Raw genomic sequence first — 70,772 nt, 5'->3', positions numbered from 1 at the left:
GCTGGAGGGATGCCGGGGTCAGTGGAGGTCCCGCTGCCCGGGGCCGGAGGGATACGGGGTCAGAGGGGGTCCCGCTGCCCGGGGCCGGAGGGATGCGGGGTCAGAGGGGGTCCCGCTGCCCGAGGCCGGAGCGGCTGGAGCTGCTGTTTCCCGCGACTGCCCTCTCCTGGAAAACGCCTCCTCTCCACGCGTGTCCCCTCCGCGCCTCTCTCCGGACGAGGTAATTAAGCACCTGGTTTTAATAGCAGCGATGTTTCACGTATCATTCCCCTCTCTGCTTCCTCTGGCCCGTGAGCACGCAGCTCGCTGCCAAAAATCCTCCCGGTGGTACTTATCTCCAGCCGTACCCTTACATTTATTTTGGGGCATAATTAATCCTTTTGGCATGCCGGCTTTCTCCCGCCAAGGGAGCCCAAGCACTATTTCGGCAGAGTTGTCCTTGCCCGTGCGCTGTCAGCTAGGTGATGGTCGACAAACTTTGTCCTTGATGTCACACACCCAGCATGCCCTATGCATCCTAAAGGAAAAGGGACGCTTATCTTCAGCATTCCCAGGTATTTTGTTTGGGGTAGATCCACGCATTTTCCAAAGACTGGATTTAAAGGCTCAAAGCTGCTGCAGCAAAGCTGGCCCGCAGCCCTGCTGGGGGGTTTCTCACCCCCCCAAGGAAGTTTCTCATCCTCATCGAAAAATGCAGCTCTGACACCGAGCGTTGCTCCTGGAGTTGGTTTCATAGGGACGGGGATTGCTTTAACTGCAGATTTATAGGGGCAGATCAGGATACGCCTCTGCACCTCTCCCTGCAGAAACCTCCCCTTCCCACCTGTGCCACCAGCCAGAGAACTCCAGGACAATGAACACTTCAAAAAAACCACTTTTCTTTGAAACTAGGGAGTAAGCAGCTTTACAGTCGTTCTAGCAATAGTTATTCTTACAAGCAATTAAAACACCCAGCGAACCGATGGCTGGTCGGAAGGCAAAGGTCCCTCGCACCACGAGATCCCGGCAGATGAACCAGTTAAGAGCAACTCAGGCCAATTTATTTCATGATAGATAATGATGGGAGTTCTCACCAGGGATCTGTAATTTTCTGTTGATGAAAACCTGCCTTTTCTGATTTGCAGGGTTATCTGTCTTTCTCAACTTCAGGGCTCTTGCCAAATTCGCAGGCAGCCCTGTGAAAGTGCCGTGTCCCACAAGAGCCATGTATTTTAATATGAAGTAGTTTTCTTTGCCCTGCAACCAGGAGTGGTGCTCCATGCTGACAATCCATAAAAGACCTAATGACCCATCTGAGGAACGTTAACCACCACGGTGGCCATTCAAGGCAGAGTATTTGTTTGTTTGTTTGCCCCCTCCTGCTTGGGAGTCTAACTTCTGGAGAGGATCTTTGGGGGCGAGTTAGATCTTCAGAGATCTTTTAGCATCAAGTAATTAAAAATCAGGCTGAAGGGTGGCTTACCCTTTAAATTTACAAGCCTGATTTGTCAAGCCAAGCTTAGTTAAAGAGCTGTGACATGCTCCCACACAGCCAACAGCCTGTGACTGCCACCCCATACCCAAAAACTGGATTTTTCAAACAAAACCCCATTATTGCTTTCACCAAGATCTTGCGAAAGTGACTGCTGATTTGAAAGAATTTTTGCCTTCTAACTTAATTAGCTCTGCTTATAATTTAGTGCCATATAAAAGAAAACTATTTACGCCCTGCTGTATTTTCATGATCTATAGTTAACATTTGTGTTTAGCTGGAAATTATGATCCAGCTTCGTTCAGTCTCTGAGAAATGGTTGGAAATATTTAAACACAAAAATAATCTTTCGAAATCAGAGCCTTTCTGTGCTGCTGGGGATGCAAATGGCACAGGGAGGATCTTCACCACCAACACTGCCATTGCAGTGGGAGGATTGGCTTCATACGTGGAGGTCTGACCCTGGCCACCCCACGCACAGCTGAAGTGGCTTCTGGGCACATGTTTCCCCCCAGATCATCTCTTACGGCTGCCAAGGGGGTTTGCCATCAAAATGGTTTCCCACCAGCAGCCGAAAGCAAACAGGTTGGTGGCAGTCAGTGTGTCGAAGCGCCGGCTGTCCCAGCTGAGAACCGAGGAGGTTGTCTCACATGTGATCAGCATCCCTCAGCGCTCGGCATTTTGCAGCCAGCACCACGATAAAAGGCTTTTGCATCTATCCCCCAAGATCTTTCCTCCCTGCCTCCGAAATGGGCTTAAAATCTGTTTGTTCAGGGGCTTGTGAGTCCTCCAGCCTTCTAGAGTCCTGTTATGCATTGAAGAGTTTCTCTTTTTTTTTTTCTTTTTTCTTTTTTTTCCCCCTTTTTTTTTTTTTACCCTTGGAGTGCCCTAATTATACAGAGCATTGATTTTACAATGCATTCATGGATTGATTGTACCTCCACGCTCCTCCCACAGGAAACAGCTTGCACACGAGCACTTTTTGATCTCTCCAAAGTATTCCCTAAGGTGAATCAATGGCTCTTGCATCTTGTCTCTTGCTTTAGTTTAGGGGAAGTTGAAGATGTCTTGCTACAGAAATGAGCTTCAAGAAAAATATCAGAAGGGAGAACAAGAGAAGGAGAATGATTCACTTCGTCCTCCCTCCAAAAAAGATTGTCTCGTGTACAGCAAAATATGCTCTTGTTAACATAATGTTCTCATCCAGCTCAGCCAATTGCAATCTTGGAGAAAGCACGGGAACTTCCATATAATTATCTTTAATAAACTGGCCAAGATAAAAGTAATGATATCTTAAGAAACAGAGTGCATAATAAAATATATATCTATATAAAAGCATGAAATGACATGCTAAAATGAGGAGAAAGAGGCAATTTGCGTATTTTATAGCTTTGGCACCTCTGTAAGAGAAATCTTGAGTATGGCACTGTTAACCAGACCAAACTTTTTAAAACAGACCACCTCGTTTAGTCGAAATGGAGGGTATTAGCTCCCGTTCCGAGCGGTACCCTGTGAGGCGGGTAATGGATTAGACTCAGATTCAGGCTGAAGGCTCTAATCCCCGTGTCTTAATGACTGTACACGCCACCAGCCCCAGCCGCAGCCCTGCTCCGCAAGGGTCTGACCCAAGCCTCCAGTGCCACAGAGACCCCCCAATAACATCCAGCCATTTTTGCATCCAGTGCCACCAGATTTAGCAAAAAAAAGCCTTGACCTTCAGGATTTTATCCCAAATTATGGATTAATTCAGAGTTAGCACCGAGACCCTCACTGGATATTAAGGGGGCGATTCCTGCTGCCAAAAGCTTGATGTAAAGAGTTTGATTTCCATGCAGGTTAATGCTGGCGAGGGCACTTCTGCCCATTAGGTTGCTCAGTATTAATTTTGTTCTGTACAGGGTTCATTTCAGCATGCTCTGCTGAGAGCTCTGCTGATTGCAGTGGTTAATTACCAGCCGAGAATCGCCTCTTTAGCATGTGGTAGCAACGTGCCAGCCTCCAAGGGGTCCTGAGCCCTGAGTAGGACCCCGAAGCCCTCGGGGCTCCTCACTCTGCCCGCTGACCCCAGTGCTACAGCCGCTGCCAAAACTGAGCAGGAGTTTTGTGCTTCCCTTTACTCAGCAGTTTCCAGAGGAGAATCACAGAATCACAGAACCACAGAATGGTCGGGGTTGGCAGGGCCCTCTGTGGGTCATTCAGCCCAACCCCCTGCTGAAGCAGGGTCACCCAGAGCAGGCTGCACAGGACCTTGTCCAGGTGAGTCTGGAATATCTCCAGAGAAGGAGACTCCACAGCCTCCCTGGGCAGCCTGGGCCAGGGCTCCGTCACCCTCAGAGGGAAGAAGTTCTTCCTCGGGTTCAGCTGGAACTTCCTCTGCTTCACTTTGTGCCCGTTGCCCCTTGTCCTGTCGCTGGGCACCACTGAAAAGAGTTTGGCCCCATCCTCCTGACACCCACCCTTGAGATATTTATAAGCATATATTATTTATATATATAAATAACAAAAATGAACTATATATTTATAAGCATATATTAGGTCCCCTTGCAGCCTTCTCTTCTTCAGGCTGAACAAGCCCAGCTCCCTCAGCCTGTCCTTGTAGGAGAGATGCTCCAGTCCCCTCACCATCCTCGTAGCCCTAAGAAGCTGATAGGATGGAGGGGGGGAAGGCAGATCCCTCTTGTTCGGCAGCTCACCGGGACCAGCCCGGAGTCAGGGGATGCCAAATAGCAATTTCCAGTCTGGGTCTGCTCAAGGGTACGATGCTCTGCCTTCTCCTCCCCGCCATGCTGCCTCTCAGCTCTGCATTGCAGCATGATGTTGGGCTTCTGTATCAATTTTCAGGCGTACGAACACCCACCCTTGGAGTTATGCAGGTGTGTAGGTGCATGCAGAATGTGCTGTTATTTGTAATATATAGATAAGCATACAAAATATAAAACCAGGTTATTTCTTACCTGGTGAGCTGAAGTCTCTGATTGCTGGTTTATATGAAATATTTAGATCATGCACAAGTGATAACTCATAAGATATAATGTCGATGTACGATGGGAAGCTAGTCTTTATTATCACAGGTGTAAATTTTCACACCTCTGTTATCAATTTTGCAATTATAACTGGGTTTCCCGGTAAAGTAATTTACTACTCACTACCATATAGGATGAAGAAAATGATCATTTATCCACCTTCGACTCAATTAAATATTCATCGTTCCCCAAAAAAAGAGGGAAAGAGGATTTAAATCACTTCCAAACTGTTCGCCAGCATCTTTTTTAAGGAGGAAGAAGTCTGCCTTGTAAAAAGCATAGATTTGATGCAAAAAAAAAGACAATAGGAGGGAAATATATTCAGGGATGAGGCACAGATTTGGCTCATCAGTCATTTGTGTTGTGGGAGTCCAGAACAGGAATAAAATCAACACAAATGCAGCTTTAACACCAGAAGAGAGGGTCGATTCTCAAGTCAGGTGAAAGCAGCTTCATTCCAGCTCTGATTAAAGCAAGCAGGTTCTTCTCAGAGAGAGGGGAACATAACAAAGTTCCTCCTGGTTCGTGGTTTTCAGCGCGGATGCAGCTATTTCACTGAGCAAACACTGACCTTTCCTCACCTATGCCTCCTTTGGGAACTTAATATTTAGTGCAAGAAATTTGGGATTTCTTTGTTTGCAAGTAGGGAATTCTGGTGTTTGGTTGGGTTTGGGGGTGTTTCACATATTTTTCTTAATATGAGCCCATACTGCACACGGGGGGAGATGCTTCCTCCTTCCCATGGGAGCTGGGTCTGTCCATCGGACCTCAGAGCCGAGCCGTGAGCATGGTGGCATCTCATCTCCACTCCAGCACTGGCAGATAACTCATTTTTAAGGCTAAAGATAAATATCAGATACTTTTCCAGCGCTGTTCCCAGGGCTGAAACTGCACGCTATGGAAGAAGCCAAATTCACAACTGCAAAAGAAAATCTGGTCATCCCAATCGGAGTTAATTACTCTGGAGGTTAACTCTCAGCACCTTTCTCCTCCTCTCCTGCTTTCCTCTTGTCCTGCCTCTGATCTGTCAAACCTTCCATCATTCAATCTGTGCTGTCTCGTGGCTCCAAACAACACTCCAGTTGTTGGCTAATTCTCAGCGAGACTTTTATTCCAAAGGCTTCTCCAACAGCCTGATTATATAATAACAGCTTGCTCATTACCCTGAATATAAATAGTTGAAGTATCCCTCGAGAATGGACACAGCTGGTGGAACTTCCCATATTAGCACCGCATTAATATTTATGGCAGCACGGCGTAAGTATGCAAAATATTGGCATCCCTCCACGCAAAAGTTTACACATCTGTCATTACTGACTCTGCCCCAACACCACAGGCAGGTTAGGGAGTGAGAGAGGAGAGCCCGCATGCCCGCTGAAATCGCCGTGAGACAGCTCCAGAGCTCATCCAGCACCATTTTCGCAGTAGCCGAGTCACCCATTCATATTCGGGAGGGCTGGCAGACCCCGCCAGTGCCCCCGTGCTCTGCGTGGCCACCGGCATGCGGCTGATTTATGGGGGTTTGTTTTGGCTTATGAAGTGAAATATTAAAGGACGTGATGAGAACCAGCTAATTGTACATATAACCTTAAAGATGTCTCGGACAGGATTCCAGCCTTCACCTCAGGTTATAAAGAGAAAGTAATGGGGCCATAAAAACACATTTAAGTATGCCTTTAAAGTTTAAGGAGAGTTTAATTGCGGGCGCTGGGGTGCCTGGGAGGAGAGCCGCTCGCAGGTAGTGTTTCCCCGGGAGAGGCTCAGCAAGGGCCAGGCTCAGCATCGAGCTCCCAGGCTTTGCCTGCCCCGAGGGGAATTGGTTTGTGCTCATAAATGTCCCAGCTGCAGGTCAGATTGTAAATGAAAGTGATATGTAATGGCTCAGATCCTCCGCTGGTGTAAACCAGCCCCCTCCACTGCTCTGGCTTGGTTTAAATCCAGGTGTTACTGACCTGTATACATGACTTTGGGAAGGCCTAGCGAGCCTGAGACCGGTTTGTAATGCTCCCAAGGATGGAGCAGCTGGAAGGAGACAGCCCCTGGCAGCTTTGCAGCAGCCTGAGCAGATGCAGCAGCACGCTCCCACCAAGGCAGGACCTGCTGCCCTGCAGCACCCAGCACCCTGCACCCTGCACAGCCAGGAGAAGGAAAATGGAAGAGGGGGAAGGGGAGGGGTTTTTTTTTTACCCACAGTGTGACTTTCAGTCCTGCAGGTCAAGATGCAGATTAACCTGTGGCTACACCGCGGGGATGCCGTGGGCGGCAGCATGGCCAGGGCAGGCAGGAGCTGGCCCCAGCCTGGCCAAAGGCAGGGCAAGATTCAGCGAAGCATCAGGAGGCAGGAGCTGAGCAGGCTCAGTGATAGCTGCACACGTGTGAAGGTGCAGAGCAGAGATCAGACAAGCTGCTGGTTTATTACCTTTTTTTTCAATCTAGAAAAAGCTTTTATTGAGGGAAAGTAGCGGAAGAGAAAGGAAAATAAAATCCAAAGTATTTCTAACAACTGTACATCCATGAACATCTTCGGGCTCCTGTATAACTTTCGCAGCAAGGCTTGTGCACAAGAAACACCTGACCACTGTCCGATGGACCTAGACGGACTGACAGCCCTTAATGACACCTAAATGGGGACACGCAGACCTGAACGACAGGCCGAACGGAGCTGCAGGAGGGACACTGCTGGCTGCATTGCCCTCTCCGAGGCGGCGGTGTGGTCGCAGCAGGGCAACGCTCTGGCTGTGCTCCCAAGCCGGTGTCCTGCCGGGCTGCCGCCACACCAGGGACGCAGCTTCGAGCTCAGCGTTGCTGTTCTGCTGTTGCATGGGTGCTGCTGGGCGTTTGCTCTGCGGTCCTCGCTATTTGCACTTCTCACAAGTATCGGTATCAACTCTAGAGCAAGTGGAGGCCAGCCCGCAGTCCGCTCCGCTCAGGTCTCTCTGCTGGCTTGGGTCTGCGAAGCGTCGAGGGAAGAGAAGTGCAATAGCTGCTTTGCTTCTCCACCAACCAGTCCGTCCTGCAGTCTGTCCTGCATTCCCCTGGGAGCCAGCATCGACGATCAACACACAGTCTGCTGGCAACGGCATGGATAGCGCAGGGGTTCTCCACCTCGGAAACAGCGCCAGTGAGAAGCCTGTCAAACAACAAATATTTGGGGAGAAATACTCGCAGGTAGGAGCAGGTTTAGTCTGTGGATGCACAAACTTGTCCGAGATCTCTCCTAAGCGGAGAGTGATGCAGGAGTGCGGGCAAAGGAGCAGATATGCGACCTGCTGCCCGCTCCCGGGCAGCCCCTGCCCGCGCCGGGGAGGGGAAGGTCAGCAGGCACCCAGCTCCAGGAACTTCTGTCTGCTCTGGGTAAAATTAATTGACAAAACATAATTGCTGTATCAATGCCTTTTTAGAAAAGATAAAGTACATTTCAAAGCTAATTTAGGCCTGCAGACAAATGGCTTAAAGAAGAGCTACTGTACTGAAAAATGTCCATGTCATTTTTTCCCCAAATCATAGTTTCAATGCACACAGCCTCAGCCTGACATTCTGAATTATGACTTTTATTAAACATTAGTAATAGAGTGCACTTAAATCATGGTTTCCCTGTAAAAGAGAGATGTGTTCAACTCAGATCTGCACATTTTAATGCCATATTTCTTCCTTTTACTCTCCCCACAAGATAAATTTACTTACTCCACAAAAATGTTTTGCTGAAAAGAATAATTCATCCTTCAGTGTCCATCTAATGTACCTTGTGAGTAATGTGAAACGATGCAAAAATTACAATGCACCGGCCATGTCTGGAATGCTTAGATGCCTCCGAGTTAGAGGTTATGCACACACAGTATTGAAATTAGATTTAACAACTATCATCTTTTACAATGTTGCCTTGATGATTTTTTTCCCCCCCTTTTATAGCTTTGATCAGATGCCTCCTGAATACATTGCTGGTTACAAACCTCGGCATCTGCTGCTCTGTAAGCCCTGCTTAGCTATGAGCCAGGTTGCCAATAGCTGCATTTTTTTTTAAGTGAGAATATTTGTAGCCACAATTTGCGCTAGCAGGCAAAAATCAGATTTTTTTCTTCTCCGTGAGTAGAGCAAAAAATAGGTTGTGGGGTAACCAGACAGCTACAGAAATAGCATCCTCTAGGTACAGGTTTTTGCTCTGCTGAGCCCCCAGGTTGCTGCAGAGCGAGGGCATACCTGTGCCCTGCGGCTGGTTACCCCGGGAGAGCTCTGCAGTCTCAGCACGGGGTGAAGGGACCCAGGGCTCCGTCCCAGCCCCTGTCCCCACCCCTGGCACCAACGCAGGGCACCGCACCTCGCTCCTACCCAAACTCCCGGGCCAACCTTCCCCTCCAGGTACACACACGCAAGAGCAGAGCCAGCCCCTGCAACGTGACCTTTATTTAAAGGACGGCGACCGTGCCGTTGAATCAATGTGCCTCTGCCGGGAGTTCTGCATCGGAGCTGCATTGCAGTGTCAGCACCGGGGCCGATCCAGCTACCGCTCTCACCTGCATCCCCCACGACCTGCTGACCCGCAGGTGAGCCCGCTGCCCCCAGAACCACGCTGCTGCTGGAGAGGGGTGATGGCTTTTGAGGTTGTAAAGCACCTATAAATATTGGAGTCCATGGATTTGCTGAAAATCCTGACGCTGTTAACTCAGCACGGAGTTTGATTAACAGGGAAAAGAACAGTGTTTAGTAAGCACTGCAGATCTTTTGCTTTATTTACTGGTAGCATGGTACGGACATTAATTAATTGGTCCCCCAAGACTCCTCCAATGGTCATAAAAGCGGAAGCATCCCTCTCTTTTGCCAGCCCCAGGTCCCTGGGGGGAAGGAGCAAGCACCATCCCCAGCTGCGCTCCCCTGGGACTCCCCCAGCCCTGGAACTCACACTAAGACACCGCAGGAATATTTATGATTTATAAGGGTTTTTTTGCACTGGAGTCCCAGCAGGGTTATGATCCCATTATACAAGGCCTATAGGAAAACCAGTCTTGTAGATTGTTTGCAAGAGAGCTATAAAAATGTGACTAAGAGAAGCAACTTCAGCTACACCACGCAGCAGTTTAGGGATGTGGAATTTCTAACGGCATCTCTATCAGCTCTGGTAACAATTCAGAGTCTCACAGAACAGGGTTGCCTGAGTTAGCTGCTCTACAAAGAGTCCCCAAAGAGCATGCAAAAGGCTCCTCGATTTGACCTGCTGAACTGAAGTCTGGTGGGTTGTTGTTAAGACCTAGAATTATTGCTGTGCTCTTGCTGGTTGGTGGCTGACAACAGGAAAATCACTGGACGATGGACGTTGGCAGTGACTTTATCAATTGCTTGGTGGCTTTGGCTGTCTTTGCTATGGTCCCTTCCAGTGAACTTCAGTTCCATTCAAACGTCCTCTCGAAGAGCAGAAATGCTTCCAAAATGAGGTGGAAAAACCTTCAGCACATTAGCTAATAGCACATCAGAGGAAGTGCCTGGCTGCAGCTGTAACCTCAGTAGGCATCTTTACACGGGAGGATGTAAACTGTCTCTGAATTATTTATTGAACCCAAGACATCAAACTGGACAATTAACCTTGAAAACTTAATTTAGCGCCATAAAAGAAACATCTCCTGAAAAAAGTGTCCTTAATAAAAGTCAGAAGACCAAACGGTAGCAGGTTCTGCCATGGTCCGTTGCAGGAACTGGGAACTTCTGCGGGTTTGTCCCTGCGGAGAGATCAGCACTGCAGGCGATTTGGCAGCAATGCAGCAATTTGGAGAGCAGGGCAGAAGCATCCTCGGAGCCTTCCATGTGCTCCTGCAAAGGATGGTCCTCCTTCGCCCCAGCTGCAGAGGGAGGCTGGGCAGCCTCTGGCTCTGTCTGCCCTGCACAGCCCCAAACCCCGCTGTGGCTTCCGAGTGCCTCAGTTTCCCCATAGGGATGGAAGGAGATAACACAGGCGCTCTGGAAAGGTAACAGAGCTGGAGGCTGTGAGGTGTCTTCATGCCCTTCTCTAAAACCAGCTGGTCAATGGAGTTGTCTAGAGGGATTTTACCAGAGACAGGATTTTACTCAGCCTGGAAACTCCTCGTGTTTCCGTTTGGCAGAAAAAGTGGGTTTCCCTCGCTTCACTCCACCGTGGATGAGCTCCTGCTCCCCTTTGGTGTCTGCCACTCTGTGCTCTTCCGACGCCGCTAAATGGTGGAAGCTGCAGAAGGTTTCAGCAATTTATTCTGTTTAATTTCCTTCACAAAGGTATTTTATCCTCACTAATAAAAAGAGTGGAACTTGATCATTTCTAAAATATTGTCCCTTCTAAATCTTTATGGCCCAAAGTGGACTGAGATCATTAGAAGTTACTTTATGTGCAGCTCAATCAGCTCCAAACGGCTATCTCAGTCACTCCGTGCTTGCTGAGAGCAGATTCCATTTCCCAGAGGCAAAAGGACAATACTTAATCACTTCCTCGCTTGTTAGGTGTTTTAACAAGTTGTATTAAGCTTCATCAGTTGGAGCTTTCCTGCCAGATTAAAAATGATACTTCACTTCTCCGTTATTATAGGACATCATTTGTTTTCTTTTATTTTGCTGGGCACTTGCATGCCACTGTAATTTCACATGAAAATATATGACTGATGTCACCCAGAAGTAATTAGGTTTTAAAAGCCTTGATTGCAATAGACATGAATGTTACGGCTTTATGGTGCCAGTGCATTGCCATCCATTTTATAGCTGTTGATTCTGCAAGTATTTCATAGGTCTGTCAATAGGAATAAGTTAGCCGATGTTGACTGGAACTATTAATCAGAAGGAAGGAGAATATACATTCTTATTTCTGTGCTCAGACTTGATAGCTCAATAAAAGCCTCCCTACCCAACTTCGCAGCACTCCAGGGTTGCTTCTTCACTGAAACCAAAGAGCTACAGGGAAATCCTGGGCTCCTTCAGGGTTATAAACAAATTGCCTTAACACACTGTGTTAAACAGGTCTGTTCTTTGCCACTCCTTTCAATACTTGCCGTTGGATATGGGTGTTGTACTTCAATACATGGGGAAGAAGCCATTTGATAGTTTCAGCCTTCAAATAATATTTTTATAGGGATTCATCAGATTCCAATAAGGGAGGGACGTAGCTGTTGCCTTCCCCTGTGGTCTTTAGGCAGAAAGCAGGTCGGAGTGAAGAGCTCACGGGTTTGCAGCCATTCATTTTAACTGGGCTGTATTTACATCTCAAACCTCAACTCTGGTTCTGTGGAATTGAAAGAGTTTGTCCAGAGAGGTAGTGGAGGCCCCATCCCTGGAAACATCTGAGACCAGGTTGGACAGGACTCCGAGCAACCTGGTCTAGTTTGAGATATCCCTGCTTACTGCAGGGAGGTTGGGCTAGATGGCCTCTAAAGGTCCCTTCCAACCCAAAGCGTTCTGTCATTCTATGATTCTATGATTGTATGAATCAGACCGCTCATGTCAAGAGGCATTTCTGCAGTCGTGAGAACTATAGAAATCTTCTGGTGTGGCGACCAGCAAGGCAACAGAGAGAAATACAGAGAGGTGAGATCTGTGTCCCACTGGAGGTGAGTGCTAAGCTTCCGTTGATCTCAGTAGGACCGGGAATTTGCCCAGCCAGCTAAATGCTGACTGAAGTCTCAGAAACACTGCAGAGCTTGGGGAACAAGGTAGGATTATTTAGGCGAGTTTGTGTGCAGCCCAGCAGTCCAAACCATTTCACAGAGCGATCAAAACGCCGCATGAAACTCCAATAAAGAGGTCGTCTGCTTGTTTCACTTGTGACTTCAAAATCCTCATTTTAAAAAACTTGATATCTTTCCACAAAAGCAGATATGTTACACATTTTCTTTTAAAGAGCATTTCTGCTATCTTTCCCTTCCTTCTGATATCACCTCACGTTTAAGGCGCTCCCCTAAACCCAGCGAAAGTGCCCTTGGGTAAGGCAAACCCAGACCGTTGCCATTGCTCGCTCTGCAAACCATCCCAGGGAAATGGATGTGCTGGGACCCATCCCAGTACATAAGAACCTCGTTTCTCCCTGGTTACAACAACCTTTTAATCAAGTCTTGGGCGAATGTCCCAGGTAGTGAGAGTGGACTTTGCTGTGCCAAGAACATCGAGTCCGTTCCAGAGCTGGGGACCTTCTCCCACCCAGTTCACTCCAAAACACATCAGCTACAGCTACAAAAAACTTTGAGTCCAGCGAAGTGTGGAAAAGTGAGCTCTCCCCCGCAGCGCTGCGCTGTCATTGCTTTCCCAGGGCAGAGCTTGTACCCAGAGGGCTCTCGCCATGCTGTCGTCGGAAGGTCCAGCTGTCCAGGAGGCACCAGGAAAAAGGCTGCGGGTTCAGGTGCCAACTTCTGTGCATTAAACGAAGCAGTGAGGAGACTTCTGTCTGCTTGTTGGTTAGCGGAAAAAGGACTTTTCCTGCATGATTGCTTTCATGAAGGCAGCTCTGACTTCCCTGTGATTTGTGATAATTTGGTGGTCCCAAGAGTTTCATCATTTTCCACGCCAAGTGCTCTGTCTGTCTTTCATCTGCCAATAGCCCCTGGAGAATCTTTCGCTTGACTCCTGATTAAAATAAAGGCTGGTTTACACTTTCCTTTTTCTTCTTTTTTTTTTTTTCTGTTCTACCCAGAAGAAAATTCTAGACAGCAAACACAGGAAGAAAAAAGGTTGAATTGCCAGCAGATAAGCACAATTTCACTTGACCCCTGAGCTCTATCGGTCATTCCTAACAATGGGATGTACTCTTATCTCAGCACACCACTTAACACCCATTAATGCTTTGGGGAGTTAGTCCTGCTCTTTAAGATACCCATGTAAGGATTTATTTCAAACTGAGATGAGGGGGATGACTGGCTCTAGCAGCTGCAGTCTGAAGTGCTGGACTGTCCTGGTCTGTACTCTGTTCACTGTAAAGCTTTAACCCAGTGGATTAAGGACCTGTAAAAAAAAAAAAAAATCACTTAGAGCAAATTTGCTGCTGGTCTGAGTTGGTAAAGCTCCTGCAGTACACAGTGGTGCCCACTGGTACCAGTTCCCTTACTGCAGGGCTTCGGCATTGCTCCACAAAGGTAGAGAGGTGAAGGTTTCAGCTCCTCAGTGAGCAATAATTCATCCAGGTTCATTGGCTGGTGGTTACACTGACTTGTGTGAGAGGAGGGTCTGGCTCCTCACTGAGCCTGGAGACAGATCCTGACTTTGGAAGTTTTTGTTGGAAACTTCGAGTTTTTCTGAATGGTCTCAGCTTGTCTCATTCTGCTGGGATGCCATCAAAATTCAAGCTGTACTAAAAAGGAAAACTTCTAAAATATAGTTGTCCTGGAACATCTTAGAATGGGATAAAATTAAATGTTGCTTGAAAAATCTTGTGTTCAGGAAGGTCCAGGGAAAAACTCTGGGATAGCTGAGACAGATGCACAGATTTTTCAAGGCCTTATGAATTTTTTTGTCACTACCAGGCAGAATTTCAGAACTTCAGTGCAAGTTTGAAATGTCAACTTTATAACAGAAACAGAACTTCAATAAAGAGATAAAATGGACTAGCCTTCTCATATCCCTGGCTGCAGTGATTCCCACCACCGTTTGGACCGATAAAACAGACCCCTCTCAGGGAAGGCGGGCATCAACCGAGAGCTACAGTGCTGTTAGAGAAGTGTTGCCAGGCTGACACCAAAATTTATTGCATTCTTGTGTCCTTAGAGGAATGGCAGAAAAGTTGGCTGGAGAGGAAAAATTAAACAGTGATAATAAAAAGAATAATTTTTCTTATTGATTCTGCTGCAGTAGAAGAGGCTGAAATATGCAGAAATGAGCTCATCTCTGCTCTGTCTGCATCTGTCCCAAATGACTTGGCCCCAGTCACTGGTCCCAGCCAAAATTTGGAATACCCAGCTTTCCAGCACTGTGAACACTACCCCCTTCATATTTCCAACCAGTTTTAAGTTTCTCATGGATTTTGATTGAATGCAACATCCGACTTCAGTAAAGTGTGTTTTCTTTCTAAAACGCTTTTAGCCCTGATTCATAACTGGTAGGAAAAAATAATCTATGGAATGAAATATGCTGAGGGTTTAAGCAAATATTTAGGCAAAAAGCAGCTGGTAAATCTCTAATGAACGGCTGTACGTAGAGCTAACACATAATTCACCACATGCCATCCAGAAGGGTCTAATCCACCTCCTCTGCTCCTAACTCCTCGTGACACCCCAGGAGCTGGGGCTGCATCGTGTGCATGGGAGGCAGGCAGCAGGAGAGGAGATGCATCCACTGGCCTTTCCCTGTCTGCCCTGGGCTCTGGAACAAGAAGTTTGATGCTCATGAGTATTTTATCTGGTCTGGCTTCTCCTGCCCTGGTTTGAAGGACAGGCTGTTTTGTGGGGGAACTTGGGTGACATAGGTTTGAAAGGACAAGCTGATCATGCTTAGCAGATGTCATCACTGCCAGGTACACCCGTGCACTCCCATTCCTCTCCACGCACGAGAGCTTAATAAAATCCCACATATCCTATAAAGAATCCCATTTCCCCCTTTACTTTAGTAACACTTTAAAATAATGAGACATTGATACTGCATTACAAAGCAATTCCCTTGGATGGATCCATGGCATAGCTGTTACTAATATCAAGTGAGTTCACGGTGATTTATGTTATCATGGTGATTTTGCATCTTGTTTATTACCTTCCAGAGATCACTTTGCAGTGATTTTTAAGGTGGCACGGAAATTACCATATGAACTGTCTCTTCTAAATCAATGCAGTCTTTTCCTGCCTGATAATAAAGCTCTCTTATGGTTTTCAATGAGCAGATATTAGCTAATGCTTAATTACTGTGGAGGGGCATGTACTAAGCACAGGAGAGTCAACAGCATTAATAAAACTCTTAGGGTAAAAATAAATCAGGAGGAACAGTAAGGGAGATGTTAAGGAGTAAAACATTCACCTCAGGCATTGCCTCAAGGGGGACCAGGGGCTCACTGCGAGGTTTTAGGTGCTCTGGAGGCATCAATAGCTCCTGGCTCCGCTCTCATGGTGCAAAAGCTCCTGCTGAAGTGGCCGTGTGCTGTGGTACGGCAATGCTTGTGCTGCACGCCTCGGGGTTTCGTGGCCAGCTCTCTCCTGTGCAGCTGCTGTTGACCCAGTGTGTAGATGTCTAAAATCTCTCGCCGCTCAGAGTGCCGCCCCCACCGCAGGGCTGCCGGCTGGGATTCTCCTCATTGATTCCTGACACCATTTCCCATTGATTTGCACAGATTAAGTGGCAACTGGCACTGGGAACTTTGTGTAAATGCATCAGTAGTGACAAGCGGGGCAGGTTTTGCTCTGGTGATGTGGCCGCAGCTGATGCTGACCCCAGTGAGGTTTGTGAGCACCTCCGTTACGGGTCAGGTCTCCACTGTCCTGAGCACACATCTCCCATGGCCAAGCCGGTGGCAGGAGGAGAAGGAGGATGCTACAACAAGCTCAGCCAGGCAAGATCCATGCTGCTCCCTCCATCCCCTGCATGTGCAATGACCGTTCAGCCTCCAAACCCTCTCCCCTTCATGGAGGCAAGGCACCTTCTCCTCTGCTTCACTGCAGACTAGCAAATTATAGCTGCAATGCTCGATATTAGACAAATCAAAGTGGGGCCTTTCAGGAGACTCCCACCTCCTTCGAAAGCAAGACTGGCTGCTCTCTTCTTTCTCCCTGCTTTCTCATGAGGAGGCTTTAAAAAAAACATTTTCCAGATCTCACCTGTTAATGTGGTGGCTAAAAAATGCACTTTAATCTGAGAATGGGGACTTGGCTTCTTCTCCCATCATGAGACTCTTGGAAATGGTGTTCAGCGGTGGTTTGGGCACAATAAATGGCAGTGGTGGCTGCGTGATGGCAAAACCTACCTGCAGCTGGGTGCATCCCAGGGTCTGCGCGCAGGAGAAGTACAGGCTGGTCGTTGCAGACTCCACATCTACTTGCAGTCAGCAGAGCCAAGCCCCTGTGCCGCCGCCAGCCTGAGCATCCTTTTGCATTTCATGCTTTGCAGTGATGTTTAACTAAAGCTGAATTACAACAGAAGCTTTGAGGATGATTTACCATAACATGCTGAACTCACAAAAATCCAGCACTAGCGATAAATAGTCAGTGTAATCTTAAAAAAAGGAATGTTTAAACGTGACCAATACTCAACAAAGAGCATGCTCTAACTCTTGTCTGACACCCACGTTACTTCCACTTCTGAGCAGGTTTATTTTCGTTCCCCAGAGGAGTTGCATATAAAATAGATCATTTCGGTGTTACTTCATAATACATTCTTATAACTGATACATTGTGTAAATAAAATGAAACATTAATAAAAACGGCTGGTGTCTACCTCCCTCTCTAATTTTAATACATACAGGGGGTGAAAAAAAACTTGGAATTGATGCTAACAAATTTCACAAACAAGGCACCAAGAAAATGTGAGCACTCTAGGAGAAGGTAGCCACATGGCCAATAAATCGTCTTCCTTTAGCCAACTAGTTATTGTCTATAACGCTCATAAAACTCTTTGCACAGAAGACCCTTCCCAATGAAATAAACCATCAATCTCCGCTGCATTACTATTCATTTTCCGTGTGCACTGAGAGCAAATGTCATTCAAGGCATTACAGTTCTCTCAAACTATATTAAAATACATAGTTTGATGTTATATCTTTTCGAGCCTCTCTGTTCATAAATTGTGACTGCTGATTGGAACATAAAACATATTTTATAACACCATAAAGCCCCAGAAGATACAAGATCACTCATGTTTGTCTTTATGGCTCAATGTGTAGGACTTCGCGACGTGAAAGCATTGTGTATTTCATAACAGAAATGGCCAGGGCCCCGTGGAGAGGGAGTCTCAGACATTTCCATAAAACATTATTACCATATTCCTTGATGACTGAAACACCACTGTGCACAGAACCCTCAGCCCTTAACTTATCGACAGTAAAAGGATGAGTTTTCCTAATAAATCAGCTTTGTTTAGGAGCAGAGTTATCCTACCCAAAGCTTGGCTTTTAATGTTATCTCCAGGTGTCAGCGTAATGACGACTTCTTTCCCTCCTCCACATTTCTTTTCTTCCTGATATGGTTAAGAAAAGTTCCCTTCTAGGGATAAGCGCCCTGAGAAGTCAATAAGATGTTTCGACATATTAGGAAATTAGATGGGCTTCTCAGTGGTGTTCCGTGGCTCCATCAGACCTACTATTTCTGGATCCTCCTTGGGGACCTGTGGCTATCACCTTCCAGCGCACTGAGAGGCTGCTGTGTGGAGGAAAACTCCTGCCACCAGCACCTGCAATCCCTGATCCCACTCTGTCTTTATCTATCCCCAAAGATTCAATGCATAAGAGCTTTTACACCCTTCTTGCCACACTAGAGCAGCACCAGCATGCTGAGACCTGTGCTGTCAGGGCCACAGATCAGTCTCCAGATTGCACAGGAGCCCCAGGTTGGAGGCAAAGCCTGGGTTTGGAGCCTTCGATGCTATGGCCAGAACAACTAAGACAGCACAGAAGGCTCCCTAAATTACCTCTGACATCAACCAGCAAATGGCTCCATCATTACTGGGAGCAGGAGGGCAGCAAAGCACGGCAGGTTACTTCAAGCTGGAACAGTTCATGCACCATCTCCTCACCCAAGCTGGGTCTTAGCAGAAGCCACAGCAGTAACATCGGGTCTTGCTGTGCTGCAAATTGATGAAACTTCCAAAAAAATGACTGCAAAGGCGCATGGCAGCACCAAACACCAGCAGCTCGCTCAGGAGATCCGGGTGAGACACACAGCCTTACGGCACAGGAGTTACAAGTGCCATCTCCATTGAGGTGCCTGTCCTGCAAGTCTGCAAGAAACCCAGTGTCCTTCTGTACAGGCACTGGTTAGTGCTGTGTGAAGCAACGGACAAACTGACATAATCTAACACAGAATTGGGCTAAAACATATGTTTTTCCTGGAGACCCTTAATATTTCAAATAGTTAAATGTCACCTGCATTTTCCTGCGCCCTCCCAGTTTGCAGCACAGGCTGCCTGTGGTGGCTCACGGTCACCAGCACCCACGCCATGCTGCGCTCCTGATGACGGCACTTGGTATCCACGCGGGCAATGCGTGTGCTTTACACAGACTTTGTACTCCCGTTTGGCTTTAATTATTGGACACACAGACTAATACTTTACTGGAAGTAGCTGCTGCTATATTTAGCTCAGCAATTTTGTATTTTGCTGTTCCTCAGCCTCCAGATGAAGGAGGAGGGGGAAACTCAGAGAAAATTGGAGATCTATAAGGTTCCTGGCTTGGTTAACCACCTGAGGAACCCGAGGTTTGTGCCAGCACCCGATGAACCCAGAAAGGACACTGCAGGAAGATGGGTGCTGTGTCTTGAAGGACTGTCCATTCCCAAAGCATCGGAGGGGTAGCATTTTGGGTGAAAAGAAAAGAAAGATCAGCAAAAATAGGGATGGAGGCTGCCCAGGTGGATAAATTTGTTAATCAGGTTGACAAACCCTTTAAGTTTCCAGAGACTCAACCTCTCGACACAAAAGCAGGGACATGACATTGTCCTGCCCACAGCAAAAGGCACAGGAGGTGATACTGGCTCAGACACTCTGAGATACCCGAACCCTGGAGCTTTCACAACCTGCCCTGGCTCCAGCTTCCCAGACAAGGGTCCTGGCAGCCTCGGTGATCCAGCAGCTCGGGCAGGACATGCTCATCCCATGTGCCGTGCAGCTAATACCTTGGTATTCATGTGGTTTCCTCTCTGCAGACAGCCATGCAGTATTTCCACTCATTTAAAGGTCTATAAGAGGTCTCATCAAAGCCAGGTATAGTTTATATTGCAGATGGCTGCTGACATGATATAATCCACACTAACAGGCAGGCTGTTAAAGGTCAGAGTCTCACTTCACTTCTGTTATTAGCTTTGATGTTGGGAAGATGCTGAATTCCCTTCGTGTCTTTTTCTTTTAGAGGGAGAAAAGACACTGTTTACTGTCAGGCTCTTCATCAACATAATTGGTGGCTTCTCTGGAATCGCCCCTTGGCTTTAAAAAGCGCTGTAAATCAGCTGCAGGAAGCCTGGTCTTTGAAAAATCCTCCAGCGGAAGAGGAACATGGGAAAGATTTTGCAGGATCGGCTCCATGTCTGTGCCAGATGTGTGCAGGAGGCAGGCGAGGCTGGAGCCTTTGTCACCCTGCGTCCCTGTGCTGGGGAAGCTGGAGGTCACAGCTTTGAGACACGAGCTTCTCAGAGCCTCGGCAACTTTGGGGATCCCCCAGGAGCTGCTGGGGCCTCCGGGTCCAGCTGGGATCTTCAGCTCCGTTTGCTTCTTCCATCCACAGCGGAGGAGCTGCTCCCTGCATGTGCGTGCCAGGCTGTAATGTGGCTGCTTCCAGCCTCCAGTAGGCAGCCACCAAATAACCCCTGTCTGCACTGAAGCCTCAGGGGTCCCCAAGAGAGTCGAAATTACCCCAGCCTGGCCATCTGGGCTCTACAGCCAGACCTGCAGCTCTGATGCACACCAGAAAATATTGCTGGGAGTACTCTGAGCAAAGTGTGGTGCAATAAGTATGTCAGGGCTTGCAGTGAACGCGGGTGCTGTCCCTGGAGCCCATGCAGGTCTGCATCCTGCCCACCTTCCCATCCTTCCCATCTTCCCATTCTGCCCATCTCCCCATCCTGCCCATCTCCCCATCCTACTCACCTTTCCATCCTACTCACCTTCCCATTATGCCCATCTCCCCATCCTGCCCATCTCCCCACCCTGCCCATCTCCCCATCCTGCCCATCTCCCCATCCTGCCCATGTCCCCCTCTTGCCCTCTCGATCTCACCCAGCAAAATGGGGGAGGCAGCACAGTGGGAATCCCCAGCCCTTTCTGCTATCTACTTTCTAAATAGGACCCATAAGGGAGTTTTTGTAGGGGAAAATCTTACTCAGAATACAGACGTTACCCCAACTTCCAGCTCGCTGGAATGGAGATTACCTGGTGGCTGCTTCAGCTCCTGGAAAAACTTCTTGGCACCTCATCTTGAGCAAGAGATGCTGTGCCTATCACCGCAGTCCTTGGAAAATCCCTGCCAACCTTGATCGAGTCATTCACCCGTATGGACCCTAGCAAATGCTGAAGCCATTGCTGGGCCTGGGCATCGCAGGACGAGGAGCTGGCTGCCTGGCTGGTGCCACGCTCGGCTCTTTCATCTCAGCAATATTTAAGCTTTGCCTGAAGATGGCACTAAAGAATGGCTGGGGCGAGCGTGCGGCGTCCCGGCCGCGGCTGCACTTGCAGTGCGATTAATACAGCACCGTCTGGCCCATAATTACAGCTCACATTCCCCATAAAAGATGCGTGTCCATCCGCCTCCGCCCGCCGGGTTGGGGTTTGCTGGGCAGAAGACAGCAGAGGTCACCGGCAGACCGCGCACCCCAAATCCCAGGGCAAGGGCAAGGGCTGGGCTCTCCTTCCGCCCTGCAAAACTCGGGCTTCCCAGGGCAAAACTGGCCTCTTGCTTCTTGTGTTCATGTGTTTCATGCGTCTTGCTCCTGACTTGGTGAAGCTGCAGGAGCAGTTTTAATCTGCCCATGGAAAAGGCACTGCACTGGATTACAGGGCACAGTTAAAGCGCTGAGGGGGTCGTAAACCCCCTTGTACAGGGCAACACAGTGTGGTGGTTATTCCCCTTGCTTCTCAGTCCCCATCCCACTCTTGCAGCTCTGTTAGAAACAACCCACAGCATGAAGAAGTTACCAAACTGTCCAGCCTCTACACAGTGAATTGTGTCTCCCTCCCGCTAGACCGGACCACGAACCGCGGCTCCCGAAGAACTTAAATCCCTGAGCATTAATGCCAAAGACCCCCAAAGCCTTGAGGTTGCCCAGGCAGAGAGATTTCAAAACCACTTTCCTGTGGGTTCCATGGGCAGCCAGGGGAGAATTCCTGGGCCAAGGGCCAGGCTGTGCAGGGAGGGAATGGGGAGAAATCAGTGATCAATTGATTTATGTCCGCGAGTGGCCCAGGGCAGCCAGTGTGCCTAGGACAGGGCAGCCCCTCGGCTGGCAGCGGGCAAGAGCGGCTCCACGTTATCGCTCTCCATCGGACGGGGAATCGGCACTGCTGGTACCGTGTCGCACCCTGCGCCTTTGTTTCCAGCCGAGGGGAGATAAAGGGCTCGACACAGGCAGCGGGTGAGGATTACGGCCAGGGCAAGACAAGCCCTGCTTAAACCAAAACTGGGAAGCAGGTCTGCTGGAGAGGGCCAGGAGAAGGATGCTTGCTCTGACAGTTACCCCCAGTCCTCCTACTTCGGTACCTTGGCTGCAAGCAGGAGGGCAGCCTGCCAGGCTCACCTCACCATCAGTTCACTGGAGAGCATGAAGAATTGGTCTGAACTCTCGGATAAGTCATATGCCTGGCCCTGAATATGAACCTGAGAAGCCATCGTACACAAAACCCATCTCATTTTTGGTTACCAGCATTTTCCTGTCCACTAGGAAGGGCTCAGGAGCATTTGGGTCCCAGCCCAGGACTTGCTCTGGCTGCTGCCGTCAGTGGCTCTCACCTCTGTACTGCAGGATGAGCATGGGCTTGTGTTCGGGGAGAGGGATTCTTTGCCATTCCTTCCCTCTGCAGTGCTTGTAGAAACATCCCTGGAGTTTAACCAGATATTTCTGATGCATTATATGAAAAAAAATGCATTTTTATGATCAGACTAATGGACCATGATAGAGTTTAACATTGTTTCAAGCCTGTACACGTGGTCTTTTCAGTGAAAAGAGAATGTGAGGTATACCAGAGGGCTTCCCAAAGAGGATAAGATATGAAAGGAGAGGATAAACTGCGATGCCAAATATCTGTATGGCAGCACCGTGTTTGTGTTAGAAGCAGAGCCAAGCCACAAAGTTCAAAGCTCCAAGCAGAGCTCCTCCAGAGTTCAAGGTCCCTCCAGCTTGGTGGGATGATTTTGTCCAACACAGCTGCAAACCATGACATGGCACTGGCACATGCTCAGCAGGGCTGGCGATCGCGTTCCAGTTTGACCCACGACCGAGCTATAAAGTTCATATTTGAGCCACTTCAGCATTTTAGCTCATCACCTTTTCCAAGCCATTTCTATGTGAGACACAGCCCAAGTTAAAGGCGTTACAACGTGGACTGGGGCTGCCAGCCCGCGCGGGGCTGAATTCTTGGCTTTCTCTAAATCATGTCATCTGCCTGAGCATCCTTCACCAGCTTCCTAACATTTCCCATCCGTCTTGGCCATTGGAAATCCTTTGGATCTCCCTTTTGTTTACAATGAGTAATGGGCAGGAGTTAACAGAGGTTCCAGAGGAAAAGGTCAGTGTAGTTCAAGCAGCATTAGGAAGACGTTCTCAGACCCGCTTTGATCTGCGGAGGATTTAAGCGGTCAATAAGGCAGCGCGGGGAGCAACAGTGTCGCCCAGATACCCCCTTGGTGGAGCTGCCCCGAGGGCCCCGGTCCCAGTCCCGGCCCCGCCAGGCTGCCATTCCGACCAGTCCCTCGGGGTTTATGGCTGGGGAGGGCATGAGTCACCCGGCCCCGTGTCTGCCGGTGCCATGCACGGCTTCCCGGGCGGCCGGCCGCTGCCGCAGCCTCCCCGTGTGTTTGTAATTGCTGAGGCAGACTGTTTGCTTCTGCCACGTCCATGGCAATCCAGTAAAAGTTTACAAAGGGCTAGAGCTCGATCATGAGCTTGTGAAAACACCAGTCCAGGCTCCCTGGCTCTGCGGTTCAAAGTCTGAAGTGTGCCCCGTCAATTTACACATTTATTTATTTTACAGCTATGCTGTGGATGGGAGCCATTTCACAGAGATCGCTGTTCCAAGAAAACAGGGTGAAAGCCCCTGAGCCAGAGGGAGCGGGTAGGACTTTTGCTTTTTGACCTTCAAACGCATTGGGTTTATGGAAGCTGCTGAAGTATGGCCAATAAATACGACAGAGGCAGGACGATCTGCCCGGGGCAGGGCTGGATATAAGGCAGGTCCATCGCCCGGGACGCACGTCGGGGCTGCGGGGCTCGGTGTCTGCTGGCAGGGGTGACACTTGTTCCCAGCAAGGATCTTTTCTCGGACATTGTTCCAGCATAAACTCTGGTGTGAAATTAAAGATGCATTTGTCAGCTGAAATAACCCCACGTACGGATGCTCTTTTCTTGTTCATGTTGGCCTTTTTTCGGGTTTATGCTTTCAAAATAAAGTCAGCTAAATTGAGAAAAGGTGCTGTAATTGTAGTATAGTCGTATCTGTACAACTTCTTTGCAGAAAAATTGCCAGTTACCCAGCAATAGCAGTCACTTCACTGTGGACAGAAGACCTGACCTCATCTGTTGAAATTCCAGTGCTTGAAGTAACATTTCACCCCACAGTGCGTGCACCAGGATTGCAATGGAATAACCTCAATGATTTCCTCTCCACCCCTCTAACTGCGTGTCCCTGCGCCACACCCACACTTCTTCTGCTCCTTGCCCACCTACAGCCCCTGCCCTCAGCCGCCGGTCCTTTTGCTGTCCAGACTTTCTCCTCTACATCTCACCCTCTTCACAACCCACCATCTCTGATGGGCATTTCTTCCCTGCCCGGTCTCCTTCCCTTCTCTCTGCCTCCCTGCCCTCTAGCAGCAGGATGCATTTGGAAGACGGCTTTTACTGAATAAGCAGCATAAATGAAGTCGCTCAGTATCGTATGTGTCTCCCACTGCTTCCCCAGAAGGTTTCCAGATTGGGGGGTGGGCGGGCGGGTGGGTGCAAAAAAATGAAATCAAAAGGAACCAGATGCTCAGGGGATTTATTATTCCTGCACCATCCTAGGGATAAATAAAGTGTTTGGAAAGTTCTTAGAACATATTGAGATGCTGGGATCTAATTTATAAAAAGCAGAGGGCAGAAACAGATACGGGTTCAGGTTTCCCAGCTGCCGGGAAATGATGTGAGGCTGGGTTTCCTCGGGGCCACAGCAGTGGAGAAGATCCAGTGGATGCCCATCATCCTTGAGCTGTGAGATCTCCATGGGTGCCTCCAGGTGAATCATTTTTGGGGCCGGTCCAGCGCAGGAACAGGAAGCAGCTCTTGCATTTTCTATAGGGTCCTGTACGAAGGACAGCTGCGTTCTCCCCAGAGCCCAACAGGGCTTGGCAGAAGGAGCCTCTGTACATCCTCTCTTAATCGGCTCACACCCTCTCGATCTGGTTTAAATAAGGAGGTGGGTTTCTCCCAAGCCCCAAGCGGGAAAGCACATGCTCCTGGGCATGGGGGAAGCTTTGGAAGTGAGGCCATGAAAGGACATGGCTGGGAGAATCCTCTAGGCTGCCGAAATCCAGCGCTGCAAGGGACGGCTCAGCGGGAGCTGCCGGCATGGCTTCTCCTCCCTCCGGAGCTGGCCCTGGGCTGGAGGGGAGCGAGGGGGTCCTGCGTGGGCTGCAGCCCTGGGGCCGGCGGGCAAGCCCCAGTGTCACCCCACGGGGCGAGCCAGCCTGGGAACGATGCTCTGACCCAGCAGCGGGGACTGGATCGTGCACATCCCCCTGCCCCAGCTGCCCCCCATCACCCCACCGCCAAGGGCTGAGCATCCCCGAGCGGGACCCAGCCCGGGGTGGCCGTGAACGTGAGCCCGGGAGAAGCAGGACAGTCCCCACGCAGACGTGCAGTGACACTGCGCACCCTTCCCCAGCGCGGACGCGTGTGCAGCCGGGGCGAAGGCAGTGGATGTGAAGGCAGGCAGATCAGAGATCCAAGGACTTTGGGCTGCTGGAGGAGATAAGCACTGGAAAAGGTCATTAGCCAGAGAGGTTAGTATTTCTCTGGACATAAGACAAAACTATAGGGAAAATACAGCAAAGCGACAAGGTAAATATTTCAAGTGGTGTTTCCATAAACTGCAAATTCCATTTACAGGTTTTCCTTGGTTTTGCTCTTGGACTCGAAGCCGTTGTTGCCTTTGGTGACTTTTCAGTTCTTATCTCAATTCTAAATGTTAAACTCCTTGAGTCAACTGATTCTAACATTTGAGAGTGTTGTTTCAGTGATTTATCACAGCAATACGAACCAAAATGAGGTGTTATTTGTAAAAGTTTGTTTGAAGCACTTCAAGGAAAAAAACATTTTGGAAAGCACGAATGAGATTATTATTTTTGAAAAAAATACCTGTATGGTAAAGTACCTGAAATGAAAGTGTGTCGTTTTTCTGAAGCAGTTTGACAATCAAAAGCTCTGAAACAAATAAACTTAAGGCTCCAGAACAGTATTCCTGCAATCCTTTCCATACTATTAATAAGTGTTAGCATTTCTATTACATACCCTGTTGTGCAAAATGCATTTCTGCCATCAGCACCTTCATTTATATGAATCTCTTTGTTGTGCTTTCATTGCTGATATCTTTTCAAGTTATTTATTACTTGTTTATTTAAAATCGCTTCGCTGCGTTGCCTTTGTATTTCCTGACTGCATTAAAAATATGTATTTAAATAGTCTGTGTCTCTAAGAGGAACGATCTTCATGATAAAACATTCTGTACTCACTCGTCTCTCTCCTAGTGACTTCTTCTGCAGGTTTTATAACCTCTTTATGCTTCCTCACCCTCTTTTGCAAAGGCTTTTTTTCCCTGTTGTATTTATGCAGGGTATAAATACCACAAAGGAGATATTGATGTTATTTGTTTACAGGGCACCTAACACATTTACAGCTAGGGTCCAGAGGTGCTCCCATAGTACAACTAAGAGAAATGCAGGTTATTTTTAGTGAAAAATTCCCCATATCGCTTTATAACAGAGATATTTCTGGTGTGCAATATTTGCTTTTAATGATAAGGATTCCAGCTCCGATGATAAAACCCTGAATCTTGCAACAAGTGTTATTTCTTTTTTTCTTTTCCACTACTCCTGGAGTTGTGTTACTGTGAAATTATCTCGGGTTTCATTTATCATAAATTTTTATACCTTATGGCTGCCAAGAAGAGCTTGAAATGGCAAACCCTGATGTTTCAGACACTCAAAGGTATCGAGAAGCGGGAGGTTCCGAGGCAGGGCTCGTGTGCACTGGGCCCCTGTCCATAATCCCGGGGAGGCACTGGGGGTCTGCTCCAACACGAGGGGCTCCTGCCTCCAAACCAGGGAGGAACTGGCTGTTGGGGTCCAGCCTGGTGCCCTGCAGCCTGGCTCTCATCCCAGCTGTACCCTCTGAGTGCATGAAGACGCCTGCTCTTACATCCAAAATGAGTGCGTTCTACCAGGATGTTGTGAAAGACAGATTTTATTTTTGCATAAAATACCCCTCAGAGTGGGGGGGCAGCCATGCCTGGGGGTGGTTGCAAGATGCCCATAACACATGCAGGTGGCTGAGGAAGGTGCACGTATCGTGAGCAGGCAGCTACAGCTTCCCAAACCAACCCCGCACGTTGCACAGCAAATCCATTTAAACCCCCCCAAGAGGTGTCCCCAGAGCCTGGGATGGCCCCGACGTGCTCCTGTCCCACCGTCCCCCACAGTCCCATCACGGGGACCCCGTGCCCCGCCGTCTTCGCAGCGTGACCTGTCAAGAGCAGGGTCAGCCACAGGTCAGCCCCAAAGAGAGAAAACAGCGATCGCCTCGCCGCTTATCAGCCCTTTCGGCGGGTGGGGAGACACCCGTGGGGTGGGCGCGGGGAAGGGGGCTGCAGGGGTGGCCCAGGAGGGTCACCCCCGGGTTACCACCTAACAGCTGAGCTGATGGGGGAACAAGATTTCCAGGCAGATTAAGCCCGTTTGGTGCCCACCTCCCACATGCTTACAGCTTAGATATAAAAACAATATACACTATGCAACGGCAAGTACCTGCCCTGCTCAAAAAAGGTGTTTTTCCAGCCAGAATTATGCACGTTTCCATGCCTGGCCCGGGAGAGAGTGAAGATTTGCTGATGCACAGAACAACCCTAAACAGGGCTCTGAATCCTGCTGATATTTATTCTCATGCACCTTGCAGCCTGCATCTATTTATATATTTAAAGCTTAAAAGAACAGAGCGTTTAATCATGCACTCAACATCAAGGCCAGCAGTAGTTCCCCTGACACTGATGAAATTACTCCCATGTAGAGCAGCGAGCACGTCACAGCCTGCTGGGTGGGGACCCAGGCAGAGCCCTTCCCAGGCCCTGCTCAGAGATATTTTGGGGCAAATGGACACAATTTCAGAAGAAGCAATCTCATCACTCGGTGCCCTCTGGGCAGCAAAATCTATCCCAGCCAGGGAATTACAGAAAACTTGGTACCACCCAGAGCTGGGGTGAAGCAGCTGCCTCAAATCTATAGCCAGCGCTCGGAGTTTTGGAGGATTTCTCATTTTTCCTAGTTTCTGGTACAATTTTCAGGTCTCAAACAAGCTTCTGTTAATTCTCCAAGCTGGTCAACAAGCTGTCTCCATGCCACTTGCCTCTGCAAGAGGGTGTGTGTTTCTGGACCTCCCCCGGTACGCGTGCCCCTCGTGCAGCGAGGGCTGTGGTGCTGGCGCTCGGGCTGTCTCTATTTTTCTTTAGCCCGGCTGATCCAATCTGGGAATAAAAACAGAGGGAAACAGATGGTCCATTGTACGCGCTGCTCCTGCCCACACTGGCTCCCGAGAACCCGGCGCTGGGGCCAGCTCCTGCCTCTGATTTTCAAAGTTTCAGGTTAAATGCATGTGCCAAGACGAATTTGGGCAAGACAGCTTGTGTTCCTGAGGTGGGGGGCACCATGATCACCCCCTGCCCTGGGATGGTTCTCCTGCTGGTTCTGAAGGAATCGGGTGGAGAAGAAGATCCCTGAGGCAAGAACGGGTGCCCTCGAGCCCCAGGTGTGCCTGCAGGCATCTTTTTTGTCATCCCTATTAATTGCTGGGTGACATCTCAAGTGCTACATCGGTAGGAAAACTCTTGAGTATGATGTGTTATTTGATATCAGTGGGTTATGTCTGTCACAAAAAAGGAAGAGTTTTTACACTTGCAAAGAAAGGCACTTCATGAAGCTCTTTCCAAACTGTGTATTACCATCTTCCTTTCACAATTTTTATTGTACCATATAATAATTTATTGATATGACAAAAGCTTCAGCATCAAACTCTGTCTCCACTTAAACCAGCTCTGAGGAAGTCTCTGTTTCACTTCTGCATAGGGAGTGGTGGTCATATCCAGCACAGCAAACACAGGTCCTAACCCTGCTCCCATTTTCCAGGCTTTCTGCCTATCTTAGGAGACCAGCAAACGCAGAAAGCTGACCTCAAGTATGATGAATTCCTGCTGAGCTTTTTCCCATTAACTTCAGTAAGGGCTTAATCCAGTGGTTTTCAGAAGCTGGGTGGCTGGTGGGGATTTTTGGTGGAGGCAGGGGAGAGAAGACAGGGTGTTAACATGTATTTCTGATTAATTGTAGTGTTCTCAAGAGTAAGTGAATAATAGTACTGGTCAGAGCCAGGCATCACACGGGTCTCAGCCCTGCAGGGTAAATGGTGTCTGAATTGTGAGTAATGTTGACCTGGCAGAGGCCAGATAAGATACGGATTTTTCACGTCCAGGACTGGACAGAATTCCATATATTGATAACTAAATGCACCAAAATACAGCCAGCTCTGAGCATGCAACTCTTCCTCGCCCTCAGAAATCGTATTCAGCTGGGCTAGATAGCAGAAGGGCCGAGGAGGACGAGATTAAACGGCTTCAGTAACTTCCAGCTTCGCTCTCTATCCAGAACAAAGAACATCTTTTCCTGCCAATCTGCGTGAGAGCCGAAGGCCAAGTCCTGCAGCCTTCAGGAGGGATTTCTGCAGGGACCCTGAGAGCTACCGACCTGAATTATGCTCCAGTGCCACCAGATAAAATAACAACTAAACAAGCGTTGGTGCCAAACTAACCCAATGGCAGAGATCTGGAGAGGATGGTGGTGTCGCTGCACCCCGGGTGCGTTTGGTGACTGAATGCTTACCATGCACGCTGAGCCAGTACCTTTTATAAATGGCTCCTAAATTCACTCATAGCTCTCAAAGCCTTCTCATTGTCCCTCATTAGAGCTGCCCAGAACAACTAGAAGTTCATACAACCATTTTTTTAAAGCATAATAATCTGCCAAAAGTCACCCGTGCTTGTTCCTCAGCATCTTGAAAACACAGAGATATCCCGTGGCTCTGAAAAGCTGCAGGAGGAATGCAACTAAATGAATAGTTTGACTTTCCTGGTTTTATTCTGGTATATATTTGATATATATATATCATATATATGTCTTTAATATATTTTTCTATTGTTGACCTGTTCAGATGTTTCTCAATGAAAAATGTTCAAAATTGCCAGTTTATGAGCTGTTCTTGGAGGGGAGGTGACTTTTTGACACTGATTTGGAATGAAAAATGGTTTGAATACTTCAAGTTTCCTACAGAATATAAACTCCACCTTCCAGCCAGGTCTGGGAATGAGGGAAAATTTTCCTCCTGCTTCAGGTTTTCTCACCTATTCGAAGAAAACTGATATATGTCATGATACACACTTGAGTCTCTTGCATTTTTGCCGGGCTAAGTGATGGAGAAATTGGTTCATCCCTTCCTATGGCACTAGTGGAGATGCTGAGAAATGAGCCACTTTTAACTACATCCTTGTATCAGGAATCAGCTAAAATCGGGGCCGAATGCAAGCAAGCATTTCCTCAGAACAGCTCAGCACCCACAACATGGTGGGAACCAGGTCCTACACTGTCTCCAGCAATTTGCCCTAATGATGTGGTTCCTATTCACAGAAAGATGCACTCAAAGATGGACAAAGTTAAACCAACCTTAAATATTTTATCAAAGCACATTCAACTGCTTCTTACAAGATGCCAGAATGAGATATTACTTGTAAAAAGGTGATAAAATTACAAAACCAAATGAAAACTTGGGACCACCCCTCCTATTCAGCAGTGCCCTGCATGGAGCTGTGCAGATCCCCAGCTCTGCTCCAGCTTTCAAAATATATCAATGTAGTGTTCACGCGTCCAAAACCTGAGTGTTGTAGGAGCTTTCCTGTTACGTTAACAGCTTTTGCTGCTTGGCGCTGGATGAATGGGGCAGGCCACAACTCTCCAGGTTTTTTTGGACTTTGCAAAGTCAGGGAACTTGCATCTCTTTAGTATTAAATATTATCTCTTGCAAATGTGACTTAGAAACCTGTTTAAAAAACACATGGATTTTCCAGCCCAGCACAGCAGCAATACGCAGACCCGCACCAAATGCTTCTTTTATGAATCACGAAATAGATGCCGGCTTGCTTATGAGTATGTGTAAACTGGGAGCTATGACTAAAACCAGCATTTGACCTCCTCGCATTCCCCCGTGGACGCATCCTGACACGCCTCATTGAAGATGCCCGTGTTCTGCGCTTTGCCTTGTCACTGGGAGATATGGCATACAGATGGAATGATCATAGTGGCCTCTAAAGGAAAATATTTAACCCAGAGATGTCAATGGAATATAGAAATGATGGTTAAAATCCCAGAAGCCTGCCTTGTTTTTGTCTTTTTCCTTTCATCTAGCACTTTGGGTCATGCCATCACTTATATGCTTCAGCCCAAACAGGCAATTGCTGAGTTAAGAACCTGGAGTTCAAAGTGAACCATAAACCTTAGTCTATAAGATAAATCATACAAATTACTTTACAGAAATAAATAGAACATTTAGGAGAGAGGTTATCTTCTTGCCTTCAGTTTACATCTCTAATGACTGTAAGTTCACAAATGCATTCTGTCAAGAATATAAACATTGCTTTTATTATACCAAAGACAGACATTTATTACCAAATTTTACAGTATGCCCAGCCAGCTTAGAGGAAAACCCTGGAATCTGGGCAAGAATGTAGAAACTTTGTAATGATTATTATTCAATTTGTGGACACCTTTTTAAGCACGATGAAGGCTCCTCGGAAAAACCTCACCACTTTAGGTTAAACTACAGAAATTAGTTTTTTAAACTAGCGGACAAGGCTGAGCTTTGCCAAACTTCTCTTGTGCAAGCAGAGCTGACATGCAGAAATAGGTGTTTCCGCAAAAACACACCCAGGTGGGATTTTTTCTAAAAGTTTGAACTCATCTTTCCTGCAGTTCTCAAGGTTTATTTTGCTGTAACCTTGCGCGGGGCTGTGTTTTGGGGCACCGTGCTTTCTCTCCTGCCCTCGCTGCCAGAGGAGCTTCTTTCGGATCAGTCTGTAGCTCAATCTTTTTTCCTATGGCATAGTATAGTAGGGGGAAAAAAAAGTTATTAGATTATTAAAAATGCTTTTGCTGAAACTGGGTGTTAGAGAGGTCGGGGAGACACAGTGCCAACCCCAAAGGGTGCTTGACCCCTGGTTCCCAGCATGGAAATTGGTCGCAATTCCTTCCTTAAAGAGCCACTTCATCCTGCTCTGCCCAGACCAAATTTTAGTCCCCAGTGAAATAAAACCTTTTTCATTATTCTTTGAAATGCTCCTGCTGCAGAGCAGGCAAACAGCTCATGTAGGACCTAGCTTAGGTGCCTTGGCTGAGGCTCCTGGCATGCAGAAGATGGGGATAAATAACATTTTCCTTGCATGGGTCCGAGAGCACTGAGGTGCCGTGACGCTGTCTGAGAATCTGGCCTCTCATCCTTGCTCTGTTTTAGGATAAGGCTGGCGAGGGGGGAGGTTTTGGACATCGGGAACAGTAGGTCCTGTTCGTGTCTTGGCAAGTTGTGACGTGGAGTGTTTTCATCGCTTGGTGGACTCTGGGTGCTTCTGGAAAAATGAGAGACCAGACCTGGGTCCAAAAGGATAGGAGAAAAACCTCCCGGCAGCTATGCAGAGCAGGCAAGAGCTGTTTGGGCTCTGGTCCATCTCATCTCACTTACTCCTCCAAAACAAGTCCCTCCGAGCCCAAGCTAAGGTTAATTAGCAAAGCAAATGTGGGCACGCTTCCATTCTCGGGGCCTGGGCTGTTTTACATAAACCCACGGGTATTTCTCAGCTCGGCCAAGTCAGCACCTCTCAGGAGCCCTCTCCTCTCCCAGCAAAAGGGCCTGTTTTGGAGCAAGAGAAGAGGAAAGGCTCACACCAAAAGCATTACGCACTGCGTATCGCTGGGCTACATGTGTTCTGCGATTGCAACAGTCACGAGGAAGGTATGAGAAATTGGACATGATATTGCATTTCCTGCTCATGCATCTGTCGGATAAGCTATTTGGAGCCCGCCACTCCAGCCAGAGATTGTTTCTTTCCTACATCATGGTAGTCACGGTGTCTCTGGTCGGTTGGGCTACGTTATGTCTGGTGAGGGAATGAAGGGAAAGGAAAAAAAAGGGGCACACTGAAGACAAAAGCGTTTAAGCCCAGACACGGCTGTGAGCATGTGTGTGACACATTCATGGGCTGGTTTGTCAGAAGCAGGGATGTAAAATCTGTGCCCCCAGTCGCGCTCAGCAAATCAAAGGGTGGAAGAAAGAAGAAATTCCTCAGCTCTGGCTACGCCTGCAGATCTTGCCCAAATGTTGCTGGCGTGCTGCTTCCCGTCCCGGCGGCAGGGCTCGGAGGAGCTGCGGGGAAATCTGGGGTGCAGACCGGCTCCCACTGCAGATTTCACATCTCCAGTGCCCCTCAAATCCATACTGCAGGAACCCAGGGTCAGCACGGAGTGGTGGGAGGACGGGAGGGCTTCAAGTAGATCCTCAATGCTGATGAAAGCGAATTCATCACCGGTCAGGAGAGCTCCAGGCTTCTCCCCCAGTATATTGTCTGGCCGGGAAGCAGATGCCAGTGGAGGGGAGAGGAAGGACCATCAGGGATTGGGCAAGTGTGAGTTTTGGGGTGAGTGGGGATGTGAGGAGGCAGTGGGAGGGAGCAGGGCTCCATCTCCAGCCAAGTGTCAGCCCCGGTGTCCCTCGCATCCCCAATGCCACCACATTGAGAGTTCCTCTCCTGGCTCTGTCGGGGCATGTCGGGGGCTGTCAGCCCCTCTCCGTCTCCCCTTGCACCCTTCTGTTTTCCATACAGGGGCTGCAACACAGATGAGAATCTCCCCTCTGTTGTAGAAACCCAGGGCACCATTTAAAAACCGTTCCCGGCAGAGGGACGACTCTGCTCTCTCCCACAGCGGTGCACCAGAGGGTGTTTTGATAAACAGATAGTATCAACAGCTCAAGTGGATGGGGGTTTCTGGAGAAAGTCCAGGGATTTTCTGCTCCATTTGACATCTCCCACACAGACTCCTCCCTTTCCTCCCAAACAGAAGTGTTATTTTCTTTCTTTTTCCTTACCTTTTTTTCCGGAGGGAATGGAGATATGGGGTAGGAAGGAACATAAACGAACAAACAAAAAGCGAAGAGAAATTATTTTGGTATTGAATCATGCAGAAAAAGGCCCTCTCCTCTCAAGTGGAACTGAACAGCCAAGAACATTCTGAGAAAAATGGGATTTAGTGTGAAAAGTACGTGGAACAAAATGGATTTCGTTTCACGGGAGATGCTTTGCAGGAATGCCTGTGACTTCTCCAGCAGCCCCGCTCCTGTGCCGCCTGCCCCGAGCTCAGGGACCATGGGCACAGCCAGACCCCAACCCTCATCTCCATCCTCGAGATTACCCCTCGTGGAGAACTAACCACCCTCTCATCATAAACAGTGCATGAACTTTGTATTAATATAGGGATTGATTAATATTTTGATTTAAATGGTGTCGCTGAACTCTGCATTACTTGACTGCTCAGTTGGAGCAATAAAACTAATAAATGTTTTGTATTTTAGCGAAGAACTGAGAGCAGGAGTACATTAACTGCATCCCTCATATGCCCATGGTCCAGTGATCCCTGCTCCTTGGAAGACACAGACATACCCAGCTGTTTTCCCTGCAGTCCTCTCTGTTGCACTGGAACCATCCACTCAAGGGCTCTTCTCTCACTATGGACTTTCCAGAATGAGAAATTAATTATGACTTGCAATAAAACCAGTGCATCTTAATATGAGGTTTGTCATAATCATAGATGAATGAGGTATCTGGATGAACACAGTGAAAACTTCTCTTCATTGAAGCCATTTATAACACACAAGAATGCCAAGATTAGACCAGTCACACTAACAGGCCAGGACAACAGTGATTAGGCATGAAAATGAAAGATGGTAAATGTTTTAATACAAAGGTTTATACAAGTAGTATAAAATAATATCTCACAGGCATGTTACCTGAATGATAAATGGAAATGGAGCCTCAAATAATAATAACAATGTAAAACAATTTGTGAAGCCTTTTCTAAGCAGCACCCTGGTTAGATTCCAAAGAAAATATATGCAAAAAATATTCAAAATCCCATGCATTACATTGACTTTGGCCAGCTCCCAGCTCTTGGGTATAAAGCTTTCTCCCAAAGTTTTGCAAGTAAAACAAGTTCTTTGAATGAGGACCCGATCCTGCCAGCTGCTGAGCATCCTCTGTTCTTACTGAGGTCATTGACATCTGTGGTTTGTAGGGCAGATCTAACTCCTAGGTCAAAACATATCGTCCCATAATGAAATCCATCATATCAAACGCACCAAAAAATGAAACTTTCAGGATCCACCCCTTAGTTGTGTAATGCTTCTTTTTTCTAATGAAAAACATCAGAGATTTGGATGCTTAAGTCACTGCTGGAAACTGTTCCTGCATCTGAAAGACTGGCCATGAGGCCGCGTAACTGGATGGCTGCTCTCAAGGTTCGGGCCAAACCCTCCTTTCTCCACTCGTGGGAGCCGCCTGATGCTTGGAAGCTGCTTCTGGAAATGCTCCTGCGCAAGAGCAGCCCTTTCGCCTCCGAGCACGGTGCAGGATTGGGCTCTGAGCCCTTAATCCCCACAGTAAGAAGTGGAACACTGCACACAAGATGTAGCAACAAACCAGATTTAGTTCAAGGTTAGTCTCAAGAACCCTTATCTGATCACTGACAGTAATTTATCACGCAGAACCCATCATTAGTGTCAAGCTGTTTTATTACCCACTAACTTAACACTGTTTTACCAAGAGTCAAGTGTGATGTCACTCATGTTAAAGTAATTTACAGCTAATAGATATGAGGTAGGAGTCAATGTTGGCTTGCTGAGTTCCTTTCATACTCGGTGCTAGCTCCTTTCATTTTGCCCAGCAAGCAAATGAGAGAGCAAGGAGGAGCAGTAATAAAGGAGAAGCGAGCCACATGCATGTGTGCCCATGCATGCACAGAGGAGCTTTAAATTTTCCCAGCATCTCCTCACTTCAAATGCAAGAATTCATCCAAATACACGGACTCTGGTATTGCAAAGTTGAAATGGCCAGTAAGATTTAGGAGACAATAATTGATAATATGGTTTGTGGGACAAGAAATATGTCATGAGGAAGCTCCAGCACATCAGCAGAGAAGAAATCCCTCCCAGAGTCGCATCCAGTACCCCCAAAACCTACGAAATCTGTGTCACCCGGAAAGAATAAGCTTGGGTTGATTTGTCATTCGCTTTTCAGTGGTCTTAATTTTCAGAGTGAGAGTTCCCTTCTTTTGGAACATGAAGAGAAGTGGCAGAAACTTCAGTAACGGGTTTTGTTACAAAAAATGGAGCCAGTTGCGCATGAACGTTATTTTGCTTCCCTGCCTTCGCCGTCTCTGCAGCCAATTCTGTTCAGTCTGAAGGTCAACCCCAGTGCAGGCTGTGTTTATAAGAGAATACATTTCCCATTTCCAAGCACTTGCCATCTCCTCTAATGAATCCTCCTGCTGACGTCTCCAGGATCCATATTCTTAGCCCACTAGACTTTCAGAGATAATCCTGACTAATGTGTATATATTCAGAGAGGTTTATTGTGGACAATTGTACATTTGGGATAAGGGAAAGGGCATCCTATATCAATTCACCTCTCCAATTCTATACTCATTAAAAACATTCTAAATCATCACATCTGCTCTTATTTCCCTTGGAAGTTCCTAAACTCTGGGCTGTTTGCACGGTGACTTCAAATGGAGGTATGACCCTTCAAGACACTGCAGAAAAGCCAGAGAAGGTCTCTAGGGATTAAATTTTAACAGTTCGTGGGATCTCAGGTAAATATCTTGCTCTGACAACACACCTGGACTGTAAATCATTGGAGCATCACTTTTGTCAGCCCTGTCAATAACTGTCCTGGTCTGTAAATTCTGTTTGATCAAACAACTCTTGGAAGCACAGAGTTTCAATGGTGACCTCAGCTTCAACCCGCAGCGCCGATTGTATGCAGATTGGCCAACATCCCTTGAAAGGAAGACCCCGACATTTGGCTGCAGGAAGGGGCCAGCTGACCAGATGTGGGGCTGAAGGTTTGGAAAAGCTGGACAATGGCTAAACTCTACCTAGAGATTGGCGTGGGTACAGTCAGATGGGATATGCATGCTCATAATTTTCTTCCCTTCCATGGGGAACTGAATAAAGGCTTGCCAGGACTTCTGCTTCTGCATATCTTTGCTTGCTTAAAATCGTTCCAGTGGTTCCTTGTAACACATGGCTTTGCTCAGCTTGTTTCTGTGAAATCTCAGGAGTGAGTGGGAGATTGCAAGTGGCCCGTTGCCACGTCCTCCCCTGGGCGCTGCTTTGACCACAGGACTAGTGGGTTTCCACTGTGTTGGGAGAAAGCAGATGGTACTGGTAGTACCAGTCACAGTCCATGCCTAAAACTCACAGGGTGCAAAGCTCAGGTTCTGGATTAACTTTGTATTTGCAAGGCCAGAGAAGTAGGAACAAACTCTCCCTTACTTCTTCCCAGCTCCAAAGCATTCATGAAAGCCAAGTATCCAACGTTTCTTGGGCAGCTGGGGTGCCCAGAGAGAGAAAGAAGTGCTTTGCTTCCCACTCTGGCCAAATCAGCTGCCTCTCCCTCTCCATACTGCCTTTCCAACTAATTGGAGCCATGTTTTCGTGCCAAAGCAGATGAAAAATGCAGCAAGTGAAGGCCAAGAGGTTGCTGAGAAGGTGAAAAATGAGGCTAGGAGAGGTCAGGGATGCAGCTGAAGAGACAGAGAGAAGTGGGAAGGCGAGTTTCTGGAGATGGAGGAGAAGATTTGCTGACCCAAACCAAGGCAGTTCAGATGTGGCACAGAAGATGTGAAAAGGAAAACACAGCCTGCAAATGCAGCGAGCAAAGGCAGGAAAAATATTGGGCATAGGAGTATTAAAATTAAGCACAGCAAAGCAATGCAGGGAACACTAAATTTAGTTCTAGTAGATAGGAAAGGCTGCACCATTTGTCACGTCCTTTGAGTACCTTGCTTACAAGAAGTCTTAGTGCCATTTCTCCCTCATGGAAGATTATTTTCAGACACATAAAATACATGAGGAGTGAGGTGCAAAATGAAAATTAGTCCATAATGCAGATAGTGTCCCACATTCATCCCTCGGGCATCTGTGTTAACTTTAGCAGAAGACTTCCACCAGAAATTAATTCAGACCTGTATTTATAAGCACACGTCTGTGTAACGCTGGGGTTTTAAGTCAGTAACTTCACACCAAGCCTGTAATGGGAAAAAGAAGTGCTTCTAGTTATAGATACCAAAATTAAGCAGACAACGAGCATTAATACCACAGCTCACTTTGGGCAGAACTTTTCTAGGATGTGAAAATCCGTCATTGTTATTGCAGAGTTAAATAAAACTTCAATAAGTAAAATGCGGGGGAGTCATATTTTGGGACCGTGCCGCCTTCTGGGCTTTCAGAATAAAATCTGTGCAGTCTCCTGATTAAAAAAACAGACTTCTGCAACCCTTCAGACATTGGAAGAATAAACCATCGCCCATGCAGCCAGATTCTCTACTGGTTGGATTTACTAAGTGCTTAGTGTGTTACCATTTGTTTTTTAAATCCAAAACTTCTTGCCTCCATCTACTCTGTGTACAGATGTAATGGTAAAAAAATGGGGATCTGGATACAGAGCAGCCATAAAAAAACCCCGTTGGTTTATCCCGCTGTGATGCAGGTTCCTCCTGTCCTGAAGCCGCACGCTGAAGGCGGCAGGTGGACCCGCTCACAGCTGACGATCCTCCAAATCTTTCCCATGCTTCCCTCCGAGCGAGTGAGCACAAAGAACCAGGAATGTTTCCAGAAGGTGAAGGGGCTACAGAAATTGTGAGGAAGATAACGCAGGTACAGCCTTGCTGTAGGGAACCTTGTATGGGGGGGTAAATGCTCCCAGAAGACGTATCTCTATTCTTTGGGAAATTTTGGAAGACGTTACCTCCAAAAGAGACCCGTGTTCAGGAGCCACAGACCATCCAAAAGCTATAAACTAAACACTAGGGTGGGTGAACGCTCTCCCATTTTCCCAATACGAGTTTTAATGTTGTATTGAAGAAGAAAAAAAAAATCTTTCTACCAGGCTGGTAGGAAAAGTATTTAACTAGGAAGCTGGGGCAGAGCACCAGTCAGACAACAACTTCTTGCTCTCCCACTTTTCTCCCAGGTAGATGAAGTCAGTAATGCTTCCTGAAAGTCATGGCACTGCTGAAGAATAACAAATCTGAGGGTCTCCATGTTTGCCAACCGGATTTTTCTTTCTGAATCCTTGAGCTCTCCCCATTTCCAGTTTCTTCTCGGCAGCCCACAGAGCGAGGTGCTTTGTTTATGAGAACACTGCTGTTGATATTAGATCTCATGACTCCAGAGTCTGAAGCTTTAAGGAAAAACACCCAGTATCACGGGACTTGAAATGAAAAAATGAGCTCATACCCCAGAGAAGTCCAGCTGGGAGATCCCAGTTTCTGAGACCGCTCCGCAAAGGTCTCCAAGTGACGTGGGCACCAGCATCCCGTCTCCCAACATTTAGCAGTGACATAATCGTCCCAATTTCCTTTCCTGGCATGGGAAGAGCGAGATCCTTCACACATTTCTCCCAACCAAGCAACAACCAGGTTACATCATGACTTTGGTGGCCGAAGCTCCTTGCTTCCCTCCCTCCCCCACCCCAGGAACAATGGCTAACTGTTCTTTTTCCATCTATAAATTTGTCTGAGTTAACAGTTCCCAAGATCTGGCAGCAAGCTGGAGCTGGGAGTGAGCTGAGAGATAGGAGAGTGACAGTCTGAAATGAAACACAGAGCTGCTGGGCCTGCAGCCGTCAGACAGGAGCCTGGCTCCCTCCCTTAAAGATTAGCGAGACTCCTTCACTGGAGCCCTCCGCATTCCCCAAAATCCTAGCAACAAAGTGCTGTCTCTCAGCCGCCAATGAATCATGTGAATTTAACCTTTCACCTGGCCACAAGGAGGTTAATATACCAAAATAGCCTTTTTTTTTTTTTTCTTTCCCTATTTATTGCCTGTAATGGCAGTGGGGAGCATGGCGAAAACCCCACGTAGCTGGAAAGGTTCTGGAAGTGGTTTCATATCGGAGCTCTTCACTCACTGGCCTCTGCCAGGACCGGACTGGCACTGCCAGCATCAGCCCACCAGCTCAGCGCACACCGGCTCAAGTTTATTCAAGGAAATAGTTTCCATTTCACAGTACAGAAGATTTTTGCCTCTTGTAGCCTGGCCGGTGGCTCGCTGTGCCCTCCAGCTTCAACCCCGCAAGCATTTACACGCACAAGAGACTGTATGCACAAGAAATTGTATGCACAAGGCGTCCCCCAGCATGCTCACATGGCCGGAGCCTGAGTCACTCACTGCTCACACGTGTTCCTGCCCGTGGCTAAACTCCCAGAGAACTTCCCAGGAGGGGTCAGATCCCCACTCCCTGCGAGGTGCTGAGCCCCTCCTGGGGCTGGGTATCCTGCCGGGGCTGGAAGGGCTTGTCCTTCAGGCTTGGGGAAAATTGGAGAGCGCAGAGTGCCCTGCGTGAAATAAATCTCGAGACCACAGGTTGCCCATCTGCTAAAAAAGCGGTGGTTTATCCCCCGCGGGGTACTCCCAGCAGCGGGTGCTGTCGGTGTCCCGTGCCCGCTGGCCCTGCCATTGTCAGCCTGAGGATTTCACTGCTCTGAAACTTGGAGCTTTCTGGTAAATCAGCCCAGAAGGAAAATGAGTTTTAAACATATGGGGCCAAAATCACACAAATAAACATCACTTTTAGGAGACACGCACCGAGTTACCCATCTTAGGGGGGCACATATTGCAGTCTGCATTTTGTACCCTCTAAATATTGAAGGAAGTAGGGAGATTTTTGCAGCCTTTGTTGGCTCAGGGACAGTCGGACGAATGGCTGAGACTGAAGCATCCCCATAAAAAGGGGCCGTAGGAGACAGCAGGCGACATCAGCTCTACGGGACCTCTTTTATTTTCCATTCTAGTGAAATCCATAAGGGCTAAGGAAGAAAACAGTATCTCAGAGTAAGAGGGGGAAAGATTCTAAATACTTCCCCCTCCCCTCACAGTGCCCCTTCCTGAGAGCCACTGCCACACGCCTATAACAGGAGATAAATATTTTTTGGCGGAGCCCGGTGTTTATTTAACCCTTTCGAGACACGGCTCTCTGGCATCCCCTCGCTCCTCCAGGCACAAAATCCAGCCGTCCTGTCCCTGCCTGCCGGGGCTGGGGCAGCTCGGTCCTTACCCGCAGCCCCTCGCTGGCTGGGACCCCCCAGCCCTGGCTGTGTCCAGCACCTCTCCCTGCTCTCCAGCGCTGCCCTGCGAAGCAGGGGGTACCTGAGCCCGGCCCCTGGCAGGGGGCAACCCACCGTGGGTGGGAAGGGGCTGGGGGGAGGATGGAGGCAAAGAGAGAAGGGAGGGAGGGATTCAGGCCAGGGGATGGCGACCACGGATGCGGAGCAGGGGGTGCAGAGAGGGGGATGCAGACCCCGACAGTCCCCTCCCGTCGATCCCCGCAGTTCGCAGCCCACCGGGCAGGGGGAAGCAGCCCCCGAGGAGCTCGTCCTTCATCCCCCCCCTCCCCGGGGTCGTTTGTTCGGGAGCCGGGGGGCGGCTCGGTGCTGCCGGCCGGGGCTGCAGGGGCGAAGCAGGCGATGGGTTTCCCTTCGCAGTGGGGTGCTCGGGGGAGGGGGGGGGGGGGGGGGGGGCTCGAAGCGGGCCCGGTGCCGGCAGAGCCCCTCCGCGGGGCACCGGGCTGGGCTCCACGCGAAGGTCGGAGCTGGCCCTCCCCGGCACCCCCGAGGGCAGGGGGCTGCGAGCCGGAGGGAGGAAGCTGCAGCCCGTGGGAGGCAGAGGGAGGACAGGGGACGTAGTTCATTAATTGCCACCTCCCGATGCACCGACGGGGAAGGCGAACCGGCGGTTCCCCGCTCAGGGTGCGCCTCGCCTCCCCCCTGCCCGGTGCAGCGGGACCGGGGACGTTTCTGCCCTCCTCCCTCCACTTTCCTTTTCTTTTTTTTTTCCCCTTAGTTTTCACTGGGGAGGGGGGGAAGGGGGGAGCTAAAAGCCCCCCTCGGGGGACCGCGCAGAACGCTCCCACGCGTCCGCCCCCGCGCAGGGCTCACAAATCAGGAGGAGCGGGATTAGGGCCGAGGGGCCGGGGCGCCGGGCAGTCTGTCCCGGCCCGGGGGGGCCTCACCTGGAGGGGTCACGGCTCCCCCGGGACCCGCGCCGAGCCGCACCGGCCCCGCTCGGACCCAGCCGGAGCCAGGCTCTGCCTGGACGGGGCGGGGAGGGGGAGGGAAGCGGGGACCTCTCCCTAACCCCCTCCCTCCTGCAAAATGCGGCCGCAACCCCCCGGGGAAGAGCAAAGCCAGGTCCCGTCTACCGGACCGTGAGCGCGGTGAGGGCTGTGCGCCGGTGGCAAAGCTCCCGGCTGCCGTCGGGGTGATGCCGAGCTCACCCGGGAGGGGAAGAGAGAGTCTGCGGTCCCCTCCGCGGGGTCCGGGCGTCACCTGCCCCGGTGCTTGTCTGCAGGGTTTTTGTGCCCGTCTAAGCCTCGGCGGGAGCTGGGTCCCGAGCAGAGGTGTCCAGTGCGGCTGTCACTTCGGGGGTGCCCTCGGTGGGGCAGGGAGGGCCAGGGACCCCCCGCCTGTCCCCTGGGAGGGTGCCCGCGCCGCGTCCCGCACGCCGGCGTGGCATCCCCGGGAGCAGTGCGAGGGCTGGGGACCGGGGCATCGCCTCTGGCACCGGTGCCACGACGGCTCCGTGCTTCGCCTCAAGCATCGCCCACGCCGGGCCCTTCCTCAAGGGAGGACCCCCGAGCCCCCCGGTTACGGACCGCAGCCCAAACTTCTACGACCACCCAAACGGCTGCCATAGGGAGGGAGGCACGTTGTGAGCGCCGGCTGCGGCCCCCCCGCACCCCGTGGGCAGCCCCACGCAGACCTCACGCGTGGGTGGCACCAGCCCGGGTCGGTGCCTTACTGGGACAGGAATATGGGACCAGTCCAACGGCGACCGCCCGAGGGTGGTGCTGGAAACACCCCCCCCCCCCGGCATCGCAGCACCTGCCCGCGGCTCTGCTCCGCGCCCACGGGCGCTGCCTGGGGCGGACGGGCCGTGGGAGCCCCTCACCGCGGCCTCGGGTCACTGCTGCCCGGTGGGGCGAGAGCTCGGCAGCCCCTGCCCCGCCGGGATCCGACCTAACTCTGCCGCGGGGAGAAAAGTGGTTGAAAAACTGGTAAAAACAAAACAAAACAAAACAACCCCAACAAACCAAAACAGAACAACTGGGTAGCTCTGAACACAGACGCGCAACGCGCCCACGGGCAGGTTTTCGCGCTCGGCGGTTTCTTTCCTCACGGAACGTGTTCATGGGGTAAATCCCTCCGGATTTCAGCAGCGCCTCGTTGCTTCCAACGTTTTCACATTTATTTGAACGCTGGGAGCGATCGGAGAGGGCATTAAAAAAAAGAAAAAGAAGAAAAAGAAAAAGAAAAAGAAAAAGAAAAAGAAAAAGAAAAAGAAAAAGAAAAAGAAAAAGAAAAAGAAAAAGAAAAAGAAAAAGAAAAAGAAAAAGAAAAAGAAAAAGAAAAAGAAAAAGAAAAAGGAAAAGGAAAAGGAAAAGAAAAAGAATAAATCACAGTTAAATAACACCTTGAAATTGTAAAGCTTGGAAACCCACGCGACCCCACGGCTTCACCCCGCTTTTAAGAACCGAAACGAAACGAAGGAAGCTCCGGCTGCGGCCACGCAGGGGTTGGGGCTGGTTTTCCGCGGGGACGTTTCTGCCCGTGGCTAGCCGAGAAGGAGCCTCCCCCGGTTGAGATTTTCTTTTCTATCTTTTTTTTTTTCTTTTTATATTTTAAATTTTTTGTTCTTTTTTGTTCTTTTTTGTTCTTTTTTTTTTTTTCTTTATTTTTTTTCTTTTGCTCTGTGGGCACAGGGATACCCCGCCAGCCGTAACCGGCCGCTTTTCGCCAGCAAATAAATACATCCCCAGCCAGTTGCGTTGCATTATTCCGAGGGAAATAGCTGGCATTCCTGCACCAGTTTATTTTGGAGCTGAAATTTCCCACCCTTCCCGCAGCGCTGGTCCCCGCGGAGCCGGGGCTGGCCGGGCTCCCCCGGGCGCCGGGACCCCACCGCCGCCCAGCGCCCGGGTACCGGCGGGCTCCCGGGGCCGAGCCGGGCCTGATCCCGTCGGCAGAGGCCTGCGGGCGGCGGAGCTCTGCCCGTCGGTGGACCGAGCAAGCGGCGGGCGAGACTCGCCGAGGCTTTTTTTTTTTCCCCTCCGTTTTTCCGAAAAGGAGAGAAACGGCTCCTTGGGGCAAGGGCGCACAAATCCCCGCCGCACGTTCCCGAGGAAAAACCCGATAACGACGAAATTATTTCCTCGCTGCCCGGCACCGGGGAAGAGTTAAATCGGCCTAACCACCCGGACCGAGCGGGCAGCGGGGACCAAGGGCTGCTTCCCCCCCCGCCGCCCCTTCGCGGGGCCGCGCCGACGGGGAAAAGCGGGGAAAAGCGGGGAAAGGGCTTTTGTCCCCCTCGCAAGGCCAGAGAGGCTTGGTCGGGGTGGGGGGGGGGGGGTGCAGGGAGGAGGACCCTCTCCGCTGCTCCCCCCGGGGAACGCAGAGCCCCCGCAAGCGGGGCAGCCCGGGGCCCGGCGGCCCCGACGGGACGGTGAGGGGCTGGAGGGCTGCTCTCCCGAGAGAGAGTTGCCGTGAACCCCGGGCACGGCGGGGCCGTGGGCCGCTTAAGCAGGGCCGGGGGGCAGGCTGGTGAGACACCCCCCCCCCCCCCCCCCCCCCGCTTCTCCATTAGTGTGGGTTTCTTTGCAAAGCAGAGCCGGAGCGCTGGCTCGGAGCAGAAAACGGGCTGCCCCCCCCGAAACCCCCGCCGGAGAGATTTCGGTGTGTTCCCCGACATCTACCGGGGGGGGGACACGACACACACGGACATCGCCTCCCTCCGGCGCGACCCCCAGAATTGCAGAGAGGCCCGCAAAGGAGCGAGCCACCCCCCCACCCCTCCCCGGGGGGGCGGACGGACACCACCAGCCTTGTAGGGGGCCGGGGGGGGGGGTCGGTCAGCGGGTGCGGAGCGGTGCGGGTCACCCTGGGGGCCCCATCCTGCCCCCGCTCCAGGGGGGAGCCGTCGTGCGCGTCCCCCCCCGCCGGGAGCGGAGCCGTCGGGACTCATCCCGCGTCCGTCCCCCCCGCCGCTGCCGGGAGGCGCCCAATCCTGGCCGGGACCGGGGCTCCCCCGCCGGCCGTCACGTGGGCCGGCCCGCACCGGGGGCCGCCGTAAAGAGCCGCCGCCGCCGCCGCCGCCGCCACTGCCCCGCCGGGCGCAGCCGGGGACGCACCCACGGGAGACGGCGGCGGGGGAGGAGGGAACCGGGGGGAGGGCAGCCCCTCTCTGCCAGGGGGGTCCCGGTTGTTTTTAGTTTTGTATTGTTTTGTTTTCTCTCCTCCCTCCCCGATAAACTTTTATTCTATTTTTTTATTGTCATTAATTTTTGGTCTTTTCCTGGGATGGTCTGAGCGCAGCTTCATGCCCACCCGGCCATGCCCGGCTCCGCTCCCGGCCCGCTGCCATGTGAGTACCTGCGCGGGATGGGGGGGGGATGCTCTTGCGCTGCTCCCCGGCTTGAGACCTCCGTCCGCGCCGAGGGGCCTGCCGCGGGGTTAGGTCGCTTTTTAATCGATGGATGGAAGACACCGGGGATGCTCCCGGTCCGGGGCCGCTGCCCAGGGCTGTCGAGACCCCTCTCCCGTCCGGCCTGGGGGCCCGAGGGGCCGCGCTGCGATCCCGACCGCCTCCGCGCCAGCAAGGCCCCGAGACACGCTCCAGGCCCGGGCCTGGGGGGCAAAAAAAAGAGGAAAAATGAAAAAAAAAAAAAAAAGACGGGAAGGGAATTACTTTTTTTTTCTTTAATGGGAGGGGGGAGAAAAAGAAAGAAAGGAAGGGGGGAAAAGAAATTCTTGGTTTTTTTCGGCCCCTCGGAAGTGCGGCGGAGCGGTGGGAAGGGGCCGGCGGGGCCGCTGCCCGGTGCACGGACGCCGTTTCTCGCCGTCGTGGCGAGTTCCTCGGCCTGGCGCCGCGGGTTTCCCCCGCGGGACGAGCTGACCGGAGGAAAGTTTAAAGGGAAGGGGAAAAAAAAATACAAATTACAGCTCCTGCTTCGAGGCGGGGAAGAGGCGCTTTCGCCGCGGGGAACGCCGGCGGGTGCGCGGGGCCCCGGGCCGGGGTCTGTCTGCCGGGGTCTCAGCCCGCGGGTCTCGGCTCTTCCCCCCCCCCCCCAGGTTCCTCTGAGTGAGCCCCGCGGTAACGTCGGGGCGCAGCCGGCCGGGCCCTGAGCAGCCGAGGACGGAACATGTATCAGGGTCTGGCCCTCGCCCCCAACCATGGCCAGTCGGCTTATTCCCACGACTCCAGCAACTTCCTCCACTCGTCGGCCGGCTCGCCCGTCTACGTGCCCACCACCCGGGTACCCTCCGTCCTCCAGACGCTGCCCTACCTGCAAGGCTGCGAGCCGCACCAGAGCCACCTCGCCAACCCCCCGGGCTGGGGTCAGACCAGCGGCGAGGCCTCCGCTTTCAACGCCGGCAGCCCCCACCCGCCGTCGGGTTTCTCCTACTCCCACAGCCCGCCGGGCAGCAGCCCCCCGGGCCGCGACGGAGCCTACCAGGGGCCCCTGCTGCTGGGCGGCGGGGGCCGGGAGCAGTACGGCAACGCCTTGGTCCGCTCCGTTAACGGGTCCTACTCCAGCCCCTACCCCGCCTACGTGACCCCCGAGATTCCTCCTTCCTGGACGGCCGGACACTTTGAGAGCAGCGTCCTGCACAGCCTTCAGACGAGGCAGGCGGCTCTGCCCGGCCGCAGGTCCACCTTCGGTAGGTCGCCGTCGCCCGTCACCGTGGTTTCGGGGCTCGCCGAGTCGTTTTCCCGGCTCTCGGCGTCGGGTCGGAGCCGTTCAGTCGTTTCCCCCGGCCGCGGGGTGAGCCGCCATCCCCCACGGGAAGGGACGGGGGGGGGATTTTATCCCGGGATGGAGGGACGGTCCGGGCGCGGGGGGTGTGTGGCTGACCCCGGGCAGATGGAGGGGGGGGTGGGGTGCGTCGTGTGTGTGTGTCACACCGAGGGCAAAGACCGCGTTTCAAAGAGGAGCAATTCCCCCGCAGGACGGAGGAGCGGAGGCCGTCCGACCCCTTCCCCCCCCACACCCCCATCCCCCCGATATCTCCTTCCCACAATATCGACTTTGTGCCTGCGCTTCAATACTTACCCTTGTGTTTAAATTAGCGGGGCAGATTTATAGCTCCCTCCCTTTTAAGTAATTTATTGGGGTAAATGAGTTTAGGTTTTGAACAGACTCTCGGGCTCCTAATTCGCAGGTCCGCAGCTGCATCGCTCTGCGGCCTTTCGAGGGACGCCGAAACGCGCTCAGGCGTGGGGCAATAAACCCCGCTTCAACCCGTTTGCACCCACACCGGAGAGCCCTTTCCAACCCAGCCCCGAGCCAAGAAAGTTTGGGGCTTGATTTAACAGGACCCTCCGTGCGCGGGGTTTATAGCCCCGGGGGTATTTCACCCTCCTCCTCCTCCTCCTCCTCCGGCAGTGGTTTGCAAAGTCCTTTAAAAGCCACTTCAAGATCTCAGCCGCGCTATCTTCTTTACTGCGGTGGACCGAATTATCTTATCTTTACCCCAAGAACAAAGTTAACCCAGGGAAGCAGCCCCCCCTCCCCGCCGAGCTGCCTCCCCGGCTCGGCTCTGCCTCCCACGCCGGAGCTGTTCGGGAGCATTTTCTTTCCAGGATTTTCTCTTTGTCTGGGAAAATCCGTTGCGTTGTGCGGGAAGGGATCGCTCCGGTCCTGCCGAGGGAGGTGACGGCGTAGAAATCTATTTTGCGAGTTGAATTTGGGGGTTTGGGATCCGGAATAGTGGCCGCCGTCCTTTCTGCCGTTTATTTTTCCTCTTGAATAGTGTAAACCGCTCTTAAGTAGCGTAAACTATTCTTTTTCAACTAATGAATTATTGCAACTTTTTTCTTTTTTTTTTTCCTTTTTACATTTTATTTTTATTTTTCATTTTCCCCTTTTTTAATTTTGGGGGGTTTTTTTGTTTGTTTTTTTTTTAATTTTTGAGTTTTTTTTCTTTTTCTACCCGTTGGATCATTATTCATACGATCGAAGATTAAAAAAGAAAAAAGAAAAAAACATTCCTGGCAGAAGACATTATTTCAAAAAGAAAAGCGGCGGGAGGGAAGAAACCGAGAGGTCCCTGGGTTTTGCTCCCGCTGCCGCGCTCGGGGTAGGGATGGACCGGGGACGGTGCTCGGGACGGGCGGCTCGGCGGCTTCTTCCAGGGGCTTTCGGAAAGGGGGAAGAAAAGTGAGGAAGGCTTCTTCCAGGGGGAAGAAAAGGGAGGAAGAGCCTCTCTCGCCGGATTTCGGGGCCGCGGGGGGCCGGTGAGGCTCTCCCCGGGAGCGCCGGGCTCCCCGCCGTTGCCGGCCCCGGGGCGAGCGGAGCCGCAGCCCGGCGTTGCTCCACGGGCAGCCCCGAGCCCTTCCCCAGCGACCACCGCGCCTGGATGGAAATCGGGAAAATCACCTTTTTTTTTTTTTTTTGCCCCCTTCCCGATTTATTTTTGCAGCCCGGGCTGCGCCCCGTGCAGGGATCAACACGGCGCTCCCTGCCTGCTCCCTTCCCAGGGAGACCCCAGCCGCACTCCACGCTTTGGGGTCTTCTGGGCTAGGGATGGTGGATATTCTGATTTTGACCAAATATGCAAAGATGAAGGGGAATGAAGGGGTTTATCCCACATTTGGCAGAGCGGAGGTGAACCCGCCCCCCCCCCCCCCCCCCCCCCGGCAGGGATTGTCCCTTGCAGAGGAGCAGCGGGCACAGAGCATTAGGGACCCTCTCCTGTGGGGTCCCCGGGGGTCCTGGGTGGCCGTGGGTGGTGGGACCGGTTCCTGACCCGCACGCTGTGGTGTCTCTTCCAGAGTACCTGGAGGAGTTCCCCGGGGACGGCCGGGAGTGCGTGAACTGCGGGGCCATGTCCACGCCGCTCTGGAGGAAAGATGGCACCGGGCACTACCTGTGCAACGCCTGCGGGCTCTACCACAAGATGAACGGCATCAACCGGCCCCTCAAGCCACAGAAGAGGCTGGTAAGAGGGGGAGACCCCCGCAGGGATCCCCTGCTCCACCCGGGGGGTGGCTGGGGGGCAGGAGCCCGGGGGCTGTTGTGGTGTCTGCGCTTGTTGGGGTCTCTCTACTTGTGTTAGGGCCTGTTTGACCCTCAGAGCTCCCTCAAATAAAACGCCATTGGTGCTGGCGGGAGCCCCTTCTTGTGGTGCAGAGCCGGCTCGGGTCAGGAGGAGCAGAGCGAAGCCGGAGGAGTTGCTGCCCTGCACGGCTGGTGGGCAGCACAGAGACAGGGCAGCAGGGACCGGAGGGGTCTCAGGGCTGCACCGCAGCCGAGCAGCCGCCGATCAGCCCTGCCCGCAGTCCGAGGCTCCCTGGGCTTCCCCTGGCTCTGTTCCTGCAGCGGGCGCGTTGCTTTTTATCCTGTAATAATTATTATTATTATTATTATTTCCTAGTTCTTCATGCAGACACAAACGGTCTAGGCAGGGTGGTTGAACAGGACACAGGGCCGGTCCTGAGCTGGCCCAGGCAGATTTGCGGCCGCTCACGATGGGAGCAGGATGGGGCCCGGTTGCCCCGCTGCCTAAGGGGGAAATTTTGGGGGTTGACAGTCCCCAGTTTCTCTGCAGGTTAAAGCATTAATTCCCCCCTTAACATGATACTCAGCTTCCTCCAATTGGGATCCCACCGTGAGAGAGGAAAGGCACCTCCCTGTTTGTTTTTTTGTAGAGTTGCTTTGGGATGTTTAAATTTGGTGGTAACAGTTTTGGTTTTAGAGCCTGTCATCAGCAGCCGTCATTACAAACAGGATGTTTGTCGGAGCCGCGCTGGGGAGCAGCTGGGAGCTCCCTTTGCTTTCAATCCGAGTGTATTCCCGCAGTTATTTTTTTGCATTGCAAAACAAATTATTAGCAATAACCCAGCAGTGACAAGGTTCTGTGTCAGAAAACCATTAAAAAAAATAAAGACGTTGGGATTGAGCAAGAAGTTCCATTGTGATTCCTATCCCGGAAATGTGGCTCTGGATTTGCAGAATGAAATGAGCAGCGGCTCCTTGGAAAAATCACCCTGGTTTGTTCAGCACGTTCAAATCGAGACGTTTCTGTGAAACATTGAGCATTATCCGATGGGATTTGCCTGTCTCACCAAAACCCTCCTGGTCTCTTTAATGTAACGGCATTAAGTCAGCACCCCGGCAGCGGGCTCGGCTCGCTGCTGTGCTGCAAATCTCAGAGTTACCCTGCTGATTTCTTCAGGGCAAATGTGATCTGTGCGTAGAGAGAGAGGTGCAAACCAGTTTAAACCCAGCTCCGCATTTTAGACTGGCATCAAAATGTGGCGCGGGATGAATTTCCAGGGTTTTTTTGGACAGCTTTTCCCCAGAGGAATCGGAAAGGTCTCGCTGCTATTCAGTGTTTTATTTCGGCACATGGGAAGGGAGAGATCCGCGTGTCGCCTGCACCCCACCCGCACGGTGCAGGCAGCGTTCGGGAGCCCTGAGCTCCCTCCCTGCTCCTCTGCCACTGCTGGCAGAGCCCCGTGCCTAGCACTCGCCAGGCATTTTTTCAGCAAAAATTTCAACACAGTTTTCTGGTGGAGAACGCTGATTTGCAGAATTAAGACCATTTTCTAGGAATAAGAAAATCTTGCCAGGAATTATCAAAGCACTCCAACCTTTTTTATTATTATTTTGGCAATCAATACAATCATTATAAAGCCCAAATGAAAGAGCTGATTCTTATCCAGAGGAAGCGTTTCCGTAAGGTAGAAATACTTCAGGGGATTTGAGTTTACGGATTAGACGAGGGGCTGCAATTTTGACTTTCCCTCCCGACTTTGGAATGAAACATTTCAAAATCTTGGATTTTCCCAAGGGTTTGAAATGTCATGTTGCAACAAGTTCTGCCCCGCTGGAGGAAGGGGGATCCACTGATGATGGACAAGAGGGTGCCAGGCGTGCTCTGCGAACCCACGACCAAGGGAGGGACCTGCACCCCGGCGGCTTGGGCTGTTTCTTCTCCCGAACTATTTGCATGGTGAGGGATGTCTTCACTGCTCATAACCTCACCCCCACAGGCTGGGTGGGAGCAGAGCAGTGAACGCGGGGACACCCCATTGAAATCGGCTCTTTCACAACGCGGTGAAACGCAGACGCGGGGAGGAAAAATGGCTGCTTTTGTCCTTTACGTTATGACCTTTGTTCTGTAAGTAGACGCCAGGCTGGGAGTTATTCTGACTTCTGTTTTCACAAAACAAAGTCCCGCTGAAAGCCCCGGAGAAGGCGACGTGGCCCAGATAACACCGCGGGAATGATGCCCTACAGCTCGGTAGCGCTCAGCCTGCTTGTGAGTGGGAGAGGGTGAGCACTAGTGGTGTAGTTTCCAGTTCATTTTTTGTTTCTTTTTTTTGAGATAAGGGCAGCATCCTCCACATGGCAGGGACAGCTGCTTTGCTCCAGCCTGTGTCTGGCTTCAAAGCACCGTGGCTTTCGGCAGAAAGGATTTATCTTCGAGGAGGATGGAAGTAGCACTTTATTTTAAGCAGTATCTTTTCTAGCCAAAGTTGCTTGGTGCATTTCACAAGAAGATACCTTAGATCCAGTCCTAAAAGCAAAATCACTTTGACCGTCCCGGAGCAGGCGCTGGAGGTGGAAGGCTCTGTCCGCGCGCGTGCCATTCCCTCGTGCGCGGGCAGAGCTCCGCGGCGCGGTGCAGCACGGGATGGGGGGGCAGGCGCAGCAGCCGTCCCTCACCCAGCAGCTCCCACACCGTCCGGAGTTCAAGGACTAACCTGGAGTTGAGTTTCGCTGGCTTGGCTCAGGGGGTATTTTTTCAGCCTGTCCTTTTTTTACAGTTTGCAATACATAGTGGGTTTGCTGACGCTTTTGGAGAAGGTGGGGATGGGACTGGTCACAGTGGTGAGGCAACCTCATAGGACCTTGGAGCCGTGCAGCGTTCACGGTGTGTGCCTTGGCGTTCTCCTGGCCGCCAGTCCCTGCGGGTCCCTTGTCCACCGAGGTACGGGTTTGCCCAAAGCTATGATAACAAAGGCAAATCTCCGATGATGCTGCTGCCTTTGGCTCTGAGCCTTGGATCTGCCCGCTTTCAGGAGCTGAGCTCGGATATCTCAGCATGCTTTGCTGCAACCTCTTTCCTATCAACACCACCTCCCTTCCATTCTGCCGCCAAGTGGGACAGACAAGCATCGATTGAATCTGGGGATTCAGAGGCTTCTTTTTTTCTGTGAAACCCTGTGGTTTCATTTCTACTTCTGAAAAGGAGATGCAGCAAAACCTCTGATGGCTTTGGGCTCCCTCAGAAGGACCTGTCCTGCTGGCTCAGAATTTTTCGGGCTCTCCCAGCAGCACTCGCACACGGTTGATTCGATAGGGACCAACTCACCATTCCTTGAGCTTATCAGCAGCACTTGGCTGTCAAGCCCAGTCTGTGAAGAGTTTTTGTTTGAGTGTACGCTGCATTTGTATAAATAAACACCGGAGCACAATGTCGAAGTCAACAACTTCCTAGACAAGGTCAGAATGGTACAAAGGCAGCCGGGTGGAGGCAGGCAGAAATGCATTTTCTTTTAAGGGAGCTGCTGGGAAACCAGCAGTAATGTATTGTACCCTTGTCCTTCAGTGAACAAGAGTAGCCTTGGCTGTCTCTTGCTTGCTAAGCTGGCAGGCTGTGGTGCATGGCCAGGTTCTCGCAGGGTTTCTGGGGTTTAAATTGTAATATTTGGCCATGGAGAATGGTTTCTGCTCTCCCTGGCTGCGTGAGGAGGCAGCAGCTCACAGAGTGATGTGCAGGAGATGCAGAAGGCACGTGCTGCTGCCCCAGCAGCAAGCCCATGAGCAGGTTGCGATGCAGTGCTGGCAGGGAGGGCAGAGCTCTGGCAGGGCTGGCATTGCCCTTGGGCCACCGGAGCCACGGGTCTCGTTGCCACCTTGTCTGCAAGCCACGGATAAAGCATTGTAGGAAATAGGGACAGTGGGTGACTCCCTCCCAGGGACCTGCGGTGGCCCAGAAATCTCGGGGCTTTCCAAAAGGCTTTGCATACGCCAGCCCATGCTAGGCACAGTTACTCCAGGGCTGAGTGCCTCCAAATTCCCCTCAGCATCCACGGCAGGAGCAGGACCTCAGAGCCCTTGCACCCATCAGCTGCTCAGGACCTCCCTCTGCTCCCATCAGGGCTGAGGTCCCTCCAGGTTGCAGGGATGAACGGCACAGCCCCAGCAGCTGAAAGGCTTGAAGGAAGCTTTGTAGCTGCTCCAGGAACTTGCTGTGACACCATGTCCCATATTAGGGACAAGAATTGCTGTCCCCTCCTCTGTGCCAGGCTTGTCAGCTCACACCTCGGTGTATTATTTTCGCCTGGTTATTTCTTGAAAGCTAAATAATTTCCAGAGAAATACTGTTATTAGCAAATAGTTGCTGAGACTTCTTTGCCGAGCAACGGGTGAATCAAAGCTTGGGCATGTCACTTGTGTCTCTTGAAACTCAAAGCTGATCTTTATTTGACTGCTGACCTTGTAAAAACGTTTCATTTTTTTTCCTACTCTTCCCACTTCATTCGTCATATTGCTCAGTCATGATACCAAGGAATAATGGAAGAATAAACAAACAGGGAGTTCTTATGATAAGTGCCTGCATTACCTATCATCTGCCTTTGAGAGGAATCCAAGCGATTTTTCTCAAGACTGAAGAACACATTCAAACACCTGAATGTGGAGAGCCTGTGATATTACTTATGTCACTGGTATCTTACACTTAGTGAATTCTTTTATTAAAACAGTTTCAAGACCTAGTGTTAAGAGACTTTCAAATGAAACGCCTATCGAGCTGACAAGTCTGTATATAGAGCCTTGTGAATTTTCCAGCGGCTTGGAGTACGGTTGTCAGAAATAAATTTGCTGCTTCTGCCAGAATATTTTCCTTCTCCATTTGGAAGTATTAATGTTTCAGAGCCAGCAATCACTGCACTCACAAAATATGTCATTAGTTAATATTTGCACGGTGTTTCTGCAGCCTGTAAGAGAAGAGATTATCTGTGAGATTTGCAAAGAATAATCTCCCTGGTCCCACCATGGGCCAGTTCAGTTAGGTTGTGCTCAGTTCAGCCAATTGACTCCAGTTGCGTTAAATCAGAGATTAATTGGGATGTTGCTCACTTTAGTGGTAGTTCTGAGTGGAGAAAATGAGAAGAACAGTTCACTTATAGCACAAGGCTTTTTATTCATGCACTTAAAGCCTTCCATCTCTTGCTCCATCTGAGTGGATCTCCTGGAGGAAAGTTCTCAGTGCTCCGAGTCCAGATCACTTCCAGCAGATTTGTTGGGAGTTGCAATGAGTTGCAAGGACATTTGCCAGGTTTACCAAGCTCAACAAAAAAAGCACTCACAAATTAAAATGACCTCATCTGAATATAATTTCTTTGATCTGAATTTGGCTATCATGTGTGTTTCACATTTTCCAGGAAATTGGTGTAATTGGAGATTTTATTTTTATGCGAGAGGAAACTTCCCAAGTAATCATTTCTGTGTGTGCATTCATGTGTGTGTTTGCTTGTTTGTAAGTCTTCATCTAGACGTGCTGGCCTATGTTGCACTAACTGCCACACAACCAATACCACCCTCTGGAGAAGGAACGCCGAAGGGGAGCCCGTCTGCAATGCCTGCGGGTTGTACATGAAGCTCCACGGGGTAAGGGGCACGTTCACGCTGAGAGGGACCATTTGGGTGCTGGGATCACTGCCCAGCAGGTCCAGGATGTCAGGTCTGGAGGGACCAGTCTCTAGACTGGACCCAGGAAAGCCATAACCTGATCCTGTCTCCTTGAACAGTTAAAAGCTCAGTCTACTGAAGTTCTCCAGAATAAGGCTAAGGGGGTAATGGAACACTCTCAGGAGGTGTCTGCATAGAGGAGAGTTTTCTGTCACTGAGTGGCTCTTAACTAGGCTGTTTGTCAAGTTACGCCCCAAAAAGAAAACTTACCAGGCTCCAGCAGCTGGAGACTGAAGCTCCCCAAAGCCAGACTGGAGATCAGGAGCATATTTCTTCTAGATGTGGTAACTAAGAATGTGTGAAGGATGCTGAGGAGTCCATGTGGAGGCTTGCTGATAACATTTATCCACAAAGGATGGGAACTGCTGGTAACATGTCCATCAGCCAGAGAGGAGACTTCATCCCTCCATGCAGGCCTCTTCAGACTTCTGCCATAAAGGTTAAAGTCTCTATATCCCATGACCGTTCCCTCTGAGCCATGTAGGCTCTCAGTCTGTCAGTGTAATTTAATAGGGTCCTTTCATAAAGGTCACTAATAAATCAGGAAAAGGAAAATAGGAAATAAAGGAAAAAACAAAATTTGTGGGAAAGCCTTAGCTGTTAGCCTTATACATCTTCCAGCCAAGGCCTGTTGCAGAGAAAAATAGCGCTTAGTGAAGGACAAGGACTTTAGGTGCTTTGCGTGAGCTACAGCACGTAAATAGGAGAGCAACATGTGTGTGGGAAGGAGCTAAGTAAAATACAATATTAATGATTCCAAACTTTATGAATGTCAAGGTACCACGACCTCTGGCCATGAAAAAGGAAAGCATCCAGACGAGGAAAAGGAAGCCAAAAAACATTACCAAAGGCAAAACCTCAACAGGTACAGTGCTGCTATCATCCGTCACGGGGGCTTGGGGCACAATTCACCTCAACATGTCTTCTGCAAGAAATGATGATAATTAGAAAATAATATTGTAACCTTTTTCCCCGATGATTGCTTTGGTTGTAGAACATGTATTTATGCATAGACCTCGGGTGGAAAGAGGATGCTGGGTGGGAAACCTCACTGCTGTCGTATTCCTGTGAGGTTCCTCTGTACTGTGGGCACCTGGCTCCAGCCCAGCAGCACTCACGTTCAAGCAGATCTGGGCCAAAACGGGTAATGGGAAAAAACAGGGCTGGGAATGGTGTATTAAAGAGCCGAGGGAAAAGTATCATGATGCCTTGAACATCAGCCCACCCGGCTGGTACCAGGACCAGCACTGCCAGGCTGTGAAAAGTTGCTTCTCCTCCTCCATCATCATCCTGTCAGCCAAAACCAAAGCTGTACCTTGACAGAGATGCAGTGAAGAAAGAGAACAGTACAGTTGTGCCATGAGATGTGATGCTAGCCGTTAAAATATAAATTTACTTAAGAGCCCATTTCTGCTATGTTGCTTCACCGTCCTGCACCAATTGTGTCCCAGGGTCTACGACTTCGGCCACCAACTCCCCTTCTTCCATTACGAACTCAGACAGCACGGTCACTTTAAAGTCAGAGCCCAGCACGACTTCGCAGTATCCCGGACAAACCATCGTGTCAGTGTCCCAGGTAAGGCACAGGGGCCCCAGGCCATCACCAGCTGGGGTGGATGCTCCACACATCTCAGTAGTCATTGATCTGGGGGGCCTTGATGAGGTTAAGCGGTTAGTTCATTGCACTGGGGGTCACCAGCCTGATGGACTGCCTCAGACTGAGAAAAGCAGGCAGTGGGAGCCAAGACGTTGACTGGGAAGGGCTCCAGGCCATCAGCTCCCCATCAGCTCTTCCATCTTGCAGTGGGAACTGGGAGGTCCAAGCCCTGCTGATGCAGAGGCGATCGGTGGGGAACCAGCTTCAGTGCAGAGCTGGATTTAGTTCCCATCTCCTGCCATGAAATCCTGGGAGTTACAACCCTGTTGAGTTGGTGGGATCAGCCCAGGGTGGAAACCTCTGAACCTCCCAAGAAAAGACTCCCTGAGCATATGTTATCTGCGCTTTATGGCCCTGCGGTCCTCAGTGCTGACAGAGCTGTAATGCTGTCAGAGACCCCAGATTGCAAGGCTGTACTTCTGCCCCGAGGATTTCTTTGGGGCGGGTTGCTATTTTGTCTTGGTGGAGGAAAAAATGGCTCTAAATCAATCCGCACATCAAAATTTTGTGACCCAGCGCTGTCATTATGCTGAGTCTAAGTCCTCCCCGAGCTGGACATGCGTGCATGGAAAGGAAGCTCAGCTCCAGTGCCCGAGTGCCTGGCGAGAAGCCAGCTGCGCTCTGTGGGAGAGGGGGGTTTTTGGCTGCAACAGCTAAATCTGATTTGTGCTCCCTCTTAAAAAATATACATGCGCCTAGAGATCTCCAAACTGGACATGGTTAGACAATAAATAAACGCAGATGGACTCTGGGCTGCCTCCTCCCTGCTTGTTCCTGGTGCTTGCTGGGGATGGAGCACCCTTCCTTCAGGCTCCTCCAAAGGGCAGCAGTAGTATAACATAACCCGCCCTCTTCATAATCCATCCCAGTCCCACCACTGCATTACAACAAAGGGGAGAGTGACCCCTTGGCCAATGTCAGGCTTTCTAACCACTTTCTGCTTCCCTCCCCGGGGCAGGCGCAGAGTCAAACGGACGAGACGCTGGCCGGCAACCACGGCGAGTTCAAATTTGAGCCCGAGGACTACACTTTCTCCCCCACCACCATGGCCCCACAGCCTGGGCTGAGCGTCCCACTCCGGCAGGACTCCTGGTGCGCCCTGGCACTGGCCTAGAAACCCCCAAACTCCAGCAAAAAAGCCTCGGGACCAACGTTTTCGGCTGGCCCTGTGAAGAGCCGACGGGCAGGAGGACGGGCTGCCCCAGCGCTTCAGGACTGCGGGGTGTCGAGCCGCGGCAGCAGGACAGGTTTCTCTCGGAGGATGTGCATGGAAAACGCTGGCTGGATGCGGCCAGGATCGCCCCACTGCAGCATCAGCTCCCCTAAAAGCTCATCCTCAGCCGGAGGGCCCCAGGGTTGCCTCTCCAAAGCCGGAGCCCCGGAGCTGCCTCCATTTTCCCAAGGAAAATCTCCTTTGAGATGAAACCAGCAAATAAATGCATCCCAGAATCTATGTTTATTCGCGGTGATTTCTCCCTCCTATGACTCCTCTGTGTGCAATTTATTCCACTTTCCAATAAAGACTGTAATAACATGGCACCAAATAACTTAATTTTATTAAAATGTAAACTGTGTGGCCTGTCTTATGTTTTATTGGCCACAACAGGAAGAAAAGAGAAAAAAAAAGGCAACGATTGTTCTAAACATTTACTGTTTTATATTAAAAACGATCATCTCTATAGAGTGTTAGCTTCTGAAGCGTTTAGCGTATCAACACCGAGCTGATGAGTCATACATGAAATAAACACGCTGCTCTTCCCTTTGCAGCTCCAAAGAAAGATTATTTTATTATTATTTTAGGCAAACCACATGACAAAAATGGTCAAAACCTGCCAATAATAAAGGAATATGGAAATGCTCTTTTTCCTTTGTATTTCCTGATTGGTTTTGATATTGTCAATTCTGAGCATTAGAAAATCAGAAGTTAGTCCTCCATAAGTTAAGAAAAAAGGCTTGAGGGACTGAAAAATAAAGGATGTGTCGGAGGTATGTTTGTTTGCATCCAGTTTTGGGGATGTTTTAAATGGAGGATTTCCAGCTTTCAGCCATGCAGGGCAGTGATTCCTTTTTAATTATTTTAACGAAAGTCAAGCAGAAAATTATTTATCGGAGCTGAGCTGTAGTAAGAGATCATCGGTGATGCAAAACCCACATCACAGTTCCAAAAGCTGACAACAGCGCATTTCTACAGCTTCTCGGAGCTGCCCTGGGGAGGCAGGCGATGGCGAGGTTTGCAAAGGGACCCTGAAGCTCCCAAGGAACCTGGACGTGAGGAAGAGACTATATTGAGGAGGAGCAATGGGTAGGAAATAAAAGGGGAGCAAGGTCATGAAGCTACTTCTATGGCCTGCTTTATTTATTATTTCTAAATAAAATCCTCAGCCTGGCTGGACAGCTATTTATGGGCAGGAAGCTGTCAAGTAATAGTTCCTTAAGATAGATTTCGACCTGTCCAAGGCTTCCCGGAGCAACTCTTCCTCTTGTCAGAAAAGATGGATCACTTGATTTTTATTATAAACAACAGAGTAAAGATAATCAGGGAGAGTGAAATCTGACATGAAGTTTCGACTCAGCTGAGATGGAGGATGGTGCTTTCCACCATGCAACCCTTGCTGGAAGAAAGGAGATGATCCAGGCACTGGGGAGCATTGGTCCCCTCCAGTGCTGCCATAGCTCAGCGGTTGGTCCCTCAATGTAGACCTGTGTGGGTGTGGGGCTGTTCAAGTCACTCTTTTGTCAAAGCCCACGGACGAAAACCATCTTTGGAGGAATATTTCTAGTGCCTCCAGAGCTTTATTGGCCTCTTGCATCAAGGCAAGCTCCAGTGTTGGTGCAGGGGCTACCAAGGAGTGGCATCCCTCCAGTGCCAGGCTCGGCAGCTGCACACTGTGTTTGCATGGTCAGGCTCACCACAGATCCACGACTTCACTGTTTGTTTTTCCATTCTGTGGCCTGCCAGCACCCACAGCAGAGCTGGGCACAGCCGTCCAGTGGATAAGCCAGCAGCACGGGGCTAGTGGGGTGGCACTGTCCCCAAATCCAGCCCAAAACATGCCTCTGGAAGTCAGGAAAATGGGTGATGTGGCCCGGGTTTAGGCGACCTGCAGGTACCCGAGGTGACATGTTGGGACAAGGGCAGGGGGGAGCAGGACCCCTGGGTATAGCATGAGTAATGTTCCTGGGCAAGTCCCCAAACCCCAAGATCTGCAGGCAAAAAAAAGGCAGCACAGCACAAGTCACGGCAAGATGATTTCGACGGACGATGGCAGGGGGTCCTCGCTTTTTCGTCTGCATGACCCTGAGGGGGAGAGTTATTTTAAAGGCAAACAAGAAGACCCAAACAATGCCAAGATGTTGACACCAGTGGCTCCAGCAGTTTTATTTATTGCCTGTTGGTAACCGTCAACCGGGCGTCGGGATGCTCCAGGGGCTGGTGGCTGACGAAATGAGGCAGAGGGACAAGAAGTGAAACAACCGGGACGTGCAATTTTTCCTTCCTGCTTGCTCCCTGCACTCACTGGACAGCGTCATCCATAAAGCTGGTTTTTCACTTCTCAGGGATATCTTCCAACCTTTCACTCCCATGCCCAAGGCGTGAGCCGTTGACACAGACTTCTGTCTCCTGGTCAGCCCTAACAGGAGAGGCAGCACCACCTACACAGCCCCGTGGGAGAGGGGGTCTTCCTTCCCTCCCAGTCCTTGCATCCCCAGAGAAGCTATCACCCTGGGAAGCTCACCCTGTGCAGGTCCCAGCCTTGCAGCAGCCACATCTGGGGGGCCCACGCCCCCCAGACCTTCCAGTCATTACCTTCCCAACTTGCTATTTTGAAAACCTCACCTAGGGGCTCCATGTCCCTTTGTGCACCTCACTACATGGCAAAGTGGAGCATTTGCCCCAGTAGATATGAACAACAACCACGGGAAAGTTTGGGTCTTCCCAGCTCATGCTACATCCCCAATCCCGCTCCTACAGCCTCCGGGCGCCTGGTTGCGCAGTGCAGCTCAGCCCACATGCTTGCAGGGGTGGCAGCAACAGAGGAGATAGGACCCAAAACCGAGGTCCAGGAGAACCAGACCCCCACAGCTGACCTGGAGGCTATGGGCTTCCCATATGGCATCCGCTGTCCTGCTCTGCCTAGTTCCAGCCAGCACACAGGAGCTGCCTTTGGCCGGACCCTGCCCAGGCTGTGCTAGCAGCACCACTGCCATGTTCTGTGACCAGGCTCACCCTCCCTGCCCCGTCCCCCAACAAGGCTGATTCGCAGAAGCACTTCAGAGACCAGTTTCTACTTCTCTTTCCCAAACCTTTCTTAGTCCCCTTGGTGCTCTCTCCCCTCCCCAGGCATGATGTGTATTTGCTCTCCTACAGATCTGGTGGCTTGTGGATAACTATTATCTTTACTGTTGTTGTACAGCTGCCTTGGAGCTATCAATTGCCTTTGTTCAAAGGTCACCTGCCCAGATGATTTTACAACATTACTACAATGATCTGTTCCATTCTGCACTTTATACTGATGCCACGGTGATGTTTACCAACTCAGTGAGTGAGTAACGAAGCACTTGAGCCTATAAACCCATGTTTTTCTTGTTTATGATCATATTAATAGCACAATAAAATAATCGCTCACCCAAGCAGTTGCTTTAAAAAAAATATTAAAATTTTCTTCATTTTTGATTTCTGCATGGAAAATGGAAAGTTGTGGTTTAGTTTCTACTGGGAGCCCTAAAGCCCCAGGCTCTCCAATGGGGTACCACCTTTACGCTGAAGCACAGAGAGCCATCATTTTTTCTCTGTTGCGCACAAAAACATTGAGCACCTCAGCTGCCGATCAAGCTCTGCCTGAACTGCAAAGACCACCCAGCTGGCAGATAGGTTTGGTTCTTCCTTTGCTCAGGCTTTGGGGATCCCTCAGGTGAAGTCCTGCACCGAAGTCACTGGTTAGGCTGATTCATGCCAGCTGAGGAACACGGCCATCATGGTTATAAGGGGATGGGGGCACCAAGCTTCTGTTTCTAGGTCTTAGTGTTTAGCAAGTCTATGAACTGTTGTGGGAAATGCAAGAGCTTTTCCTGGAAAGAAGGTGGAATCCAGGCTGTGAGCCAGGTACAGCAGTGTTCTGGGGGCTGGTGGGGGTATAGGGAGCTCTGGTGCTGGTTTTTTGTTGTTCCGGAAGTGCTTGGTGGTGCAGAGAAGCAAATTCACTGTTACTTCCCACTTGTCTTCCAGCTTCCCTGCTCATCTCCACTGCTTTTTATTGTGAAGTTGGTTGTGTACCATCCAGGAAAACAGCTTGCATTTCTTTGTGGGTCAATGTGCTGCAGTAATTAAATGTCCAAGCTATTTACTTGTGCAGCAGCTAAACCAGAGCTGAATATTCAGTCTCGCCATTGTATGCATAGAAAAAGAAAACAAACAGCACTGCTCCTTTCATCACATCAGGTGGTCCTTCTTGGAGAAGGCTTTGTGGCCAGGGGTTAGTAGGAAGTGGTGTCTCCAAGAACCTCTCCCATTCAGTATCAAATTTACATTGAATAACCCAAAAGATGCTTAATGAGGAGCAATAACACCTTTTGCAAAGTGGTGGAGTTTTTTCCAAAGAAGCTCCTCCTCAAGAGGAAGCTTGATGAGAAGCAGCACATTTCTAAAAGGCTCCTGTTAAATTCTTTGTTTATTCCCTTCCTGTTGTCTTACTCTGAAAACCCCAGCTCCCATGTTTCAGTAAAATTTCTACCCAAGAGTACCACCGCAGGTAACACACCATGGATACAGTAGGTGTTGAGAGGAAAGAGGAGCAGTGATGCACTGTCTATATGGTCAGACTTGGCAAAAAGCAGCTTTATCTACAGTGCTCTAACGCCACTGGGACTGTTAGCACACACCAGCCTTTTTCCTGTTCTTTGATGTCATTAGGAAATGCATTAGTATTGGAATTTAAAGAAAGATTTTTATACCAAGCATTTCCATAGCAGTGTTAAAGGTGGCCAAGAGCAGACCTTGACTATTGAGGTGGTTGAAAAGGTTGGAGTCTGAGCTGCCTCCAGAGCCAACTCCTCAGCTGGAGCAAGGTAACAGTGCAGAACCTCCCTTCCATATAGATGTTTACCCTCATTAACAGGACGCTGTTTACATTTCCTGATGATCCAGATGAAAACAGGAGAAAGTGGGAAAATTTTATCATTCAAGTAGAAGAGTCTTTCTTGCCTTGGGTGCAAAGCTAGCTGCTTCAGGCCTGTGGAAGCTTTGGGAGCTCTCATCTCACGGATGAGTGCCAAATAAGAGCACGCATGGGGGGAAGGATGAATAGAGAAGTGTAAAGTGAGATTGCCTCTTGCTATTTTTTATTCCAAACCAAGTGAATGGCTTAAAGCAAACACTGGTGGAAACTTCCAGCCCTTGTCCCAGTCTCACCTGTGCTCCCATTTCCCTGGCTCCAGGGCAAGGCGTGGGACTGACCCTCCTGCGGGACCACCCAAAAGTTTGAATGGGAGGAAAGGGGAGGTGGGCACAGACGGGACGTGGAGCGGGGCCCTAATGTCTCTGTTATTTCAGGTGTTGGTATCATTCTTCCCATCTGTTCACTCTGCTTGTAATAAAGAAGAATAGCTCTGGCTGGTGAAATGAATGGAAATGACGGGCATTTAGCCGCAGGAGCCCGCTATAACAGCTGACAGGAGCGGTGCTTAAGCAGCTTTTAGTGATATGGCCTTAGAGAGCAGGGCAGGAAAATAGTGCTGGAGCCACCACCCCTCTGTGCGCGAGCGGGAGGACTAAGGTGAGCAGCAAGGTGGAATTTGCAGTGTTAATCATTTACCCCGAGTGTGATGGAGGCTATAACAGACACTCTGTGTGTGTGTACAGGGCTCTGTAAGCGTAAATGTTAAATGGGGAAGCCGCTGCTCAAAGGGCACCATGAAGTGGCCTTTTGGGGAGGCAGTTTATTCAGATCCACCTTTGTTTGCTTTATAGAAGCACATTCCCGTGCCATCGTGCTCTGTCACTGGCAGGGCCGTCGCTGCAAGGAGGCATGGATGGGGACTGCAGGGTGATTTTTCACTCCTGTCCTTGGCATCTTTCCTCCCTGATTTATAATGCCTCAGCACCAAACAGGAGCAGAGGACTTCCACAGAACATGGCAGCTAATGATAGGTGTTCAGGAATAATGGTGGTGTTTGAGCCTCACTCCATGGGAATTCCCTTGGAAGACTGTAAGCTTGATTTTCTGCTGTCCTACAGCATTGGAAACCCATTATGTCATCATGGATATAATATATATATTATTTCTATATTTAATAATACAGATGTAATAACAAGGGAAGATTTGAGGCTGACTTGGCACTCAGATGCAGCTGAATATGTTGCCATCACTTTCCTTCAATAAGAACAAGTGGTACACGCAGGCTGTCATTCCTCTATAACCAAGCTCATCCCAGTCAACAGCAACTCACACCTTACGGCCTTTAGCTTGGGTTGCTGGCTGCAGCGGTGCTTCAGGTCATGCCCCAGAATAGGCTTTCCCCAGGAGCAAATTCACTCTGTGTGCTGAGGTGCCAGAAGGATGTTGCAGTTCCACAGGAGTCTGTCGAAAGCCCATGATAAAAACAAAGGGTGAAGGGACATTGCTCCTGGTTGTGTTTCTCCCTCGGTACATCGCAGAGCTTGCTCCTCATTCCAGCCTTGCACCCACAGACGAGGGTCTTCCAGCACCAGCCTTGTGTGCCAGCTTGGCCCTGTGCTCTGCGTTCAAGGTAAAAGTTCCTGCAGTGCCTGTGGCTCCTGGCAAAGTCCCAAAGCGTGAAAGGCCACACAGGTTCTCTTGGAGGAGGCTGAGCACCCAGGAAAGCTGCTGAAATAATTTGGTCTCATGTGCATTCCTGCAGCAGGCTTTGCTACGTGCCCAGGAGTGGATTGGCAGTGGCTTGAGCTTTGCTTTTAAATCATGCAGGTTTGCCTCACGTTAAAACATGATTAAAAAAGATTTAACAATTTAAAATATTAATAATGGATAATTCATTTCTGAGCAGCAAATTTTAATAACGTTGCTCCTTCTTGGACAGGCTCTGCTCTGAGATTATTGGCATTGCTGCGTGCCCTTATCTTTAGACAAAGTTGCAGAATTGGTCCTCATGTTTCTTGCTTTCCCTGACTGTGTGGGGTGCCCTGGGAACCCCCATCTCGGAGCTGGTGTTACCTTTGTGGAGTTAATGGCAGTAAACTCCATGGGAGAAGAGCCATGTCTGCCCCATCACCTTGAAGTCGCAGGGTTGGGAGAGCATGAGCAGCAGCCTGGGGTCCTCCTGGGGAGCGAGCGCTTGGCCTGCCCTTGTCTCCTACCCCTGCAAGTTTGTACCTACTTCTAACGCAAAGTTGCAGGTGGGAAAAGCACTGCCTTGTACAGTCTGGGCGGATGAAAGCCAGGGCAGATTGGAGACACTGCTAGCTGGTTTGAGATGTTGGCAGTTTTCCTCCTCAGGAGTTGCAGGTTTCAGAAGGACTCTGTGCTTGCACAGAGTGGTTTTTCCTAAACTTTTCGAAGCCTATGATTGCTCTGAAATTAAGATACCTCTTGACTTTTCCTTTTCTGGCTTGCTTTTGCTTTCTGGCTTGGTTTGTGCATCGCCAATCATTTCAGTTACAGTGGTGTCAATGGGGCTTCTAACACAACCACAAAATGGGTTACATCTGGAGCGTGCTGAGAAAGGTCACCAGGGACAGAGTTTCTTTTGTTTTTGAAAGGCAGTCTGAATAAATGGCAATCAAGCCCTCTTGCATTCGCAGGAGGCAAAAGCCAAAAATAAAACCACAATAGCATTCAAGTTTTCCAGTTAAAATAGCTGTCTTCTACTCTTCTAATTAAATTCAGTTTTCATTTTTCAAATCAAAACAGGCTAGGGATCAGGCCATGATTAGTAGGAAATTGTTTTGGACAGAAGCTCTTCATCAGAAACCAAATCTAAACAGAACCAGAATCTGATTTGAGGTTTATAAGCCTTTTTAACTCAGTATTTGAGTGCTTCTGAATTTCCTACTGAGATCCAAAACAAGGAGTAAAAAAACTCAGGGAGAAATCCCTGTGATTTCTCAGTCCTACTTGGAAACAGGAAGCTTGGGGACTTCCCCAAGAGGTTTCTCGGGACACCAACATGCTGTTTGTTACCACTGATGCCTTTTTTGAGGTGCACAATGGGGCTGCAGAAAACACCTCAAATGTTGAGATTATTTTTCCATAATAAGTCAGGCTGCTCAAATGTGTTAATTCATTAAGCATGCTCTGTTCCTGCTAATTGCCAGCTTGGGTCCAGGCTTCAGCCAGCTCTGAGTGTATCCTCAGAGTGGAGGCTTATCTCATGAGCTTCCTGAGTCTGCAGAATTGAATGAACGTCTCACCAGGAAAAGTGGTTTGTTTTGCTTTTAGTTTGTTTTGTAAGAAAGCTGAGAATTTCCCTTCCCAGCCAAGTCTGAATTGACCACAGAGAAGCTCACAAGTTTCAATGTTTTACATCCTCAGGCTCTCCAGACTCCAGAAGTGCTAAATTCCTCTTTAAAAAAATAAAATAAATCTAGCTATGCATTTTCAGTTCTCCACTGAAATGGAGTATTAATTCAGTTCTAATTTGGAAAGAGGCTGTGAATATGCTGTCCTGGTGTCAGTTGATTTCCTTCCCTTCCCCAGAGAGATTTTTGGTAAAACATTGGTAAAATGTTTAATCTCTATCAGACTTTCAAGCTTGGTTCCCCACCTTCAACCCTACGGTGATGAGGACACTTTCTGGTGTCCTCTTCATGTAAGAGGTCATCTGTCGCATCCGCACTTTGTCAGTGATGGAGCTAAGATGCAGTGAGGCAAAGTGACTTGCCGAAGGTCCAACAGGAGGTCAGCAGCAGGAATGGGCCTGGTTTCTTGACTCTGGATTTTGTCATGGAATTGGGATAAAACCCATCTCTATAGCAAAGTTTGAATTGCATTTGAGAAATGTAACTGCTGCTGGAGGATAGTCCTGCTGACGGGCCCGAATGTGCAAACTCCTTCTGGAGCAGCATTGATCTTCTGTTGAGCAGCCTTGGCCATCCCTGCCAGCACCATGCTGTCCTCGCCAGGGCTGGAGCAAGGCTCCTCCTGGGCTTCTGCGCTCCCATAGTAACAAGGGCCTTGTTCACTACGTAAAGATCAGTGGGATATTTACATCACTAAGATGATGTCCAGCCCAAAACCTTATCTATCTGTACAAAAATCCTGTAAAGGCAGATGTGTAGTAAATAAAACTATTCTCCAGTAATGGACTTCTAATCCTCTGTATAGTAGTCTTCCTAAAAAAGATCATTTCAGGCTGAAAGGCAACAAAGGTCCTCCATTTCAGAAGAAAAAGGGATTTTGTTGGAGGGAGTAGACTAAATTTGGAAAACATTTAAGAACAAACTTGCCTTAATTTAACAACAGCTTTTATTAGATTGCACTTGTCCAATGAGATTAATGGACGTTTTCCTTTGAAACTCTGGGAGTCTTTCCTAGACACTGGGAATAAGTAGGCTCCTTCAAATGTTCTGCTTCCTACAGGATTTACTGGTGAAAGATTTAATACAACTCAGCACAAACATTTTAACCTTTCCATCTAAAACGCTGAATTCAACCGTTTCCTGAATGTGTATAATTTAAAGGCTTGTGTTTTCCTGTGTCATGCTCTCTGAAGCATTTTATGTCGCCTTGCTCCTATTGACTCTTTTAAGAAAACACTGCATAAGTATACAGTCACTTTCAGATAACTCAGATGTTTACTTTATGAATGAAGGAGGAAATTGAATACTCAAATAAAGTTATGCATCGAAGTGCCAGAAGCTAACTGCTCTCTTAAATTTGCTTGTCTTCTTGAAAGAGCCTTTAAATACAATTTATGACGTAAAGAGCTTTTCTGTAGTGCTGAGTAGGATCTCCATCTCAGTCATAAATGGATGCTCTCAGCAGCCGCGTGTGGCTCTTGCTGATGCCTGGACCAGGGATGCTTGGGCGGCAGGGACAAATGTTGTGCCTCCAGGAGTTCATGTGCATCCCAGTGCTCTGGTACGGGGTGCAAATAAACGGGCTGCTGCCTGTGCTGCTGTTTTCTGGTAGTTATCTAGTACAGGCAGAGCCCCAAGAGGGTGTAAAGCAAAAGGAGGGCTTCCAGCATCATCATCCACTGTCGTGTTAAACTTCATTATTAGGTCTAGATCTCACAACTGGGGAGGCGGTATGTGGCTGCCTGGGTGGGCAGCGCCATTTGCTGTCTTGCTTCTCCTGCCCCTGGTTTGGAAAAACTACGATCTGGTTTGGGTTTAGGGATGTAACTCAGGTCTTTCCCTAGTGATGCTTGTCTCTGGTATTTTAGCACCCGAGGCAATTGTTCTTTCCTTAAAAAAGTTGGAAAGCATGACTGAATTTGATTGAATTAAAAAATAAATCAAGTCCCTGGTGAATTAACCTTGCAGATTTCCCAGCCTGTTTCTCCTCCCCTTTCCTTCAAGAGGGTTTCTCCCAAGATCTCTTTCCACCACACTAGTGAATTACTACAGTAATGGGAAGAAGATTGACATGTTAAATGCCCTTCCTTGAGCCAGAGAGATTATAGGATGATAACTATGAAAAGGGACATGTGGCCGGTTTGGCTCTGCCAGCCTCAGGCAGGGCTTTGGGGAGGCCCAGTGTGTGCTGGGGTGTCAGAAGGACTTGGCTGTAGCCCTCCCTGTAGAGCATATGGCTTTAATGCTCCTAAGCTCATCATCTGGCACAGGGCTTCTCAGGTTCACATCCAAGTATAATGCTTTGACATATATCACTTTATTTATGAGAAAAGAAAAGGTTTCAGAGTCCCTTCGGGTCCTGTTGGCTGTGGTTTGATTTTGGAATGAGGGAACAAGGTATACTCTTATGGGTCCCAGCTGGACAGGAAAGCTTGCTGGCCTTTCATGTCCATACTCCTCAGCAGAGCCATGCCATGCTCAGAGGATAGAGTGCCCATGAAAAGCTGCCTGCTTCTGTCCAACATCCCTGTCCAGAAGCAAAGCCATGAGCCAAACTCTACTTCACGCAATAACCTTTGAGCTAAGGACTGCTGTCACCTGCACCTTGAAGCCAGGGCAGTGGGTGCAGGTGTTACCCCTGGATGGATTGATTATTCAGGGAACAAAAAGCTTCTGCCAGTGCAAATCTGCTCTGGTTGTTCCAGTTCACTGGGTTCTTATGATTTCTCATTAGCATTGGAATATTTGATTTTATTTTTTTTTTTCTTTCTTGAAGATTCAGCTTCCTGGTTTCACGCTGTTACATCTCAGCCTGTGCTTTAAGTAGTCTGTTATCTCTGTGGGTGAGAAGGGCAGTTGGATCAGGGTCCAGTGACTCAAGATGGAGCCTCAGATGACTGCACTGCTAATTTAAGATGTCAGGTTTGGAGGGACAAATCCAGCTGAGGCTCAGAGCTGTCCTGGAGCAGGGTGAGCTCAGGAGCCTGCCTGCTGGGGACTAAGTTGCCTGGCTCCCCTCTCTGCCTTCTGCACCCAAAAAGTGGAGCAGCGGGGCTGCTCTATCGCTGTGCTGTGGGGGAAGTGGATATTAGCAGAATAAAGTGCAGGTAATAGACCTTCCACCCCTCCTGTGATTACTGCATTAAGAAGGTGATGTCCTTGAAAACTGGAGTCATTGAGCAAGTGTAAGATAAAGAGCAGGAACCCGAAAGAGCTTGTGGCCTCCAGGGCAGAGGAGAGGGCTGCACCTGGAGGGCAGGCTGGGATGAGGCATTGATTTGCATCCAGCCTGCCCTTCAGCCCCACTACATCTTCTCGGCACAGAGATCTGTTTCCCACAGACCTTCCTGCCATAGGCTCAGGAAGGTTTTGAGGTGTGATGGAGGGCCACAGAGATCTGTCTGTTTCTGATGGCTGGTCCCTCTTACAGAGCACTTCGCACAAGGGCAGTGGCTGAGGAGGAAAGGTCCCAGACCTTCTCCTCCCCCTCCCAAAGTCAGAAATATCTGTGCTGGAGCAGGGACATGCTGGGGGTTGTGAGGCAGGTGAAGGCAGACCTGTGAGCCAGGCAGAGGTCACTCGCAAGGTCCAATCTCTCCCCCAGCGCGGGCTGCACCAGCAGCAGGATCGCTATCGCACGCTAATATTGGATTATGATCGTGAGACTCCACAATGTCACACTGATAAGGGTGAGGTTTTTCCCTGTGCAAGCCTGTTTCATTTTAACATGTAGGTATGTCAAGTGAAGGGAATATTTTCCCTTCTGCATCAGACTCCAACTTCGCCGAGGTTGGTCACAAGAGTGTGTGTGCAAATATCAGGGCTGGCGAGGAGCATGGTTGTGGGATACAGGGCTCTTTGGAGGCTGTGGTGAAGGGAGGGTGCTGGATGGGCAGCCCCCAATGGGAATGGGATGCTGTGGGTCAAGAAGTGGTCAAGGGTAGTCTGATGTTCACGAGCCACGCTGGCAGAACTGCCTGGCTCTGCATTTCAGAAGTTACCGCAATATTGCAAGGACAGTTTAATTGTGAACTTACGTTTTCCCAAGGTTATCCAGTTAGTGTTTCCAGAGTAGGGTGGAAGGAGCACCTTCACTCTTACTTGCTCAGGTCCTTCTGACACAAACAAGCACCTGGCACAGCCTGGAAGGGTATCTCACATCTCCATTTACACCGTCCATCAATGGCCAATGTGACGTCCTTCAAGGGCAGAGCTGGACCGAGAGGTCATGGTGGAAACAGCTTACTTTGAAGAACGAACGAGAAAACCCTTTTGCAATTCTAGACAAAATCTGCCACCAGAAACTGTTGTTGCTGAGACAGAAATACTCTGAGGACTGAAAAACTTAATGCTGCTTCCACTTGAATGTGGCTTGTTTGCAAAATGTACCCCCCAAGACAAGCCATCTTTGAGAAAGGAGAGGTGGTAATCATTTGAAGGAACAAAAATACGGTGGCAAAAAGCAACTTTGCATTGGGAAACTCCATTGTCTGGGGCTGGTTCCCATGCAGCCAGTGCTATTGTCTTCTCTCTCCCCCCAGACCCAAGGGTCCTTGAGGGAGAAGACAAAATGGTACTTGAGGAATTGCACCGGCTTCCCTTGGGCTGAGCTCTAACTAATGAATTAAAACACAGAAATGCATCACAGCTTGTGTTCCCTGGTCATTTCCTACTAAAAAGCCCCTTATAAACCTCTGCCAGACCCATACGCATCCAACTCAATACTGCACACCAAAATGTCAAAGTGGACAATAGCAACTAAAAATAAGCAAACACAGGAATTTGCCTATAATATTTTTAAACTAGGAGGATGGCTAAGCTATATATAGTCAATACAGAAAAATGGGTTTTGTTACTTAAATGAGGAAAACAAAAGGTGTGGCTATTTAACTGGATAACTGATTTCATGTAGATTTGATTTCAAAACCAATAACACTT

General features: G+C 49.9%; 1 protein-coding gene across 1 annotated transcript; it reads left to right on the top strand.

Moving 5' to 3' along the window:
* Positions 1 to 45,159: 45,159 nt before the first annotated feature.
* On the top strand, positions 45,160 to 58,194 carry GATA5 (GATA binding protein 5). Its single transcript, XM_075438749.1, has 7 exons — positions 45,160 to 45,344; positions 46,052 to 46,642; positions 48,756 to 48,922; positions 54,478 to 54,603; positions 55,462 to 55,549; positions 56,136 to 56,260; positions 57,300 to 58,194. Exons 2-7 carry the CDS (start codon positions 46,123 to 46,125, stop codon positions 57,453 to 57,455), a joined length of 1,182 nt encoding a protein of 393 aa, XP_075294864.1. The 5' UTR covers positions 45,160 to 45,344; positions 46,052 to 46,122; the 3' UTR covers positions 57,456 to 58,194.
* The last annotated feature ends 12,578 nt before the right edge of the window (positions 58,195 to 70,772 follow it).

The sequence above is a fragment of the Opisthocomus hoazin genome, chromosome 18 (genome assembly GCF_030867145.1).
Source record: "Opisthocomus hoazin isolate bOpiHoa1 chromosome 18, bOpiHoa1.hap1, whole genome shotgun sequence".
NCBI classification, from domain to species: domain Eukaryota; kingdom Metazoa; phylum Chordata; class Aves; order Opisthocomiformes; family Opisthocomidae; genus Opisthocomus; species Opisthocomus hoazin.
This window is presented reverse-complemented; position numbering and strand designations above follow the sequence as displayed.

Bases quoted from the DNA above. Each gene is read 5' to 3' on its own strand.
- GATA5 (XM_075438749.1), top strand. From the start codon at position 46,123: ATGTATCAGGGTCTGGCCCTCGCCCCCAACCATGGCCAGTCGGCTTAT. The intron at 48,923-54,477 runs GTAAGAGGGGGA...CTTGTTTGTAAG, and splicing joins TCAAGCCACAGAAGAGGCTG to TCTTCATCTAGACGTGCTGG. The intron at 54,604-55,461 runs GTAAGGGGCACG...ATGAATGTCAAG, and splicing joins TGTACATGAAGCTCCACGGG to GTACCACGACCTCTGGCCAT.